This window comes from Drosophila obscura, unplaced genomic scaffold, assembly GCF_018151105.1.
Source record: "Drosophila obscura isolate BZ-5 IFL unplaced genomic scaffold, ASM1815110v1 contig_185, whole genome shotgun sequence".
NCBI lineage: Eukaryota > Metazoa > Arthropoda > Insecta > Diptera > Drosophilidae > Drosophila > Drosophila obscura.
Genome location: NW_024542773.1, coordinates 1938071 through 2008733, shown reverse-complemented (window position 1 = coordinate 2008733; position 70663 = coordinate 1938071). Strand labels below are relative to the sequence as shown.

Here is a 70663-nt window from a genome sequence, read left to right as displayed (position 1 = left end):
GTGTGTGTGTGTACAGGGGTATCAGCCGAACACAAAAATAAAACAACATACAGGCATGGCCATCAGAATACGGACACCAGTGTTGAATTGTCAAAGTATCGCAGAGACCGCAAAAGCAAACGAATGTAGATAAAGGGGGTTAAAGACGTGTAAGTGTGGCTGAAAAAAATGTGCTGCAAAAAATTGGTCAACTTATCCACAAAAATTAATCAAATTCTTGATTAATATGGTGACTATATTTGTGCACACCACTGTAAGTCCTCTCCTCGCTACACAACACAAAACACACACACACACATTAACCGTGTATGAAAGTGTATTCGCAATCCAGAGAAAAAAAAAACACATTGATTGGAAATTATGCGCCGCAAGTAAATGTTTATAACACGGCCCGGCCCTCTCTCTCCCTCTTTCGACGCTTTTTTCGAGAATATTACCAGAGAAATATGTACGTCATAGAATTATTAGAAATTTGCAAGAGCATGCGGGTGATTCCTTGTCCTCAGCACCTCCCCTATCCTACCATCAGGCGTTTGCATTTTGCCTATGATTTTTTTTTGTTTTTTTTTTTGGTGATTGTTCTACCTCGTGCGGGCAATGTGACAAATGCAGTACGGGGGGCGTCACAGGAGCAAGACGAAACCACAAGGCAGACGCGGGGGACCCGCACACATACCAACAGCATACGCACTCTGGTGACACACACAAATACACACAGACAGAGAGGCAGATAGGCAACTCTAAAAATATTTTTTCGACTGAAACATTTAGTATACCCTTTGTATAGGCGATATGATTATTTTGTGACAAGGAAGCATTTGCTACCTCTGAAGTATACATACGATACACATATATTTTTGGATCGGAATAAACGTATGCGCAGTTAAAGGAATAAAGAACAAGTTTTTTTTTTGTAAGGACCCTATTTGTTCTTTAAAGTAAATTCAACAAAATATTGGAAATTTATTTTTCATCTGACTATATCGACACTTTTTTAAAGATAACCCTGAGGGAATTTTCTTGGAAACCCTTGAAATATAAAGGGTACATCCACTTCGATGCTTTGAAATTACTTCATATGTGAAGTCAGCACCACGTTGTTGTCGCTATCATGTTCTCTTCCTTCTCTCCTCTTTTGTTCTCTTGTGGCTTAAAGTTTATCTGAATGTGTGTGTTTGTGTGTTATTTTAAAGCTTTTTCGATTTGTTTTGCTGCTGCGTTTTGTTTGTATTTGTGTTTGTTGTTGTATCTGTTTTCTTGTTGGTTTTTATTTTCTTAATTTTTTGTTTCTGTTTTTTCTGTTGTTGTTTTTGCTTACTTTCTTGCTATTTATTTTGCACTCACATTTTGTTTTTGCCTCCGCGCACGCACTTGCCCACTCTCTTTCACTCTTGCACTCACCGTCTCCTTGTGCTCACACTCTTCCGCACTTGCTCATTCTACCTCGTACTATACTTTTTGCGTTTGCGGCTCGTTGTCTCTCTTTGCTTTTGGGGCTGGCTGCCTTAAGTTTGTTTTCTCTCTTAGCTTTTGGGGCCTCCCGCTCACTCCCGCTCCCTCACCAATCAGCAGGCGGCACTTACAAACTTTTCGCAAATTTTGCGGTTTCTTTCTTTTGATGTTTTTTTTTCGTTTATTGGCAAATAACAGCACTTTTTTTTGGTAACTTTGTTGCAAATGTCACAGTTACAATATTTTGGCACTTGTAAAAAAATCTTAATACTAAAAACAAGAAAGAGATGCATACATATATGTATGTATATACCTACTCAAGTTGTTATAGTTGTTTGACAGAGGGACGACTGGGTGCGGACATCAATGCAAAAAAAAGTGTTGACTGCGTCTTTGAACTGTTATTCGTATTGACTGCGTTTTGCTTGTTGCGTGTACGTTTGTGTAATTGTTTGTTGGTCTGGATTGGATTTTTTGGTCTGTTTTTCTTTTTTGGCCAGCGCGCTCTGAACACGTCCGTTGCGCTGAACGGCACAATGCAAAATGAACACGAGACGAGACGGCCGCGCAGTCTACAGGGCAGTGGCAGTGGCAGGGGCAACTCTATGTAGCAGCGGCAACAGCAACACGAAGCAGATACATAAACCAATGCAATTGCAAGGCTTACCAACATAGGGTAGGGCAGTCCGCCAGTGTTTCAGTTGTTTTCCAGACTTATCAGAAAAATGAGATAACAATTGCGTTTTTGTGTGCCGGTACATTGTCCTGGTGAAAAATACATTTTTCTTAGTGGTATCTATACCTTAGATAATATTGTTGCGAAACATAGATGCACATTGAACGATGGGTTGGCCTTCCCTTTTATTAAATATACCTTGGTCAAAACGCAGCGCGATATTTTTGATGTTGTTGTTGCCGCTTCTGCTGACGTTACGCTGCAGTGTCAGTGCTGATCAGCGTTCGATGGCGTTACCAGGTTGAAACTCACATTCCCCCCAAATCGTTATTCTGCTCTGACAATATTCATTAGCTAAATTAACTCATTTATTGCAATGATGGCTTTTGATTTGTTTTTGGAGATGGATGGGCAAGAAAAAAACACATTGTAGCGCGGCAGAGAGAGCAACTTGCTTGCGTTGCTGTTGCTCTCAAAGTGCGAGGCCAAAGAGAGAGAAATAGAGAGAGCGTAACGTAAGCGCGTGGCAAACACATGGTTTTTGTTTTTGCCAAAACTGGAAGAAGAAGAAGGCAATACTTACAGTTAGCTCTCGACGCAGCGTTTTTCGAAGCGGACAGTGGTATTAAATGATATTTCAGTGGTGTAAAATGAAAATCTTTGAAAATGTCTTGCATAATGAACATTTATTCAGTTTGTATTTGAATACACTGAATATTTTGGCTTATTTGAATGTATGTGTGAAGCACATAACACTTGTAACATATAATGGACTCGAAAAGGATTGTTAGATGGATATAATTTTGGAATGTTTTAAATCATACTTATTTTTGGATTTCGTTTTGATGTCCGTACCTTATTCGGTCACTCTGGACAAAAAGAGTTTACAGAACCAACAACATGCTTATCGGACAACAGAGTTTTGTTCCTATTGCACATTCCCCTCGACGACTGTCTTGGCGCCGGCGAGGCCCATTGTGCACGGCCAAAGGTAATTCTTTCATTCCTCGCATTTACATAAATGTGGTTCGCTGTTCTGTGCCCTGCGCTCAGGAGCGGTGCGTCTGTGTGGGTGCACACATGTGTCACAAGCAAAGGCGAAAAAGTCAATCACAGCAACACAACCGCAGCCGATAGCCGTAGAAGCGGTGGGGTGGGGGTACCGTCGTCAGCGACGCCGTACCGCAACACCCGCGCGCAAATAACAAAACACAGCGTCGCTACAATGTATCGGCATTTAGTTGATACATTGGTATAGGGGGGAGAACGAGAGAGAGAGAGAAAAAACTGCCGTTATTGTTTTTACGTTGCGTGCGTACGTATATGCTCCATATTTGTGTGTGTGTTTGCGTATGTGTGTGTTCTAGTTTGGTGGCAGTCTATTAATGAAAATAAATTGTAATGCGAACGTGTTAATTAGAGAGACAAAGCGAGAGACGGAGCGAACGAGTGATAGCGAGAGAGAGTCTATCTAGTGGCAACAAAAAATCGGAACAAAATGAAATAAGGCTACGGCGCAAACGCAGAGACGAGATATGTGGCCAAAATAGATGGCCGGCCATTAAAACCAACAGCAATACCAAAGCAAAAGCACAAAAAGAAAGTCAAACGATAAAAAACAACGAAAATTAAATACATTTGTATATAAAAAAAAAGAGAGGATGCAGGTTGCAGTGGAAGAATTTGTTGATACCCTTTTGCCTAATGTTTTTATGGTTGTTATAAAATATAGAAATCTGATTTTTAAGTGACTGAGCCTGGAATGATGAGGAATAATGTACATATTTATGTAAACATTTGTGCGATTTAAAGATACCCCTCTGCGCAAGAGTATGAAAAACGTAAAGCTACATATGCACATATGTACATACATATGTATGTAAGTAGTTCTTATCGGTTGTCACCCATTTATACAAAAATCGTCCACTCACACACACACACACACACACATGCATAAAATCCCGTGAGATCGGTAGAGAGTAGACCGAGAGAGTGAGTGCGCCAAATGCTCACGTAATTGAGTCGATAAACGGGCCGCGCTGCAGCGTCATTGTCGGCAAAAAAAAAATTAATAAATGCGCGGCTCGGCTCGTTGTTCCAATGGCAATTGTTTGCCCGGTTTTTCCGGCCGGTTTTATCCACAGAGATTTTTCTCTCCAACAACGTGGCTGCCAAAAATACAGGCCGTAGGAGACAGAGAGAGAGTGAGTGAGAAGCGGATTCGGAAAACGTGTGCAATGGAAAATAGAACGAAATCGTTGTCTACCGGCAGAGACGCGGCGCCGACGCAGTAGCACAAAGAAGATGTGGTAGAAGAAGAGCAGAAAAACTAACAAACAAAAATTATGTGGGACAAGCGGCGCATAAACAAACGGCAAGCGGTTGTGAGAGAGGGATAGGGATAGAGCGACCACACTGTAATGTGTGAGTGTAACAGCAAGTGAGAGAGTGTGAGTGCGGGAGAGAGCCAAACATGGAATGGTGTATAGACGATAGTGTATTAAAACAAGGTTAGCCATTCCTGGAAAGCGCTCCTTTGAATTCTTTTTCCACGTCCAAATTCTTTAATCATGTAAATGACAAATTCTATTAACTTTTTGTACGAATAATTAATTAATTATTTCCTCGTGTACGATCCTACAAAACTCTACGGCAACGAGAAGAGCAGTGCGCTCAAAAGAATGTGATAAGCGAAGATAGTTCACCCCATATTAATACACCCTGGCATGGCGGCGACGACCATAGCTCCATTCTCTCCATAGCCGGCGATAAAAGCAAAGAGAGCGGCCCCAAAATTGTTTACACACAACTTTGACGACGCACGCTACTGTGTTGGCAACTCTGGGCACCGGTTCGTACGTTTCGGCTGCCATGCGGTCGGTCGGTCTGGTCTCGGGTCTGGTCTGGTCTGGTCTGGCCATACTTAGTTATACAACCCGCTCCAAGTCCAATTACCAATTGCGTTGCCAATGAGACGGTGGCGGTGGCGGCAAGTGAAATTGCTCCGAGATTGGTGTATTGGAAATGGATATGACAATGTAAGGGTATTTCGAAAAACCAGTCAGAACCATGGCAACTCTGGAGTGGGGGCTGGGCGACCCGCTCGCTCAACAAAAACAAAAACAGTTAAACAGGTGCAGAAAAGCATAACAGTTTGGACAGTGAGCAGAGAGCCGGTAAAGAGAGAGCGAATCAACCAGAAAAAAAGAGAGCCAGCTAAGAGTGACAGAGAAGCAACGCGGTAAAAGCTTACACAGAGAGCATCTAGAATCTAGATGCTCAGAGACAAGCGTTCTGGGGGGCGCACAGTGGGCCTGAAATCTGCGAAAATGTTAGCCTAGAACTGTCACGCTGTCGCATGCCATTCCTCTGCAGCCCTCCCCGGCATCATCAACACGTGATGAAAGCATAAAAGCAAATACTTGTACGTTGTACACTTCGTTTGTACTTATGTACATACATATGTGTTGAGAAACGATATTTCGGTATCCATACCCTTGTAGAGAGTATGATGGGACATCTGGGTGGGATATGTCAACTAAATGAATATTTTTTTCCGATGCGATCGATATGATATATTAATATAGAAGTGGAAACTTACATAAATGCTGTATTAGAACTACGATCGTCTTGGAACTCTAGTAAAATATTGTATACCCCCATCTCCCACAGAATTCAACTGTCTGGAGCAGGGAAAGTAGAGAGAACCGAAAAAGTACTCCAATGAATAAGAAATGGTTAAATTAATTACCATCGATTAGAGAATATCAATCAGTCCATCACCTCCTAGATCGCATCAAAAATTCCCAATGTTTGCAGATAACAAAAGAATGAAGGTAAACTTTGACGTCATTATGTTGCTTTGCAGAGTAGTCGAGTACGACAGGGACAAATGTGGTGGAGATCAACAGATCATTCACTCAAAACGAAAACGTAACGAAAAAAAGAATGAAAGAAAAGGCTCAACAAAACGGTTTCGAAAAGACATTTTCTTCAATACAAACATAAGTGCCTACCCTCTATGCGTGTGTGTGTGTGTGTGTGTGTGTGTGTGTGTTTGCGGCTACGACTATGTGTGTTTGTATAATCATGTGATACCAAAATAAAGAAAAATGTGAAAATCAAATAACAGCGACAGCAGCGGCCAAGCCAAGGCACTAAACAGTCACACAAGAAAAAAAAAAAGTGGAGCAATAAAGCAAACAAAGTCGACGAAAAAAAAAAATATATTTGTTGCCATGTACTTGCCACCAACCCATCCCCCCAGTGACGTGCCTCTGCAACCCTGCCACTGCCGCACTACACCTATCTGCAACACAACATACTACATATGTACATACATATCTAATCATCCATATATCCATCCCATGATGGCGCTGTGGAGGGAAAAACAGATATGTATACACAGCATGCAAATGCATCGTGACAATTAATGGACTTTTATAGTCCACAGATCGTATTGGGGATGTCACAGATTAGATGCAGCAATTAATGATATCTAAATGGGGGCTCTTATCCACATGGAGAGTACATACATATGTATATCTTTCAGATGTGGTCCGTTATTCCTTTCGTTATGTATTGTTCTTTATTGATTACTGTTTTATTGCATTTTCAAAATATAGAAAAAATAATTTGCCCAGTTTAAGAATCGGCACTGCTCTATCGCGTCTGCTGTATTAAATTTCATTGAACACACGCACAAATCTCGCAACGAGAGTCAGCATACATAGTGCTCTGAGGAGAATACATACAAATACGAAGAACAATTCTAAAAACATTAAAAAAAAAACACATTTTTAGCAGCTAGCCGCATAGAACGTGAGAGGAGAGTGGTGGGTTGGTTGGGAGTGAGAGGTAGAGACTGCCTGCCCCAAAAAGTTGTTGACGCTGAGAGCACGAAATGCCGTCGATACTGCACAGTGGCAGTGGCAATAGGTGCTCTAACTGTGGTAGAACTATGAATGAATTAAATTTTTAAATTTTATTTATTTCGATTCCATCCCACTGTAAGGAGCGGACTGCATGGCGACGTCAGCAACGCCGTCTGCTGCTGCTTTTGCCTTATTGTCTAGGTGAGGTCGTCGTCGCAGATGCTTGTGAAGGAGGCAGTGGGGTGGTGGGGGGGAAGGTGGATCATTGGTCGGTGGGCAACGGGGATTGGGGTGACGACGCATTTAGCGGTTTGGCCATGTTTAATTTTGTTTGCATTGGTCGTCGAATGGCAGGCAGTGGTGGCGGGGTAGGGTCGGTTTACTTTGCCTTCCTCTCTCTGTATGTCTCTATGTTTGTGCGAGAGGGTGTAAAAATAGGCGGAAAAGTGCATAGATTTAAAAAGTTTTCGATTTCATGCACGCGCTCCGACTTTTTCTCTTCTCTCTCTTTCTCACTCTCTTCTCTTGTTCCTTTACGCTCCATTTCGTTTCTTATTTTGTGTGTTGTTTGATTGTTTTTACTGTTGATAAATGTCAAACAAAGTGAATGTTGTGTTAGGTGAGGTCGCTCAGCCTGAGCGCTCTCAAAAAAAGTCGCATTTTTCGCGTGCCGACACACAGAGCAGGGCAAATAAAGTTTGATAAGCGGGAAAGCACGCATGCCGGAATGCGGCCTCACCTTATTTAAATACACCTTGACGTTGCGTCTCTCCCGCTCTTGCTTTCAGCTACGTTGGCTTGCGCTCTCACTACTTGCCACCCTCCCTCCCCACTCAACAATTCTATAGTGGCGTCAGCGTCGCAAAATGATCTCGTTTACATTGTCTTTTGATTTTGCGTCGTCTTCGTCTGCCTCTGCTACGGCTTTTGTCTCACCTTCCCATTCTACTTCCATTGAATGTTTCGCTGCTGTTCTTATTGTTGTAATTTTTGGACGAAATGCGCAGTTAACGAAAAAAAACCGCTTGTAAGCGCTTGCTCTTGAATATGTGTGTGCTGCGCTGCTGTATGATTGTATATAGACGTGTAAATGTGTACAGTATAAATGTGTAAACATTATTTATTTATTTAATTGCAATTATAAATAAATAAAACAATTGTTTAATTGGCTTATAAAAAAATTAATTGTCCCGCAGGTGAACAATGTCCCATAAGACTAGGAACCCGACCGAGGTAACCCTTGCCGCTAAATTGGCAGGACACCCATCGCTGATGATCGCCATCAATCCATTCTGATGTCCATATGTAAGCCGTATACGGTACATGACGAAGGGGTATGATTATATCGATCAGATTTTCGTCAAGCAATACAATTCTAGACAATCTAAGCATATACAAAAATCCAAGAAAATTCGTCTACTTGGGAAAATCCAGATTTTCAATCAAAGTCGAACGTTGGAATCGCCAGGGTGTTTACCGCTTCCATGCCACCCCAAAACTAGTCTTTCTCTCATGTTGTTCTTATTTTTGTGTGTTTTTTAAGGCGACGTCGTGCTGCCTCAATTAGCGTGTTTCTCATGCGTAATACAATAAAATCTACAATACATTTGAGCTGGAAAATTTGCTCATAAATATGTATTAACAAATACGTCGTTATCCCCTTATAAACCGCTTCGCTCTTTTTTTTTTGATTATGAATTTCAATGAGATGAAGAAAACATGAGGCCAGAAAAATGCGAATGTAAATAGGGGGGTATCACAATCGAGAGGGCGAGCACATGATAATCATCCCGAGGCCAATCCATATGGCTTTTTGGAGCACTTAAGACAAGACTAATGCAAGACTGGGCTTCATTTTCTACGATTAGTTGCTAATTTGTTTGAGCCACAAACTCCACTTATATCACATTTCGGTTGGTCAAATTTAAATAAGCGCGCCGATAGCGTGCTGATGAGGTGGCAACGCTTAGGAAGTGGCATCACTGGCCGTAACAAATGGCGCCACTGTGCAGTGTAACGGTCATTCTGCTAAATTTCTTAGCCCAACAGATGGCGCCAGCTGGTTTAATTTTTTGTTAAAAAATAAATCATCCAAATAAACAAAATATAGGCGGAACACAATTCAACTCTAATGAGACAATAGATTATCACCACCAGCTAGTGTCCTGTTATTTCAGCATACTAATTTCTAATGTGGCAAAAGTCTTTAAGAATCTGAAAGAATATTCAGGACATAGTTTTTTAGCTCTTAGAATACGTTCAATTACGCAAAAGATGTATAACCTCTCTTAGTGATTTTGGATACTTTCTTTTGGCGGCGTATGGTTTTTTTTTTTTATCAATTACGCACTGATTTGGTCCAGAATTCATATATCCACTATTTTCATAAAATGTACAGATGTATAATCTATCCAATTGTGAGGCACTGCATGTTCAAAACATCTTTAAGATATTTCAAAATCAATTGGGCCTTAAAAGATGAGCAAGCAACAGCTTTAAACAAATTTTATGAATAACTATGGGTTATAAATTAGTATTTGTTTGGATATATTATTTGTTACACAAACAAATAGAAGTATTTTCTTGATTTATGGTTAGTATGGTTTATTTTGGAAATAAAATAATATAATTTTTACTTCTTACCCGCATAATACTCATCACTCTTTTCCTTGGCCTCTTTTCTGGGGTGCTATATCTTCTAAAGCAAACAAATCTATCAATTAAGAAAAAAGCTTTAAGCTGTCAACACGCCCAAGTACTTTGCCGGTGGAAGACACCCAACCCCTCCTGGGGATAAGCTGCACTCATTGTTTGTCCAGAACTCAACTCAACTCAGCCCAGCCCAACCCCCAGACTCCGGCAGCAGGGGTTTTCTTGTGCTGTCGGTTTTCTTTTCCCTTTTTACTGGCCGTCTCTTGTCATTGGTAAAATTTGTTTTTGCCACAAGTAGAGCTTATTGCCATTGTAATGCCATCGCGGCACCCAAAAGCAACACCCACCCAGGGACAGGGACAGGGACAGGCAGGGATATCGTCTTGACGGGGAACCGCTGCCAATTGTCGACTGTTGCATGAATTATGAGCGTCTGCAAAGATTTATGAATTCGAGTGGATAACAAAAGTGCGCAAGTATTCATGACAGTCCACCCCCTCTCCCCCACCAAACCAACACGGACAGACTCACACAGTCCCACCAGAATGAATCTCCCTCCTGCCCCTGCCCTGAAGCAAAAAAGGGAAAAATCTGTCAGCTGTTAAGTTGAGTTATAAATTTCCTGCAATTAGGTTGGATTTCAATTTCGCTTCTTCGCTGCTTCGCTCTTTTCCCATTTTCTACTTACTTTGATTACACAATGATGATGCTGATGATTCTTCTCCGTTTTCTGCTGCTCCCCACTCCCCACTCCCCACTACCCACCCACACCCCACATCGCCGGTTCATGCAAATTTGTATCGACAAATTTTTGTACAGTAGAGACTGTACTTTTGTTTGCTTCTCGCCTGGCTTTGCTTTATTTTGCTTTGTTTTCTGTCCCTGTGATTGGCTTCCATTGCAGTTTTTCTGCCTCAGTGCATTGATCGGGTGTGTGTGCAAAAATTTGCAAACTCATGGGAAATCCATACGTTTGATAACAATACGAGCATACAACAAAAAAAAAAATAAATAAAACAAAAACAGAGAGAGTAAAAAATGGAAAACAAGAAATAAACGGAACACATACGCGAAACACCAGCAGCAGCAGCAGCAGCAGCAGCAGCAGCGACACGACACAAATGACAACGACGGAAACGGAAACATGCCCGGCAAACGCACAAGTCGGCACACGCCTCCACCATAGGATCCCCCTGCACCCTGCCCACACTGCCCACCCGTCCCAACATTTGGAGAGCGCCACTTGCATGCATTCATTAAGCGCCGGGGAGCAAACAAAATCAATGAATGGTGTAAAAATTAATATCCTGTGGGAGCAAAAAAAAAAATAAAAATGAAAAAAAATGAACGGAATGCAAAATCAGTGCAAGGAAGAGCAGCAAAATTATATAAGAAGGCCTCAAGGGAGTGTATGCCGACTAGAAGATACCCGATAATCAGATAACTAAAACTCTAAAAATATGCCAAATTATTTAATTCAAATATGTGCCAATGCGACTGGAGAAAGCGAAGAAAATATAAGAGAATAGAAGACTCATTTATTCGATCGTAATAACTTGGAACAGATGAATAGATTGGATAAATATGCAGATTTTACGCTCTTAAGAATACTCCACCAGCTTTCAGATTCGTGCAGTACTTTATAAAATTCCATGCCCATATATATTTAGTAGGAGTATTAGAAGGGAAATACACAACGTTTTTTTTTTTTTCATTTGTACGGATTTGTTAATCAAGGAGATAAACTGCAATGATAGGTGGCTTATAAGAAATGTTAACTGAATACAAATTAAAAAAAATATATATATATTTCTGCTATCCTATAACTCACACTCCATTCATAAATGCAACTTTTAAATTCTTTCAGTTCGACATGCAAAAGTTTGAGGCAAAACAAAATGCTATAAGCATTATCTTTGCTTTTTCTTGCGGAACTGAACGAATACTCGTGTACCATCTCGATTCGTCTAGGGTATACAAAAGAATTGTGGAGCAGCACAGGGTAGTTAGGTAGCGTGCTGAGGATATGGTGGGCGTGGAGCCTTCGCGTTGTCGTCGTCATCCAGCCGCCGCCGGCAGCAGTTTTAATTTACACAAAGCGTAGTCAGCCGTGTAATGCGCTGCGCTGCGGCAGCAGGATGGGCCAGGAAGTTTGCCAGGATGGTATGGCATGGAAGGCAAATGACGATGGTGAAAGATGGAGGAGCGAGTGAGTGGAGAGTTGGAGATGGAGCAGCAATTCGCGCGACGACATTTAAAAAATGCCTTGAGGCTGGCAGCAACGTCGACAACGGCGTCAAATGATTTATGAAATTACTTTTACCGCTGCATACTCTTCAGGGCAGAGAGAGAGAGAGAAAGATACTGAAAGATGGATGAAAGAGAAGTTAACTGTAGCATGAGACAGGCAGCGAGTAGGAGTTGCTCTAGGGCGAAGAATCCGAAGAATCTCCAATGCAAAGGCTCTCTTTAGAGATCGTTTAAGTGGCGTCTACGTGCACACGTGACTGGCATTTTGCCGTTCAGTTGAAACGGAGAGGAGGCTGCTCTCAATCGTCATTCCGACACACAATTCAACGCAAAACATAATCATTTCTACTCGTATTAAATATCTTTATTCATTCACAACAGCTGTACGACATTTGGCTTAAAGCAATACCCCTTTTAATCGATCTGTGTGATGGAGGCCTCATCGTTGCTGGAACATTTACTGCTCTCTCCGTCCGTACGGTACTTGATCGAGTCGATGATCTCCACATCGATGTCACAGTTGCCCTGCATATTGCCAGAGTCCAGGCCGGCGGTGGTGTCGTTCGAGCCACGTCCCAGCGAGTCCTCGTCACAGAGATCGGGAGCGGACACGGAGGCCGTGACCGAGGCCGACTCTGACCGGGCGTCCATGTCCTGGGCCTGGGCCTGATGCGCCGCAAATTGGCTGTAGAGACGTGGCAAGTGCTGCAGCATGTAGCTGGCACCCGATTTGGACAGATTCGCCGCAGCAGCGGCGGCGGCAGCGGCCGCGGACAGATTGGCTGCCGTGCTCGATGCCGCCGGATGGTTCTCCTTGCTCTCCCCCAGATCGTAGTACTTGGCGTAGTGCTCGAATTTACCCAGCGAGGCGGTCACTCCGCCCTGTCCTGCTCCAGCTCCAGCGCCAGTTGCAGTGCCACCAGCGGCTGCCATGCCGCCGGATCCGTTCGAGCACAGGTTGATGGCATCGTTTTGGGCCGACTTGGGTATGGGCACGGTGAAGGCGGAGCCGTGGCGCTGCTTGCTCAGCAGATTGCCGGCCAGGCTGGAAGCGGACACAGAGCCGGCACCCGTTCCGGTTCCACTACCTGTCCCCGAATTGGAGCCGGGCGAGGAGTCTTCGCCGCTGGCGGCCAGCGCATTGTTGCTGCTGGACAATGGGGAGACATTCTCCTTCTTGCGGTCGTAGATGTGCCCGGAGACACGCAGATCGATGAAGAAGTGCAGCGGATCGATGCCGTACGGGGCATACAGCGGGGGATACCATACGGGCGGTGGCGGTGGCAGGACCAGATCCTGTGGCGGTAACGATGCTGCCGGCGGTGTGTTGTCCTGCAGCGAACTGTCTACCGCTCCGCCCAGGCTGTTTTTGGTGGAGATGCCGCCGGTGGGCGGTGCTGGTGGGGCAGTTGGTGCCACCGTTGGGGACTTGCCCTCCAGCTTGGCGTAGCCATAGGGCGTCATGGTCTTGTTGGTCAGCTCCAGTGGCTTCTCCGCCACCGTCTGATGCTGCTGCTGCTGGTGGTGCTGATGTTGCTGCTGCTGTTGCTGCTGCTGTTGCTGCTGTTGCTGCTGCTGCTTCTCCTCCGCATCGCGTCGTTCCCTTAGCTGCTCGTAGTAGGGACGATGCGACCAGGATCGCTTTCGGGGACGCCGCACCAGGGCCGCCTGCTGCTGTTGCTGCTGCTGCTGTTGTTGCTGCTGCTGTTGATGCTGCTGCTGTTGCTGCTGCAACTGCAACACGCGTGCGGTCTCATTGTTGCGGGCCTGCACCAGGGTCCGCAGCATGTCGCTGAAGAAGAAATTGTTGGGCCCCACCGGCGCCGAGTACAGATACGGCGGAGTGGCGGCCATCAGACGACTCACATAGTCCTGATTGCGCAGCTCGTGAATGTTGCTCTTGCCACGTTGCTGTGGCTGTGGCTGTGGCTGCGGCTGCTGCGATGTGGCTGCTGCGGCTGCTGTCTCCGCCGCTGCATGTCCGGTTGTGGGTGTGCTGGGCGTACTGGGCGTGGCACTGTTGTTGGATGTCGCCGCTGCCGCTTGGGGCATCCCTGCTGTGCTGCTGGCTGAGATGTTGCTGCTGCTGCTGCTGTCCTTCATAGCTGCGTAGAGACAAAGATAGAGGAGAGAGACAAAAGACGTTAGTTAGCACTGTGTCTGTGGCAGAAGTCGCTCAAGATTTATATAGAAACATGTACGATATTTGCATTGTCTTGGCAGTGCTCCTCCCTTTCCATGCTGCTGCCGCTGCTGCCGCTGCTGCTGCTGCTGCCCCAAGGAATCCCACAATTAAATCTGAATTTACTGTTTGCCTTCCATTCGCCAAGAGGTGGTGAGTGGTGGCTTGCAGTTGGGAGTTGTCTTGGGTCTGTGTGTGGCAGAAGCAGGCGGATGGAGGTGGCAGGTGGAGTGTTCGAATTTTGAGTTCAATTTGGAAAATATTATGCCAGGAAATTAAGAAAATAATCTTAAGAAGGAAGGAAGCAGCTGTCGATTAAAATTAAAAATAAATTAAAAATTAAAAATTAAAATATGAAATCTGCAAAAAGAAATATTTATTTAATCTTATATCAACAGAGAAAAACCTATCGAAATTAAAACGCTGTCCAGTCGATTACATTAATTAATCGATTAACAATTGACGTTTATTTTGCATATACTAAGCGACTATGGGCCGTATCCAACTGCATCCTAATGCCGAAATAGACACAAATATTTGCAATATATTTAGCTGTGGAATTAAGTCGATTGTCGCATAGAAACTGCTGTCAGATGGAGGCAATTTAACAAACACTTTTAGCCATCGACTAACTAACGACATCAATGCCAATCAGCTAATCGAAAAGTTTTCTTTATATTTTGCAGCCCTAAACAAGTGGATGGATGCCATCAAAGCGCCATCCTGGCTGCGGAGCACCGTGTGGTTGGGTCCATCAATTCCATTGTCCCCCATGGATGGGTGTACCGGAACACAACACCTTTGTTATAACTTTATTAAGCCAACAGCTGTGCGAAGGGAACATTTGCAAAAATTTGCATAGAAAAACAACAGCGATAAAAGCGCCCTTACCTCATCCTCATCCCTTAACCGGGTCCCCCAGCTCCAAGCGACGCTCCTTGGTACTCCCCCCCCCCACGTTTTCAAGCTGTTAATAAGCTTACACACATTGCGCCAAATTCCAGTAAATTAAATGTTTCTCCCCCCCCTCCCTGTCTCCCCCCTGCCCGCACACCCACCACTAATTTCCCCCCCTAAAAGCGTCGCGTCCTCTCTCTCTTTCTGGCACAAAACATGGAAGGACAAACTCAATTGTTGTGTTGCCAAACTGTTGAGGCACTTGACGCCGCCATCGTCATCGCCGTGTGGCTGGCGGCTTGTATCCTGTGGCTGTCAATTCAGGAACCAGGGGGGGACACAAGCAACACCTACCCCAAACCCACGCCATGACACTTGGCAGGCAGCCTGTGCTACACCTCCATCCATCCATCCAGCCATCCATCCATCCATGGCACTTGCCTTGTTGCTCTTTCATTTTCGCATTTAAAAAGTTTTTAACAAGCCACAGCCGACGCCTGTTACCCGCTCACTGGATGGATACCCTGTGGCAATCAACTGGGCCATAAAGAGTGCACAGTGTGGCAGAAAGAAGGTAGAAATCTCAGATCTGAGAAATCTAAAAATCAATTCTATGGTAAAGAACTTTTACCAAAAGTTTAAAATTTATTCGAAATTTACAAATAAATTGTCAAAGCAATTCTAATTCATCGATTAGGATTACTGAATATTACTGCCTAAAAATTGTGTGCAAAATTTCGTTTTTATCTGTAGAAAAAAACCCAAAATATGTTGGCTATATTTTGGATTACATTTCAATTTCCATTCGAGGAGTTCTATTCAATTGTTTAAGAAATTCCCCTGGACACCTAATAAATAGATCACTTTCTATATAAATGCTTAGGGATTGGCTTGAAGAGGGTCCTTAGAGTTGAAGTACAGAAATATCAGATATTTGTCATGCATTTGAAGGTGTTCTGAAGATCTACCTTAAGCTAATTCACATTCAGTTAAGGGTATTCCTAGTCTACTATATATATATACATATGTATGTAAAATATTCCCACTTTTTTGTCTGTTACTTTCATTTCAATTCGTTCTTTTCATTTGCTGTTTTTCCTGCGTGGGGATTGGTGGGAATTTCATTTTTATTGTTTTTTCATTTCGTTGTAAAAATATATAAAGTTTTCAAAACTTTTGCACGATCCAAAGGAATATATATGAGTGGCAGAGGGGTGGGGTGATGGCAGGGGAGTGTGGTGGTGCCATGTAGATGGGGGGGGCCTGGATTTGCATTTTTTGGCTGCCGCGCATCCCCCTTGTTTTTCGCAGTGGGGGGGGAATATTTTTGCGACAAAGTTGAAATTAGATTATGCTAATTAAGGCGTTGTCATGGCGGGGGCGTGTACTAGGACACAGGGAGGAGAAAGTATGGGGGGGGTGGGCGTGGCAAGGCATCTGCCAAAAGCGAAAAATTTGTTGATTTGCCAGAGCCCTGATTGATGCCAAGGCATAGCTTTAATTGCCATTTTTTATGGATAGCCAAAGGGACTCTGCCAACTGAGACAAGCGGGGCAGGCAGCTGGCGGGGGGTATGGAGCTTGGGCAGCATTTTAATATTCAATCAGCAGCTGTCGGGAACTTTTCTTCATTTTTTTTTTTTTTTTTGTCTTTTATGGCCCAGGCCCAAGTTTCGAGAAACTTTTTGCAGCTGAGAAAAACAGGCAGAATGGATGAGAGAGAGAGAGACTCTTGGACTAAGACTGAGATTGAGGATGGAACTGGAGCGCAGGATTGGCAGTGGAGCAAAAGGATGAGACTGAAGGCAGCGAGCTGGGCAGAGACTTGGAGGATTAATGCGCAAAGTGCATCCCGACTTTGGAGCGAGTCTTGTTTGTCTTTCGTCGGCTGGTGGGTGGGTGGGTGGCATAACTGCGGAAACTTGTGTACTTTTCCATAATAATTCTGTGCGTGCGGTTGTTTTTTTTTTTGTTTGCCCCCCTTCGTTTGCAAACAGCGGCAATTAAAACCAAAGCACACTAAGACACAGTCACAGTCGCCCACTAAAGGTTGCGCCTGAACACAACTGATTGATGTGGTGGCATCAGTGGAAACGACTCACCACCCCCGGAATGGAGGAGTTGCAACCCTTGCACACACACACACATATACAGCTACAGCTACAGCTACACTTAACTGGCACTTGGGCTGTGGGCAACCTTATAACATAATTACAGCATATCCAACATAACAGCCATAAGTCGCGTCAGAGCTTAGGGATGGAGTGAGTGAGGACTGAGTGTGAGCCAGCAGGCAGCAGCAACCCCCTGAGTAAAAGCTCACCTGGCATGCATGCAACCCCGATCGCGGGTTGAGGTTTACCCCCGAAGGATGGCCAGCCGAGAGCAGGCGCCCAATTCGGGGCAATCTAATAATATTAATTCGCTGTAGAAAGTTCCCCTAACCAAAAGGACACAGTGACCACAGATGTGCGACTTTTGCCGTTTAATCTGAAAAGAATACTGCGATTTGGCCCAGAAATTTAATCATACCAAATATTTTATCTTGAGTATTTCCTGGGACTATAATGCAAAACTCCATTTCGAATATAGTTTGAGTTTCTTTTTGGCAAGTAAAATCTTCAATGTGAATTCTAAGATATCCATTAGATAATTCCAAATTGGAACTGTTAATCAGTAGATCGTTGATCGTTAATCTGGATATGGAAATGTAGAAAAAGTGACTCAAAAAAGGGACTGAGTTGCGGTATTTAGTTTCTAGAAACTTTAGCTTTTATAGCTCAATAAACTAGGGATCTTTAATCTTCAAAATAATTTAGATATATCGCAAACAAAAGCAGGGAATTCGGCTCGGATTTAAGCCCAAAAAATCGACTGCTACAAGGGTACGACTCTTGCTCAATTAGCAGCCATTTACATTCCCCTTTGCCATTGCTGTTCCTGTCCTGTGCTTGCCCCTCCTGCCACTGCCACACACACTCGTGCGGACACATATGGACACGGACATGAACACGGACATCCAGCCATCCAGCCAGCCAACCATCCGTCCAGACACCCATGAACTTGCAGTGACATGTCGATGTGGTGTTAACGTTACATCGTTTGACTGCGAATTAAAATAATGTGCCACTTGTGGCTCTCTGCAGGATGGCATGTGTGTGTGTGTGTGTACGGACTCCAGTTTATATGCAGACAGACCAGGGGGGATTCCCCCAGGCCCAGGCCCAGGCCCTGGCCCAGGCCCTGGCCTGTGTGTCCTGTGCGTCCTGTGCGTCCTGTGCGTCCTGTGCGTCCCGTGCATTGCCTGAAAATTTGACAAAATTTCATTTGCAACTTTGGTCGTTGCCACACATCGTTGCCCAAATCGAATTTGATTTGAACCCTTTTCGGCAGGTTCTCTCCATGTGAGAGTGATCCGAGTGGTCCACCCCTCAGGGGCTGTGGCTGTGACTGTGGCTGTGGCCTTGATGCGTGTTTGAGTTATGGCTAAATAATTTCAGCTTCATTTTGAAGTTCACATTGGGTTGCATGACATACGGGGGGAGGGGGGAGGAAAGGGATGTGCAAATCGTAAGTGTAGTGGGGTTGGATTGGACTGTGCTGTGATGTGGTTTGGTTTGGTTCATTGGATTAAGAATGGGACTGGAAGTGGAACTGGGACTGGGAGCTGGGAGTTGACAAGAACATAGGGGATTAAGTTCTTCAAAATGATCCAATTCTTGGATGTTCATTGAATAATTGAAACATTTTTATTCCATATATAATCGGAACTAAACCAAAGTGCATTGCACATAACTTTCATCCAGCTCTTGTTAATTATATCTGTCTGAAACAGCCACAGATATCTCTGCAAATATTTTAAATTCCAGATAAATGGGTAAATAGCGTATCAAATCAGACAGTTTGGATTTCTATTCTATATATAAACAGCTCTATTGAATGCAAGTTGGTCAGTGTTTTGATAGGCAAACAATTTGTAGGCATTGTCTATTAATTTCTTGTGTAATGAGCTCGAAGTGGACCAAAGGAATCCCCAAAATAGCTGACATGAGCAATAAAATAGCGCTTGAAGTTAGGACTGGTTTCCATCTACACGAAAGTATACTGTAAATTGCAAGCTGAACAGAAATCCAGAGATTTTCAGAGCTGAAGTCTGCAGCTGCTAAGCTCCATCTAGCTATGGATCGCTAAGCAAAAGCAAATCGGATATCGAAACAGTCCAAATAATAAGGAAACACTGTGGGAAGTCTATGGTTAATTGTATAAATATTCAACAAAAAGGCGCTGCGATTGGTGTCCAATCCAACAAAATCTTCGGATAGTCAATGATAAATTAGAAATCGGTTAGGCAGAGGCGTGTATTCTCCGAGTACTTTTGCTGTCTAATCTCTATAGCCCAATTATTCAGCAAGTGCTTAACGGAAGGAAATATATGAAGTGAATAGGTTGAGATTTTCGCCAAAACATTAATTCCCTTCCCCTCAAATTCAGGAACTATAAATCACCCAGAAAGAGTCAATTTTTGTTTCCATTATGTGAAGGATGATTGAAAAAAGATGCCAGCAAAGGGCTTATGTACTTAATTCCCAAGAGCTAAGCAAGTCATATCCGTAGATGCCTTAAACAAATCGGAACCACTGAAACTGCCGTTCTGGGATTGTGTTGCACTTCTGGGAGTTTGGATTACGTTATGTTTTGTAATGCTCTCCGATTCAAGCACAAAACAAAAACAAAAATCACACTCGTCGTACGCGATCTCACCTTGGATTTTGGATCTTCAAATGTATTTTTGTTGTCTCACATTCACTGGCAAAAAAAAAAAAAAAAAGAAAATAGAACACAAAATATCACAAGCCGAATTGGGCACTGGAAGTGTTTGGTCGAGAGATGCTGAACTGCCGTCGATGACAGTTAAAAATCAAATGAAATGAATGCCACTGCCAGTGCCAGTGCCAGTGTGGCAGCAACGAGTCCTGAGACCGAGACAGCGACAGAGGCTGTGGCAGTGGCAGAGCCAGAAGCAGCGACCGAGACCAGGACGAGGACGAGAACGAGGACGAGGCGTGTGCGTTTGGTACGATTTTAAAATTATGAATTGTTGGGAATGAAACGGAGCAGAAGCAGCAACAGCAGCGGCAGTGGCAGCAGCAGCAACAGCAGCAGCAGCAGCAGCCACCGTTAGCTAGGTGGGAGTGCGCTTCAGTGCCTGTTGGCATTGGTGGTGCGCATCAGCAGCAGCCGCAGCCACAGCCACAGCTACTGCCACTGCCAGTATGAAAAGTGTTGAATGCGAAGGCGAATGCGACTGCGAGTAAGGGGAAACGAAACCACCCTTGTGGCAGCAGTAGCATTTGCCCGAAGAATGAAAGCCCACGCAACAGTTTTTCAACCGAATGGGTGCTGCCAGCTGTTTGGGCTTTCATTTTGGATTGGATCACCGCAAGATCGGGGCATATAGATGTATGCTACAGAGGTAACTTGGATAAACTTTACACATATGTATATGGAAACAGCTGCCATGAAATTGTATCCCGAAAAATGTGCTACCAAAATTTCCTGTCGATCTTTTAACAGATGCAAAGCAAACACATCGGAAAATCGTTACCCTGGGATAGGATTCTCAGTTGAGCTTTACTTTAGTAATAGATTTCATATGTACATATGTATGTGTGCGAACCTTTCCCTCCGCTCACATGCAACGTTGCCCATTTTCAATTACTCTTACTATTCCATCCATCCTCCTCCCGGTCTGGCAGCTTCCGGCTTTGTACCCATTTGCGAGTAGAACAAAAGATTGCCGGAACCTTGGATATGGGCAACGTGTTGCTAAAACGACAGCGCACTGCTCCACTGGGCGCCAGGGGAGCGGGTCTGCATGGCCGGGGAGTGGCTGTGGTGGCACAGCATAAGCTTATAATTTCTATTACAATGAAGGCGCGCGGAGGCAGTGCGCGGCAGCGGCGCGTATGTAGAGCGTTGCGTGGGGTTTCTTTGCTTAATTTCTGTATTTTTTTTTTTTAATTTTTTTTGTTGCTGCCAACTGTTTGCGACTTCATTAGCGACACCTCTGCCACCCTCCATCCCGTGCCCGGAGCCAAGCTGTTGCCTGGCAATTGCAATGTGTATGGGGTGGGGGGTGGAGTGGAGCGTATGGATGTATGCAACATGGACATTGCCACCGGCAATAAAAGCAGTAGCAGCCGCATCGGGATGCGCATCCCATCCCATCCCCATTTTGCTTTCTTTTGCTCATGTTTTCGCTTGTTTTTACTGTACGCGTATATCCTTTTGCAAGAGGGTATGTTGACTTTGCAAACGAAGCATTTTTGATTCCATTAGAGTACATATTAATATATGTATACCTAGAGCACCTATCTCTATCACATGCATACCCTAAATACCCTAAGCAATAGTTATTTAAAAGATAATCCCACAGAAGGTTCCAAATTAAAGTTTGAAGTGACTTGAAAATTAACAAGTGATTGTTCGCAGATAATCCAAGAAAGAACCTTATAAATTTCAGTTTCCAATAAGATTTTAATCGGTTAAATGCTTATATTTCTGTTCCCATAAGCGAAAGGCACCTTTCATTTAACTGAATGGAAATTTAACATCCCAGTGGGATGACCATCATCGGTGAATGTAAAACTGTAGCTCTGTGTCTGTAAATCTATATCGATAGCACGGCAAAAGGGTATCTTATGCTGCGATACCCCCAAAGCCAGAAGGCCTTTATTTTTCGTTTTGCTTTTTTTTTTCTTGTGTTGAACTTGTTTGAAATAAATACCGCATTTTTGGTTCGTTATTTTCTGTTTTTTTTTCTTTTTTTTTTTTTTTGTAAGCTCTGGCCACAAGTTGTTGGCAGAAAGGGAGACGGAGACGGAGCAGGAGCTGGAGCTGGAGCATCTCCAATGACTGCACATCAAACGTCAGCCCGGAAGGAAGCTGTTGTTACCCATTGCCCAACGTATAGTGGGGGGGGGAGGGGATGAATGGTTGGGTGGGTGGATGGGCGGGTGTAATGGTTAGGTTGTGTGCAGCATTGTCTAGTGTCTGTGCCGACCCCCCTCCCATCCACACAAACGGAGGCTGTGAATGTTTACACTTTGGATTTGGTGCTGGTCGTCGCATTTCCTCTTCTTCTTTTTTTTACCAGTTTTTTATTTGGGTGGACTTCTGCCCCACCACACCACACCACACCACACGGCTCGAGCTCGAGCTTTTAAATGTATCTCGGTTAACGGTTGTTATGGCAATTCCTGGTAAGGAGCGATGTGGGGGCACAGGACACAGCGTGTACCAGCGGCTGTTGCAATATTGGGATTCCCTCAAGTTGCGTGTCCGTAATCCACAATGTCCATGGGTTGCATGGCGATCGCCAGGGCAAAACTTAAAGGATTTTTACTAATAAAATAAACAAACATTACCCAGATATTTTGATTACTCTTCTGCAAAGCATTTATCTTTTTTTTTTTTTATTTATTATTTCGTTCTTTAAATTTGTACGCAGCTCCCTTTTTTTCATGTTCTATTCTATTTTTTACAATATTAATTCCTAATGCATTCAAGTTAAATAAATTTAAATAAAAATAATATTTGCTATGTTATTTTCCTTATTAATTTTTTTCTCTCTCTGTGGCTATATCTAAAATATTTTCCTCATATGTATGTACATATATACATATGTACCTACATATATCCTATATAATTTTCTGGATTTATTCCATCTGTTTTTTCTGTATTTCGTTGCCCCTCGATCTCAATGTTTTCTTCTCGATTCCTTCTCTATGATTCTTTCCCTTACTTTCCGCCTTTCCTATTCTCTTTCTCTATGCCTTTGCCATGAATTCTCTGCCAATTTCTCATTCTCTCCATCAGTCAATGTCACAGAGATGAAGATCGCTGCATCGCTCAATATCATCCCACTATCTCTTTCCTTCTCTGGTTCTAGCTCTAGTTCTTTCTATATATGTTCGTATTTATATCTCTCTCTTTGGCTCTTTTGAATAGTTTTCTTCTTCTACTCGTACAACATGCAACAACGCTGCGTCTCCACACATGCCACACAATTTGTGCCACTTTTGTGTGCGCATACATTTCCGCTTGGGCGGCGAGACATACCACCGTACCACCCACTAGCACTGCCTCTCTGCACCACCTATCCCTGCACCCATCAACCACACTCACTTCCCATATTATCCTTGCTTTTATTATTTTTTTTTTTTTCACATTTCACTCGAGCGTTGATTGAAATGTTCAACGAACGACAGAGAGAGGCATATAGTAGATAGAGAAGAAGAGCAAGAGCAAGAGCAGGAGAAAAAGAAAAAGAGACAGAGACAGAAAGTGAGAAAGAGGCATACGGTGGCAGAGTGGAACATCAGTCGTTGGTGGGTGGAAAGTAGAGGATTCCACTCTGGTGGGTGGTTTTGCTGGGTGGGCCTGGGCTTGGGCTTATTTGTTTGTTTGCATGTAAAATGCAATGTGCCGTGGCTGTACCCCTCTTTACATCGTCCCCTCCCCCACCCACCCCCTCCGTATATTTTGCATTCTTCACTTAGATTTTTTGCTGTATACCCTCAAAGCGGGTAGTATAATTATGATGAAATGCTTGTAGCGCAGGGAATGCAGTTTTCTGTTTTACAGGAGTGCACGAAGTGGAATGCCTAGAACCGAACGTGATCAAATCTTCAGCGATTCCAACAGACTTTGGCATACTCGTATTATATTATATTTTTTTGTACCTGGAACTCAGAAACTACATTGAATTATGAATATACATATATTAAATTCGTGAAAATATCAGTAGCAGCTAGAAGTAAAAGTTTCTGACTTTGGGGAAGTTATAGCAATTTTAATATCCATATAAAACAAACAAATTATAGAAAATAAAACAAAGAAAGGAAGAAAAGGTGGTCGGAAGGCACAAAAAATCATTCTACACTTTCGATCCATCGTTTCCAATGTCAACTGATACTCATCTTTTCGCGTACATCAATTATATTTTAACAGACTTAAAATAATATTTAAAAAGGAGAACAAAAATTTTATTTGTACTCAAACGGAAAGGGCATCTGTACTTCGATGACCCGCAAACGGATTTTGTGCATTTTTAGATTTTAAACTTTGTTTGTTGTCTTTTTGTTAAATGTTACCGTTGTTCCCGGCACGGCCCCGTCCCCTGCAACGTTCCTCCTCCATTCCATTGTGATTGTCATTTGCTTTTAGCAGCAGCAACCTCCCTATTATGAGTGTTTGTGGATGAACGTTTCAAGCCGCCTGCTCTGCCATCCGTCCATCATCCATCCATCCATCCATCCATCCATCCATCCATCCAACCATCCATCAAGCACAATCAACGCAGACGTTCGCGAGTTTTTTTTTCAGGTCTTGATTTTGGGCTGGATTTTTTTTGTTCACTTCCTCTTTATTTTCAATTTTCTAATTTTTCTCTTTTAGCTTCGGCTAATGAATTAGTTTTTGCGAGAATTTGAAACTTTTTTGCTAAACGGTTTTTTAATTAATTAAATTGGAATTGTAGCTAATTTCTTGGCGTTTCGGAAAATCAGAGAAAAAGCGAAGATCGGAGCCCAAAAAATGAACAAGTGATGTTTCTTAGATCTTAGAACAGTTTTGCGTTTAATAAAATGCTGAAAAATAAATATATAATTTTTTTAAATACATTTTGTCCATAAACAAATCTTGCTTTTACCTATCCCAGTTACCCATTTGGACACTGCCATTGCATATTTACGGACATTTTGTTGGTGCTGAAAATCTTGCATTGTGGCCCCACAATGGGGACATATTTGAGCAGCTTAAGTGCCGCTGGCGTCGGCGTCGGATTTGCCAAATATCCGCCAGAGACACCAAACACACACACACACACACACAAACACCCAGAAGCAGATGTGGAGAAGCTGTAAGCTGCAGGAGTAGAAGTAGGAGGACTCTCAGGACCAGGATCCATTTCCATGCACTCACGCAGACTGTAATCGCTTTACGTGCGCTTTGTTGGCAATTGTCAAGTGGAATTGGATGGGCTGGGATATCCTGGATTTAGTGGATGGAGGCAGCAGGCAGCAGGCAGGAACATCATTGACGCCACATGTTGCCGGCGACAGATACGTTGGATTGCAAATTGTCCCAGGTATGGCGGTGCTGTGTCTGGCGGTGGGGGTGGGGACTGTTGTCTGCTTTTATTCTGTTTTTCACTTTATTGAGACAGTTGGTCTGTGTGTCTGGTTTGCCTGTCAGTCAGTCAATTTGCGGCTTGCCTTGAGAGAGTTGCCTGATTTTGCACTTGGGGGGGAAGGAGTTTTTCGAATCTCATAATAGATTTCTACTACCAAATTTGCGGCAAGCACAAGGCAAACAATTGAGCAAATAAACAAACACTTGCGACAAAATTCCATGCATGTCAATTACGCAAATGAGAAATTGTGCAAAAGCAATTTCGAATTGATGTCTTTCTTGGCCGTGTCTTTCTCCCAGATTGCTTGTGCTATTTAGATTTTGATTTGGAGGCATCTCTGTAGATGGCAGCAAAGCATCCATCCCCCTTGGCCCATACCACGCCCAGAACCCAGGCACCGACCAATGGCAGCAAGGCGCTTAAGCGCCAGTTTCGTGCTTTAGTAGTTCGTTTCCTTTCGTTAGTTTTACTCCACCCCCATGCGGGCTATGCAAAAGAAAACAAAAGAAAATATAACGGAAAGAAAGGCGGGCACTTGCAGTGTCAACTGATTCTAATTATATATATTTTTGAGAGCTACCAAAGGAGTCTTTTAGTTTTTGAAAATATTCTCAGAGACCACAACTAATTTTCCATCAAAGTTTTTCTGTCAATAAAACGCTTTTACGGCAGCTTTTTACCTATCAAATATTTTTGCCCACTTAGAATTGCTCCCATTTGATTTTTATTTCGAACAATTTAAGAGATTTTATTCATTCGTAAATTTTGAATTCATCCTCTGGCCGACGTTGAATAGTTCGAGCCGAAATATCATTTGCAAAACGTTGCGGCACCTGTGCTGCTTCCTTAGCATAATTTTTAAACCGCTGCTGAGGCTTATTTTCATATATAAATGTTCTCTTCTTACCCCATTGCTAAGGCGGGGTATTATTTAATTATTCATTTTAAAACAATGTTGGAATTATAGTGGTTTTGTTATTCGTTAATTCAAAATAAGATTAGCTGATTAGAAAATATATATTTTTCTTGTAGAAAGTAGTTTTTTCGATTTAAATTAAATTTGTTCTTCCGTTTTGTAAGACAATAACGAAAGAGCGTAAAAAACGTGTGATATTAGGCGAATAGGATGATATTTGCGAAAAAAACCGACTAGAAAAGTCACAAGTGCAGGAAATTTCAGAGTGGGGTGGGGCTTTAAACAAATAAATATGCAATACAAATATTCCATTTTAAAATCCATGTTTGCACGCAACTCATACTGCAAAGAATTTTCGGCAAAACTGTTGTTTTGTTTAAGGTTTTTCATACAAATTTGAGTACCTTGGGGAAAATGGATATTATGGACTTGAGATATTGCTTGCAATTTCAGGCTCCAATTAATGCAGAAACTACTCAGTCTGTGTTTTAAAGATATTTTTTAGCTGACGGGTACCAATAAAATATATCAGAACCGGGATAAATGTATTTATTAAATACAAAACATATACCTTAATAGGTAATAAACATCTCAATCTAGGATAAAATCATTATTAATGTTTCAATGGAGCTTGGAACAACAAATTTAACATCAATTAATTTAACTAACATAACAATTTAACATCAATGTTGACCAGCAACAATGACGTCACATTTACTTTTTATGCTGTGGCCATTTTTGTTGGAACCTTTTTATGTAAACAACGCAATAAAAAGAACTTCTGAAAACTAGCCAATCTTGTAGAAAATTGATGTATCTAACGGATAAAATTAGCTGTTTATGGCTAAGAGGGCCAACTAGCTAGCAATATTGATCTGAATATCAAAATCATGGAATACGATTTCAATCAATAAAATAGAACGTTAGCCCATTGTCGACCAGGGGGGTATTTAATATTTCCACGAAATGTATGTAACTTAAACATATTTTACGCATTACAGGTGAAAGATATCGGTGGTCATTTTTGTTTTGTAAGTAAAGAGGAGGAAGGAGCTACAAGGAGCCCTTACAAACAGTATTATTTTCCGCGGTTTAACAATGGGTGCTCAACATTTTAAATAGAGGTGTGTTAAGGGGGTTAAGTCTCGATTGATCGCCGGAATGCCCTAGTTTATGGTATGGTACTTAAATCGTATTTCTCGAAGCCGAATTGGTATTTAATGGTATTTATCGATAAATCCGCGGATAATACCACCCACTGTAAGGCCGGCTGTAAATGTTTAAAAAAATTAATTATTAGTCCGATTTGGGAGAGATCCATTCGCAACAAGATATTCGCCTTTGGTCGCCAGGTCTTTGTGTTTCCATGAAGCTCCTAAAACCCGCATGGGTCCATCACGATGGTGAGTAAGGGAGAGAGGAGGAGCACCACTAGTTCGAGTCTGCTGCAGCAAGTCCTTAACCTTTTTTTTTTCTGTTATTGTGTGTGCTTGCAGCAAAGCAAATATTCTCGGTAGACATCCATCAGGACTGTACAAAGTTCGCCACCGGGGGGCAGGGCAACGATTGCGGTCGTGTCGTTATCTGGAATCTTCAGCCGGTGCTCAGCGAGAAGGATGAGTTCGATGAGGCAATACCGAAGATGCTGTGCCAGATGGACCAGCACCTGGCGTGCGTCAACTGTGTGCGATGGTCACAGAACGGCGTGTACCTGGCCTCAGGCTCCGACGATAAGCTGATTATGATCTGGCGCAAAATCACCGGATCCAGCGGTGTCTTTGGCACCGGGGGCATGCAGAAGAATCACGAGTCGTGGCGGTGCTTTCACACGCTGCGTGGTCATGCTGGCGACGTCCTGGACCTGGCCTGGTCCCCCAATGACATCTATTTGGCCAGCTGCAGCATCGACAACACTGTCATCATATGGGATGCCCAGGCGTTCCCCTCGATGGTGACCACGCTGAAGGGGCACACGGGTCTGGTGAAGGGTGTGTCCTGGGATCCGGTTGGAAGGTTTCTCGCCTCGCAGTCCGACGATCACAGCATCAAAATGTGGAACACCATGGACTGGACGCTCTCCGAGACCATCACAGAGCCGTTCGAGGAGTGCGGCGGCACGACGCATATTCTGCGGCTTTCCTGGTCGCCGGATGGCCAATATCTGGTCTCGGCCCATGCCATGAATGGTGGCGTACCCACCGCACAGATCATCGAGCGCGAGGGCTGGCGGTGTGACAAGGATTTTGTGGGCCATCGCAAGGCTGTTACCTGTACGCGCTTCCACAACTCTGTGCTGATCCGACCGATGCCCGACGGCCTCAAGCAGCGGCAGTACTGCTGCCTGGCCGTCGGCTCCAGGGATCGCTCGCTCTCCGTTTGGATGACGGCTCTGCAGCGGCCGCTGGTTCTCATCCACGAACTGTTCGAGGACAGCATCCTGGACCTATCCTGGGGCCCCGACCAGCGTCTGCTGATGGCCTGCAGCGGTGACGGTACGGTGGCATGCCTTCAGTTTACCGACGAGGAGCTCGGCCAACGGCTCTCCCAGGAGATGATGGATGCGCTGTTCATGAAGGAGTATGGGGAATTGTATGGCGCCGGTTTGGGCTTTGGCAACAAGACGACGGTGGAGCCAGCCGATCAGAGCTCTCCATACCAGTCAGAGTCGTCGGCCCTGCGTACGTCGTCGCTGCACTTTCCCCTGCCCAATGCCGCCCTGGAGCGACGCACGGCCTCCAACGCCCAGCGACCCATCAGCAAACAGACCGAGACACGGACAAAGGATGGCAAACGTAGGATTACGCCCATGTTTATACCGCTCAACGAGGAGGAGCGTGCGCCAACGATCTCCTCCAGCAGTGGAGCGCCCACAGCAGCAGCAGCAGCAGCAGTGGCAGCAGCGATAGAGGGCTCGCATGCCACTACCCCCACGGAGTGTGCCGTTACGCCACGAATGCCCGAGCCACTTGTGTCGGCGGCACGCAAAAACCAGCAGTCTCATCGCCGCCAGACGACGGCCTTTGATCCCAGCCAACAGGCGGACTTTCCACGCAGACCCAAGACCCCGGACGAGCATCAGGGGACAACGATGGGTCCGAAACTCAATATCACGGCCACGGCCAAGAGTGAGTTCGTAAAGACGGCCCTCGATTACAGGCTGCTCGTACAGAATGGTCACCTGAAGACGAGTCACGGAATGCTGGCCAAGGTGACGGCCAGCATCGATGGCGAGTTCCTCTGGGAGTTCTATGTGGGTTCGCCCGTGGTGAATGTGAATCTCTGTGCCAAGTATTGCATGCTCTGCTCCCTGGACGGCAGCATGCGGCTGATATCGATGGAAACGGGCTGTCATGTCTTCCCAGCCATTGCCCTCTCCAGCTCCGCTGTACATTGCGCCTTTGTGAGTATTCGCCCCCGCGCCCATCTCAAGCAAAAGTTAAACCCTTACCATTCCCGCAGAGTCCCGACAACAGTCTGGTGGGAGTGCTCACCGAATGCGGCCTGTTGCGCATCTGGAATATTGCGTCAGCGATCATTAACCTGGCCGCCGGCTGCAAGGAGCTGCTCACCAAGCATGGAGCGGTCGTTCAGTTCTCGGTGACGGATCAGGGCATGCCGCTGATTGGCTTCCCCAATGGCAACTCGTACTCGTACTCGACCAGCCTCGAGTCGTGGCTGGTGCTGGCCACCAAGGATGCGATCATGTACCATGGCATCAGGGGCACACTGCCACGGGGTGAGGATCTTGTGGCACGCAAATTTCCGCTGCTCAGCATGCAGGCCAGTAGCCAGAATTACTTTGTTCTCGGCAGCGGCATGGAACTGTAAGTCACCCACACACCCCCCCCGCCGCACGTAAAACCATTCCAAAATCCATTGGTAAATTTTCGTCCTTCCCTTTTTGCAGGAGAAAATTGGAGAGCTGGCAGCAGACGGCGAAAATTCTGTTCATTGACAATCAAATCAAGTTGTGCGAGGCCCTGCAATCGGCGGACGAGCTCAAGCACTGGCACACGATGCAGGCCCTCCAATTGTCCGCCTATGGCTCGGAGAAGCGTTTGCGCACCTTCCTCGATGAGCTGATCTCGGCTTCGGATACGGGCATAGCGATGGTAAGCGCTGTCACCTCGATGTCACCATGCCCTTACCCACAACCTGTAAGCGTACCTTCCCTCTCGCTCTAGTTCACGTCGAAGCACGAGCTGGCTCAGTGCGTGCTGGACACGTTGAAGTCGCACGGACAGTGGCGGCGCCTGCACACCGAATACACGGAGCTCTTGAAGTTCTCTAGGAATCAGCGCATTGAGGATATCTTTGCCACGCCCGCACCGCCACAGCGACGATCGACATCACCCAGTCCGCCACTTGCGCCGCAGCAGCCGGTGTTCCCCAGTCCGCCAAGTGTGCCCCCAACGGTGTCGCCCAGTCCGCCACGTCTACCCCAAACGGTGCCGCCTAGTCCGCCCCGACTGCCTCAAACTGTGTCATCCAGTCCGCCGCGTCTTCCCCAAACGGTCTCCCCTAGTCCGCCACGACTGCCCCTCCAAACGGTCTCCCCTAGTCCGCCACAACTGCCCCAAACGGTGTCAGCCGCCATCCCACAATCGGGCATGGTGTTACTTGGTCAGGTTCTGTCGCCCAGTCCGGGAACAGTGTCACCCGACACCCCACAATCGGGCACAGAGTCATCGGGCACGCCACCTGGTCAGGTTCTCGCACAGACTGTGACAATCAGTCCGCTGCAGACGCACTTTGTGTCATCCAGTCCGTCACAGTCTGGCACACAGTCGCCGGACACACCACAATCGGAGACAGAGTCGCCGCAACCGCCCAGTCCATTATATCCCTAAGTGGTAAGACTAACGGCAGGGCAGGCACCGATTTGTGTAATTTTTTCCACGAAAACGACAAGCATTCATCATCATCATCAACATCATCTCCATTATAACTAAACGGCAGGACTCCATTATACCCCAAGACCAGCAATAGCAGCTCCTCTGCTGACTGCTGACTTCCATCTACAGAACGATTAAGAAATTGTACATCTTTATAGACTAAGAAACATGAGGGAGAGCAGGAGAGACGCGCACCGCACCCACTCTAATCGTGCGTGTGCCTCCGTTTTTAACTTACGTCTAATTATTTGTCTGTTCTTTTTTTTTAATGCGTTTTACCAATTGTACAGTCGTCCAAACCTAGATAGATAGCATAAGATTGCTAAGTATTAGCTATAATTGTATGTTTTTAACAATTAAAATTATTAAAACAATTAGCAAACCCAATAAAAAGAACGTCTTGATAGATTTGTACTCTATATTAGGCATACAATATATGTATATATTATTTGTTTGCTAAAATGAATTAATCAATCAATTACGTTTCGCGTAACAATTTACATAATAAGTTGAAACAATTTTTGGTCATTTGTGTACGCACCAGCAAATGCCAATATCTACTCTATATATATATATATATCCTTCGATTGCCAAGATTTGTATATTATAAGGGTTTCATGCTATATAGAGAATATTCTCCATAAATTGTGTATGATCAACACAAGCATAAGAAACAAACAAAAAAAATAAAACAATAAAGGATGCTTAAGCGTCCCAGAATAGATAGAGATGCTACCTATCACTCGCGCTCCCCCCTCCCTGCACAGCTAGCTATCTATCCTTTAGTTCGGTGATCTTGTGTGCATAGGAAAGTGCGCTGCTGCTTCCGTCTGCTTTCTACGCACAGAAACGAACTGCAAAATATGTGAGTGTGTGCGTGCCAATCACTGCCTAGGCATATATATATATATATACTAAATATACATGCACTATATTTATAAATATGATTTCTAATATTTAACTACAATTTGTTTGATTGCTTTCTTATTTTTGTTTTAAGGCAACTGCTAGATGTGTGTATATATTGTGATATGATCCTGAATCTGAAGCAGAAGGAGCCTCCCTCCCGCTTTAGTTCTCCAAAAACAGACAGACATGTGGCGGACATGGGCTATTAATGTATGATTGATAATTGAAATAGGATAAAAGGGGGTAACCCAGGAGAAGGCTCGGGAAATCAATACAAAAAAACATTCTACGGCTAATACTCTCTCTCTCTCTCTCTGTGTCTCTATCTGTAAACTACATCATCTATCTGCTGTTAGAATTATCTCGTGTAACACTCTTGCGAGAGCATTAATTGTCCATCATCCGACGACAGCCGCTGTTACCGCGACCACCGTGGCCTCTGGCTATTGCGCATTGTAATGCGGTCCTGGCGTTGGCACTGACTTCAATGGCGAATCAAAGTCCGCTGGCGGTGCCTCCACCACCGGTGTCTCTGGTGTGCCCGCCGCAATCCGATCCGTCAGCGTTTCGTACAGCTTATGCACATGCTCATTGTGTGCCGTCGTCGGCTGCATGGCCTTCATCAGTGTGCCCAAGCGGCAGGAGGGCAGCTTGTTGTGTACATACCACAGCAGCTTCAGCATGTGCCGCGAGGTGACATTCTCGCGCGTGAGACCCGCAAAGATGAACTCATCGAAGAGCGTGGTGCAAAAGTCCTCGGTGGAGAACTCATCGCTCATCGGAATGAGCAGAGCAATCTACAAGTAACAAGAACGAATGATTCGATCGGACACCCCATGGGGATGTGGCGCATTTCGCTCACCAGGGAGTGTAGGAAGGGATCCTCGTAGGCGCGATGATCCTTGCAGGCGGAGAGTATGGCCAGGACGCGCAGCACACCCACACGATCCTTGAGGCGGGCCGTGTGCAGGGTATAGTACATGGCCAGAATGCTGGATACCGCACTCTCCTGGATGTACGCCTCAACGGCATCGGGCGCCGGACCCGAATGCTCAATGATGGTCAATGCGGACTCACGCTCATCCGGCGGCAATTTACCGTGCAGGCTGCGACACTGATCGTCCACCATGAGCGACATGAGGGCGGGCAGAAATTTGGTGACCACCTGGCAGTCGAGCTTCGGCTCCTTAAAGTCCTGCGAGTCGATCATCACCCAGGCACTGAGACCGAGAGCCAGCATTCGCAGCAGGAGTATCAGAATTTGATTGTCCCGCGGCATGCCTTCGTTGTTGATCAGATGGTGCAGAATCTTGATGGCCGAGGTGGCCAGAAAGTTGATGGCATACGGATCGCAGAGGGTCATCGAGAGATCGCCCAGCACCTGCTCCTGGCCGCGCTTAATGTTGTCGAGGAATCCCTGCAGTTCGCGCGATCTCTTGATGTCCACATTCTTCTCACGGATGCAGGCATCCAGGCACCAGGTGAACTTGTGACAGGGATCAATCGAGATGATCTCCTGCACCTCCAGGTCGTGCAGCGCCATCAGCAGCTCGGCGCGCAGCGTGCAATAGTGGACATTGCGGGTGCGCAGGAACAGTGTGCGAAGGAACTGCAGCACCATGTCGTACAGCTTCACGCTGGTCCCGATCATGTTCGCCAGCTTTTGCACCACCTCGCCTTGTCTGCGCACCTTGGGGCGTCGGATGGAAAAACAAGTTGTTGAGGTTCGTGTGGTCGAATAGAATGTGCTCCTTTTCCCGGATGTACTGCGAGAGCAGGGGCGAGACCTCGTCGCCAAACAGCGACTGATTGTCCCGCCAGATCTGGCGCTTCACCTCCGTGTCCGTGTCGGCGTACAGTTCCCGATCGCGCACCAGAATCTTGAGGTACTTGTCATCGATGTGCTGGGTGTTCCTCAAGATGGCCATCACCACCGGACGCAGCGACTTGACCCGCACGACGGGAAAGCTCTTCACCAGCAACTCCTTCAGCTTCTTGTCCCGCTCCCGGGGCTCCTTCTGGCCCAGCTCGTTGATGTGGGCAATCAGCTTGTCGCGCAGCTCCTCCATCAGCGACGTGTGGAAATCCAAACGCCGCACACCGTGGAGGTCGAGCAGCGGCAGCATGGGGCGTAACGACGGCAACAGCACCCCATTCTCCAGCTACAATAAAGGGAGACAGGTGCATCAGCGATTTTTCGCGCCCATTTTGCAACGTAAACAAACCTGAAAACTCTCAATTGCCTTCAGCGGGTCCGTGCAGGAGGTGAGGGCCTCGCGCAAATACGCCTGCCCCGGTATATTAACGTCCTCGAGTCCCGTGCCATTATTTTTAGCGGGTGTGCTCATTCTAATTAAGCTTAACACGTTTTATGCGGCAATTTAATATTTAATTCTTGTTTTTTTTTTTTTTTTTTAGAGACAAACAATTTGCTGGTGTGTTATCGGTAGCCGGTCATTATAAATGCTATCGATTAGTATCGGTTGCGTAGCACATTGAATTTGATGTGCAGTTTTTATTAGCATTTATATTCTGCGCTGCTAAATAACATAAAAAATATTTGATGAGTCGTAAAAAATATGTTAATATTAATTTAGATTATTATATTCAATGTGGCATTCGATTGGCAACAACTATCGTGCCCTACCAGCCCTGCGCATCCCTACCGTACTGTCGTTGTCCTAAAGTTCAATTGCCAATTAAATACGGAATGAAATTAGATAAGTGATGGTGTATGGAAATAATGTTGTTGTGCCTTGCATGCCTTCAAAGAATCCGATTATCATGGATAATCCAAGACTACTCACTGTGCTTATTTCTAGGCGGTGACTGTGGAGGTAAAAATATATCCGCGATAAGTAACAGGTACGCCAATGCCAATAAAGTCCATCGCTAGGGCTGTATTTGCCAGAAGATAGGTAGAAGAGCATCAAGTGCAATAAATTTGGAGTTTAGGTAATCTCCCATATTATGTGCCTGAGCAACAGCTTCCGCAGCTGGAGACATAGCTAGACGACAGCTTCGTTTACTTCCGGCTACCAGTACGATTACGTCGTAGCCGTGTTCCGTGTGGCAAGCGCGCACCTACGCGCCATTTGTGTGTGCGTTAGTGTTGGTGTTGGTGTGCGACCTCGCCAATGAGCAGACGAACCAAAAAGTCTGGAACCGCATTCCGTGGAAAACAATAACATTGCCTGGCATTTGCTGGGGAGAGAGAGCAAAGAACAACCGATTGCTCCACATAGCACAGATTGTGTGGAAAATTAAATGTGACTACTGGAGCGAGGAGTGGAGAGCAACAGAAGTCGAGACCACACAAAAACAACATGTCGTCCACATCAGAGCGGAAACGCTACCACAAGGACAATGCGCCCACCGACGACATTCTGACGCTAATCAATCTGGTGCGCCAGAATCCGGCACTGTACAATTACAAATTGCAACCGAATCAGCGGCGTCGCTCGGACATCTTGAGCGGATGGCAGGAGGTGGCCCAAAAGATTGGTCGTGAGTAGCAAGCAGTTCTTCATATTTTTGTGTGTGGTGTTCCTTCTAAATTTGTACGTTCTGGCAGATAAATACACTGTGCAGGAGGTGAGACGAAAGTGGAAGAACCTCAGGGATACGTACCATCAGTATCGCCTACGCACACCCAAGTGCATAGAGGGGCGTCTCTCCAAGTGGCGCTATGCCAAGGAATTGGATTTCCTATCGACCGTGTACCAGCCGAAACTGAAGTCGCATCGCACCCAAAATAACTATGAGGCGAGCAGTGCCACAAGCACAACGCTGCCCATTGGTTCCATGCTGCATCTGAAGGACCAGGGCGATGACGATGATGATGGGGACGATGATGGTCAGTCGGATACGGCAATTTCATCGCATCATGATGCCCAGATCACCCTGGTTGGCGATGAGGCCGAAACATTCATACTGACAGCCTATGAGGAGGGCGTCTCGGACGATACGGTGTCCCAGCATCATGAGCACCATCATCATCAGCACCATCATCACCAGCAGCAGCATCACCATCATCATCATCACCAGTCGCAGCACGATGGCAGCATCTCCAGCATTGAGCTGTCCCAGATCGCCCACGATGACGATGTTGTCGACGATGTGGACGACGACGATGATGTGGTCGATCACGACGGCCATGTGGTGGACATTGTCAAGCACGAGATGGACGAGGATGGGGCCACCGGCACCGAGGTGGACTACGAGGAGGTCTGCCTGTACGAGGAGGCCAGCGGTGCCCATGTCGACTGCGAGATGGGCGTCAGCGACGGTGTGGATGGCAGCAACGATGTGACCCACAGCAAGAGCTTCCACTACATCGATGCCCATGACTTTTGCATATCGGACATTGAGCCGCAGCCGCACCAGCAGTCCGTCTCGGTTGCCGTCCGCTCCCCACCATCATCATCAGTATACGGGCAGCTGTGTGAACGGGCCGACCACCAACAGTGTCCTTGGCGGCGCCGTTGTGTCCGACGGCAAGCTCAAGAATCTCACGCTGGTCACCACCACCTCAGCAGCGGCAGCAGCCGCGGCGGCTGCGGCAGCCGTCTCGAGCCGTCACGATCAGAGCATTTCCACACAGCAAATCTCTTTGGTGGATGTCACAGAGGCAACCAGCACGAGCGTAACCATTTCCAGCACACCGGCTGTGTCGCTAAATGCCGCAGCGGTCACCACATCGCCGGCAGCGTCATCGGCGCTGTGCAACACCACATCGTATACCACGCCCACAGCCACCATTCTTCAGTTGCCGCCGCTGACATGCGGTGGAGCCGGTCTTAACGGTGGCGGGAATGCTAATGGACCCTGTCCACCGCTGGCGATCAGTGCGGCCAGCAGCAGCACTCTGATCAAGGAGGAGGATCAGCATGCCTATCATGTGGCCCAGGCGCTGGCCAAGAGAGACGAGCTGGATCTGTTCTTTGATTTCCTTAAAAAGAAGATGCAGTGCTTCACCAAGACCCAGGTGACACACATACAGATGGAGTTCTTGAATTGTGTGGGCCGTCAGGAGGCGGCCGAGCAGGATAGCAAAGACTAAGCAACTAAGATATAGATGACACAATCCCATGTCCATGTCCATGCCCACCCCTACCATTCTACCCCCCCTTGCCCTTGCTTCCCTCTTGCTAATAGTTGTACTCTCCAGTAGTAGTTGCTTAGTTTTAATCATTGTGTATAGGCTTAGGATCGTACCGTTTACCAGTTTGCAAGTTTATTGCCAAACCTCGTGTGTGGATTCCACACACCAGAGTTCTTCTATCAAGTTTTCTCTTCATTTTAGCTTTAGGAATTTCCCCCAAAACACACAAACACACCATACACACATACATACATATATACTCTATGTAAGATTAACTCTAAGAAGAGTTATACACATATATATATATATACATATATATAATCCCTGCCCCCCCAAAACAAATTGTAATTTGAATGTAATTGTAAAATAAAAAAAAAATGATTTGATTCTCGATTTGTAGTGAGAGGATTTACTGTCCGAAGAAACAAACTTAAACGCAAACACTTAGCCTAGGGATTAGCTAAAGGCTTTTGGTTGGGTGCCACAGGAAGAGATGGTGGAGTGAGAGTGGGAGTGGGAAGTAGTGGCAGCGGTCCGGTACAGTTAATAAATATTGTACATGCACACAAGCAGAGCGGTAAGAGAAATAAAGAAAAGTCCGGCAAGGGGATCATCACGCTGCCGGCGCGCTTGTCCCATCTCTGAGTCCGGCTATGTGCTCCGTGTTGAAGTAAATGACGGTTATGGTGATATCATCGCGATACAGCCGCACCACATCCTTGGGCAGCGACAGGTAATACGAGATCTTCGAGTGCTCAATCCCATAATCGGTGGCACCCAGTGCATGACGGATCAGATGTGTGGCAGCATTCTGATCAATCGGCTTGCGTGTGAGACCAGCTCTGCAGCAGAAATTAAGCAAGAGGATTAGTTTCGAGTACGCGGACAGAATGGATGAGGACTCACTTGCGTTCGGCCAGCTGATCGGAGATTTGCTGGAGCGTGGGATTGCCCTCGGGCAGCCGCATCGGCTCAAGTATCTTCTTCGAGTTGATGTGCTCACCGACGAGGCTGACCACCTCGCTGGGCGACAGAAAGTCCCACAGGCCATCGCTGGCTATGACTAGAAACTTATCGTTGACGCTCAGCTCGTGCTGTTGGACATCGGGCCGGGCGGTCAGGTACGGCGGCGTATAATAGTTGGGTGCCATCGCCTGCTCCCCGATCAGGGGCACCACCTTCTTCTGCATTATGTCCAGGGACCATTTGTAGCGATAGTCGCCAAAGGCGCGCAACGGGGCCAATTGGCTGAGCAGCCGGCCATTACGTATGGCCGTCTCGTGTTCCTCCTTGGGATGCTCGTCGAGGATGCGCTTCACCTCGGCCATGTTGTCTGCATTGTGTTCGATGTTGAGTTTCTTTGGGTGCCATTGATTCGTCTGCGGATCGAGTACGCCCAGAACGGCGCCACAGTCCCCAGTGCTGGCCACATGCAGCTGCAGTCCCTCCAAATGTACCAGACACGCCACGGCACCTACAAATATATCAATATACAAATTCAACAATCAATAATACAGGCTCAATCTTACCCGACAGCGCCACTCCCATGGTGCGCACATCAATGGTGGCCAGCGCCTCGTGGGACAGTGCCTCGTCCAGTTGGAGAAAGGCATGCACCAGTTCGCTGCTCACGTCCCGCTGCGCTGTCTGGGCCAGTTGTTTGATGTACTTCTGGAAGCTGTGCTCATAGATCGGCTTGATCTCGTTGACAAAGTCCACGTTGTCGTTGTGGCACTTGAGGAAGGACTGGCTGTTGCAATTCTGCTTTATGTGCTCCTTAAGCACCTGGCGGGGCAGTGTGGCCGCAGAGACATAGCGCAGGAGACGCTTGGATACCACCTGGCCGCAGGCGGCGCCGCCATGCCCATCGAATATGCCGCAAATGAAGCCATTCCTATGCAGCAGACTGGCCTCGGTGCGTGAGTCCTCGCAGGGGGAATTGGAGCCAAGCTGATTCGTCTCGTAGCTGTGCACAATCCCATCATCCACTGGGAAGTTGTACACAAATTCGTTCTCACGCAGCTGAAGATTCACCTGCAAACAACAACAACAAAAAAACACACACACACACACAGAAATATGTTAGCACATGGACATCACAATCCTACCCTTTGCCGAACGTAGATATGTACTTACATCGTAGGGACTCAGCTGAGGTAGGTGCGGCAGGAGGCGTAGAGCGTTGAGGCTGAACTCTCGCACATTGTTGCGCACACAGGTAGCGGCGTCGTTTAGCACAAACTTTAACATCTATGTAGGTGAGTGTAGGCACATATATGTACGTAGGTGTATATATATGCTTAAATATACATATACTCGGGCTCTGCTGCAGCTATAATTAACGGTATTAATATTGTTCGGTAACCTTGCGCAGCGCACACAACTCACAGCACGTTGAATGTGTGCGGTGTTCAGACGGAGAAGGAGACGGCGGATACGGAGTACGTACCCGTACCCGGCAGCAGACTTTCTGTTTAATTGCTGACTATCTTCTTTGGGCGCCTCCTGCCTACTGTTTGCGGGCGCTGGTGTTGGTTCGTTACTACTGCTGCCGTTCCCCTGATAGTGGACTTGTTCATTTGTTTTGCGGCAACCAGGCAATTTGGACAAAAAACAAACGTAAAATTAATATAAATCGAGCAAATGTCAGTATGACAGTTGGCCGGCGCTGCCATACCAGTTGCCAGTGGCGCATAACAGCACGTTTTTTAACAGTACGTTTTGAACAGTCTGCTCTAATCTGCAAATGAATTTGGCTAAATCAATAATTTAGCTAAATGTATGCATTAAAAAAAGCAAAAACAAGTCAATCAATTACAAAAGGGTTAATGAACAATTTATTGGGTAATTTGTATTGCGCCTAACAGCACATTTCTAACTGCTGTCCACGGTCTGGCAACACTTGCTTTTATCACTCACTCACCCACACAATCACAGTTTTTGTTAGAAAAAAAACAAAACAAAGTCACGGCAGCTAAATATTTTGTAGTATATTTATAATTGACGATTAACCCGAGCATCGAAACGTTAATTAGCTATAAATAAAGCAAGTGTGCACCAGTAGCAGTGCAGTAATCTAGTTCCGGTGCGAAGAAAAGAGGCATGGGCTGGCCCCAACACCACTGACCAAACAACAAGGACGACAACATAATTTGCGTGTTAAACCCGAAGATTAGAAACACACAAAGGGCCGTTGCACCAGTCAATATGGTCGAGCCCATTTTTGAGTATCAATTCCGCCTGATACTCATTGGCGACAGCACAGTGGGCAAGAGTTCGCTGCTTAAATTCTTTACAGATGGAAAATTTGCCGAGGTTTGTATTCATATTCATTTATGTGTCTCATGTCCCACCCCTCCTGTGCACGACTACGGTGGCTGTTGAGTGTGTGTGTGTGTATGTGTGTCAAGTGCGATTGTTTAACAGATGCATTTAATGCGTTTTCTTACATAATTCACTGATTATTTTACAAAAAAAAATAAGAACAAAGCCTGCGTCTCAGGCTTCTCAGATGGTGTCTCATGTGTGTAGGTGTGAGTGCGAGCGCTCGCCTGATAATGGAAGGAACAACAAAGCTGTATAGACCAGGGCTGCCATATCATTCGCAGTACTTTGCCCGCGCAATTTAAATATATTACCCAAGAATGTCTCCCTTTTTTTTTGCCATTGCAGCTCTCGGATCCGACAGTGGGCGTGGACTTCTTTGCCCGCCTCATCGAGATGAAGGATGGAACACAAATCAAACTACAGCTGTGGGACACAGCCGGCCAGGAGCGTTTCCGCTCCATCACAAAATCCTACTATCGCAATTCAGTCGGCGTTCTGCTCGTCTATGATATCTCGAATCATGCCAGCTTCGAGCATATACCACTGTGGATGATGGAGGCGCAGCGTCACATCGAGCCGCACCGACCCGTCTTTGCGCTGGTTGGCTGCAAGCTGGACCTCATCAATGCGGGCGGCCACCGCGAAGTGTCCACAGAGGAGGCGCAAACGTTTGCCAAACAACATGGCCTGCATTTCGTTGAGACTTCCGCGCGCACCGGAGCCAATGTGGAGGAGGCTTTCCGCATGGTCACCCAGGAGGTGTACGCCCGGATTCGATCCGGCGAGTACAAGGCGGAGGATGGCTGGGACGGCATCAAGGCCGGCTTTGCGACGCCCAACAGTCTCGACTTTAATCTCGTTGTGGCCGAGCCGGAGAAATCCTCCTGTTGTTGATTCGTTTTTTTTTTTTTGTTTGTTGGGTCCCTTTTGAATGTTTTGTTTGTCCACCCAGCGATAGAGGTTTTTATTTTATTTTTTTTTCTGTATGTTTCTTCCATAGTTTATTATTTGTCTCTTGTTAATTATTGTTTTGTCGAATTCTTTTGTGTGGACGGTCCATCCTTGATCCACCACCGTAGGCACTCTTAAAACTATCTAATTTAGCTGAGAAACCAAATCATTAATTCGTTACCTTAATATGCAAAACTAATTTTAGTTTCTAGTTTCGTTTTTAAGCAAACCACATAATTGGGTTGTTTATTGGTGACCCCCCGCCCTGGGATTAGTAGAATTATTTTGTGAGCCCCCCCAAATACATTAATATTGGATCCAAGTCATTCGGAAAAGGGTCTGTTCAGCTTTACACATACGTAGCAGAGCACCTGTGCTCCGGAAATCATACATAGGCATAGGCTCTATATACACGAAAGAAAAGCTATACATAATGCTATACTTGAACTTGAAATATAAAAGTTTTTATTAATACGATACGACGAGAAATTATTTAAATTTGGAATTCTGCTGCACGCTGGGCATGAGCTGGATGGGATTGGCCTCCTGATATACCCGGCTGCATCAGATTCATCTGCTGCTGGTTGCCCGTTTCGAGGCTAACGCCTGGTGCACCACCGTCTACGGAATTTGATTTTTGATTTAATTTATATATATGTGACCGAGCGGATAAAATCACAAAATACCATTTTTATCAAAGTGTGACCATAGCGAGGGCACAGTTACGACGTTTATGGCGTTTATGTTATGGCTTGAGTTTCTTTTGTTTTTGTGCGTAAAAGATGAAGCATCTGTATATTTATCAGCCCAAAATGGCTCCAGTAGAGCTGGAGGAAAGCATGATTATCCATGTCATGCCATATAGAGTGATACTTGAAAGCTCAATTAAAAAGATTACCAGCTTTGAAGTGATGCCATAAATTCGTGAAACCTTATTATGCAAACAGTCCAATAAAAAGGAGTTCTGAAAACTAGCCAACATTGCAAAAAACTTATTGAGGAATCGGACAAAATTATTTGCTTAGGGCTGACAGGGGTAACTAGCTAGTAATATTAAACCAAATTTCAAAATCGAGGAATATCAGCGCATCTTGTCGTTTTCGTCAGTATATTTTTGGTATATTTTGATAATGACAAGGTATATTTTGGTATATTCCTGAGGGTCAGGCAGTATATTTTATCGTTAAATACGCGGTCACACTGTATATGACATATCGCGCGTGCTGCTTAAAAAAATTGTTAACAATTTTTGTGCATTAAAACATTAGAACAAAAAATGGGCAACGTGCTAGCGGCATCCTCAGGCAAGAGCAACAGTGTGGCTGCCGGTCTGAGTCTTCCCGAGCCGGTGGTTGCACCCACAGACACATTGCTATCGGGCGCCGCCACCGACACCGCCGGGAAGGATATTTTCCTGGAGAATCCAGGCACCGTAGAGGAACTGCACAAAAAATGCAAAGGTAAGCGAATCCCGTTCGACCGACCACATTATGTGCGCATTTTCATAGACCAAAGTCGAGGCGGCTAGAAAAAAACCTCAGCTGTCTGATGACATAACCTACAACATGTGAGCGGGGGGCCGCAGTGCGTGCGTGTGTGCGAGTGTGTGTGTGTGTGTGTGTGCGCTGTTGTCTTTGATTATGCATTATCAGGCCATTGTTCATTCAACTATCCTATTCTCTTCCCCTCTCTCCTGTCCTGTGGTGACCGATCCACTCCGGCAGATATACAGGCCGTAACCTTCGAGGGAGCCAAAATCATGCTGAACAAGGGGCTCAGCAATCACTTCCAGGTCTCGCACACCATCAACATGAGCAGCACGGTGCCGAGCGGCTACCGCTTCGGGGCCACCTACGTGGGCACCAAGCAGTTCAGCCCCCACCGAGGCATTCCCTGTGCTCCTGGGCGACATTGATCCATCTGGCAATCTGAATGCCAATATCATTCACCAGTTCTCGCCGCGCGTACGCTGCAAGTTTGCCTCGCAGGTAAGTCTTCAGAGTGGAGTAGATTAATGCGCCGGCATTAGCAGCATCAGTCTCTTATGCATTTGGAATCTTCTTACAGGTCCAGGACTCGAAGATGGTGGCCTCACAGCTGACAACTGATTATCGCGGCGACGACTTCACGGGCTCGCTCACCATGGCCAATCCGAACATATTCAACAACTCTGGCGTAATCGTTGGCCAGTATTTGCAGTCTGTAACTCCGGCCATTGCCTTGGGCGCCGAGATAGCCTATCAGTATGGGCCGAATGTGCCCGGGCGCCAGATTGCCCTTGTCTCAGGCATGGGCCGCTACACAAGCGGCAACACGACGTGGTCCGGTACTCTGGGACTGAGTGGACTGCATCTGTGCTTCTACCAGAAAGCCAGTGAACAGCTGCAGATAGGTGCCGAGGTCGAGACCAGCCTGCGCATGCAAGAGTCAGTCGCCACTGTTGCCTATCAGATTGATTTACCCAAGGCTGATTTGGTCTTCCGAGGTGAGTCTCACAATACAAATGTGCTATCCGGCTGAACAGCAGGCAATAATTGTTTGGTGCATTTCCTTGCAGGCTCTATTGACACCAACTGGCACATTTCGGGAGTGCTGGAGAAACGTTTGCAGCCATTGCCATTCACGCTTTTACTGAGCGGCCGCATGAACCATGTGAAGAACAACTTCAGACTGGGCTGTGGGCTGATGATCGGTTAACCGGTAGCTGCATTAACCAAATTTTAGCCACAGACCCCCTGCCCCCAGACCACATTCACATTCACACATCCACACAATTTTAGCACATCATTTGTCCACACACAAAACACCGCCACGCCACCACCACAAACAGACAATTCTTTTGGCTAATTCGAAATGTTATTTGCGGCATTGTTTGTCTGCAACAGAGGAGGACTTGTTCAAGTTTATGGGAATTAAGTAGCCGTCGCCTCCGTCGTCGTTTCCTTCGTTCTTTGAAAAGAGACAAAGAGACAAAGAGAGAGTTTTCAGTTAGTTATCTAGGAATATTCAACATTTCCAAAACATTTTAAAGCACGCATCCAACAAAGAATTGTCACTGTACATTTTAAGTTGCTTCCTAGAAGATGAAAAAGGAGAAGAAACGTACGCATTTATTTTGATAAAAAAGATAAACCAAACAGCCAGTGAACCAAGAACAACCACAAAACCACAAACACACCATAAACCACACAAATACACAGAAGCATCAGGAGCATCCATAGTTTTTTCAAAATCCGAAATGAAATGAGTTAATAATAAATGCGTATTAAATGTATGTTACATTGTAAAATTGGTAACGAAACTGCTTTAAGTTTATAATTTATAAATTAACAATTAGTTATTAATAACAAACAAAAAACTTTGTTAAACCAACTTTTACCTTTGTGGCGCGCCTAGAAAGAGACAGACGCATAGAGAGAGAAAGAAGTTGGGAGTTCGGATAGAAAGAGACGAAGCGTTAGCCCAAAACGTTGTGAGGGGAAAAACCAAAACAAAACAAAAACAACAATAAAAAACTACAAAATAAATCCCATTACTACATTTGTTAAAGATGGGCAATGGTTCAGTTACATTGTAATATAGCTGCTTCCCAAGCAATAAACTACAGAAGAGATACACAACAACAACAACAACAACAGAATGAACTATCAACAAAAACCAGATGATACAAAACAAAATAGGTTTTAGTAAAAACAAAAAATAAACAATTTAAATAAACGTTTCGTGTGTTGTTCTTTTAGATGGTTAAGAATGCGCGTTAAGTACGAAATTGATCTCTCATTTGAACTATATATATTATATTATATTAAATCGGAAAATATAATAGACGTTCCATAAAAATAATGTTCAAAAATTGCACGCCCAAACCAGTGACGCCTTTTGTAAGGAAGGAGGCCAAACAGCATGAGCCCGAAATTCCTGTGTGAGCACAAAATTTACAGAAGCTTTATTAATATGTCTTTTGATTTCTCCAGTAGTGTGTGATGGGTAGGTGCAGGAAGAAGGTGAACAAGCGACCAGTGGCTCAAGGGCAGCTCGACATAGAGCTGCAAGAGCTATAATGCTCCACCATAAATGGAAAGTTAATAAGAGTGGCTCCTCAAAAGGGAAATAAAAGCATTATACAACATCAAGCAACAAGCGAAAGACTACCCAAAGGTCACACATAACCCTGAATCGTTCAGATGCGTACAGCACGGCAATCAGAAGCAAGGCTCACGCTCACATGCCTTTGGCGAATAATTTGTATAGAAACTAGCACTAGCAACTAGAAACTCAGGACAGAAATGGGAGGAGCATTATCTTAGTGAAGTTGCAAGATGAATAGCTGACGCAGTGCCCAGAGTGTAGAATCAATGCGATATGTTTGGCAATGCTGAAGTGCTTGACCGCAGGATTCTGTATTTGTTTTCCTGCTTCTGCTGTTGCTGCGTCTTCACCTGATGCTGTGATGAAATTGGATTCCTTTTGGATTGGTTTATTTGATTAAGATTATTTTTAAGAGGATTAAATGTTCTGCAACCATGATGACCATAATGAAATTATACAAGTTGGTGTATTCCCTCTCTTTCGGGATTTTTTTGCTACTCACACACATCCAATTCATCACTTGCACACATGCAATCACAGCGAAGTTTGCTGTGTATTTGCGCGTTGCGGGAATACACCAGACCACATTGTATAATTTCATCATGGATGGGATGACCTATCGTATATTGCTGCCACTGTATGAAGTATAACCAAGGATGTCAGAAGCTTCCAAATTATCGATGCTTCACTTTCTATCTTTTGACTGCCTCTAACACCGATTTTCATCAGGTTTGATGTTGAATTTTTGTTGTGTTTATTTTTTATAGTTCCCGTAAAACTGTGAATGTATGACTAAAACTGTAGGAAGTATTTTGTGAATGTTTCCAAGCATAATCAAAGTGTGCGGACTTGAAAATTTTCAAAGATCGCAAAGTGCATCAGTGATGGGAAAACTGTAGCATTAGCACATGCAACTGAAATTTGAACGGGCTGGCTGCACGTATTGCTGCTCAAACTGCTGTACAGTTGCCCCTAAACTATTATTCCTGAATAAACCTTAATTTGTGCCATTTCGCGTAGCCTTTAAGACTTTTGCCACAAACTTGACCAACATTTTGGCTCCATTTTCCGTCCATGGAGTCATTGGCAGCACATGTTGTGGACAAAAACAGCAGAGCAGCAACAACCACAAAAAGTAAATTGTGTTGAGGGGCCAGGTGGAAGTCAAAGCGACTATTTGATACCCAGCACAGTGGACACCCGATTCGATTGGAACGGCTGAAAGTGGGACAACAGCAAAATATTGAACTTACCCATGGACATGGCCATGTCCAGGCTGCCGCTGTTTCAGCATAGATTTACCCTTTTGGATGCCCTGTAAGTAGATATGACAAAAACTCCAACGACAAAATGTATGCAAGCAAACTTTGTTCAATCAGCCAGAGGAGCGTGGATGTTGTTGCAGTCGCTTTGGAAGTGCAGCAGTCGCAATATTGTTTAGATAAGAAAATGTTGCCAGCCCGACACATCGACACACACCCACACACACACACACACACACAACGCACACATGCACAAATAGAGGCTGTGTGTGTTTGTGCTCTTCCTGTCGGCCCCCTCTCTGTCTATCAAATGCTTTTTGCTTTTCCACATTTTCTTTTCGGTCTTTGCTTTTTTCCCCGCTTTCTCTCTCACTGCTGCGCTCCAGCAAATGCAATTTGAACTTTGGCAAAAAGCGGCCGCTTTGCCATGCGCCCAGCGCCCCCCACCACCGCTGCTTTGCCCTTCTATGTAGGTGCCCTGCCCTGCCAAACCATTTCAGCGATAAGCAGCAGGACAGCGGAGCGAGGCGACTTTCATACTCGTATTTTGTGAAATTTTCAGCATTTCCTCTGCTTTTTTTTCCCCCCGGACTCTTACGAGTCTCTCACTGTGTGTGTGCATTATGGTACCCGCGAAAGCTGTTTTCCAATTCAATTGGTCTAACCAGAAGGAGCTGAAGAAGCAGCAGGCAGCAGGCGCTTCACTCATGGCCAAGACAAAGGAAATCTGTGTCAGAAGACGACGACGCCGCAAAAAAACTCATTAACATATAAAGTAGCCTCCACAATCTCGGGCAAGAGTGCAGAAAAATCGGGTAACTAATTAAAGAAAAAAAAAAATACAGGAAAATAGAAAATATTCGAGGACCGCATCTTCAGATGCCCTTGCAAATCAGTCACTTCTTTGCTGTACAGCTGTACAATTTTAATGATTTGAAAATATTCAAGAGGCTCTACTTGTGGTGCTGAAATGGATTAAATTTACCCGAATAATGATTTGAATACCATTTTTAGACTAAAAATAAAATAAAACTTTCTTCAATATGGGTGAATTAATTTTAGCATGAAAGCACTTGTGGTTTTGCAATAATTTTGTTCATAATGATATATGCGGCTGGTTTGGCTATACGCGTTGCGCGTCATGCGGCAGTGCCCCTCGGTCGGTTGCCTTCTGCCTGGTATCTCCGCGTAATAAGCCTCGACTTGTTGTCACATCGGCCACTTGCTGGTGCAGCAATTTCCAAACATATTAAAATTATATATTCATCAGATATTGGCGGCTATATCCCAAATGAAATAAGAGGTGTGGGGTGGGCAAGGACTCGACTGTGATGCTAATATTTGAAAATAGTTTCTTCTTTGCGTTACCCTCAAGTGTGTACAAAACCGATGTACCCCATGTAAGCGCATCAAAAGCAATGAGAAGTCTCGTGCAAGGACCAGGGGGGGGGGGGGGCTGGGGGGGTTACTCATAAAGCAGGGCGCGTCAAGTGCTTCCAGTAGCGGGCAGCTTAAGTGCTTGCCAAACTGTACAAAGCGCAATAAGCATTCCAAATATGTTTCTCCCCACCCCACACCCTGGCTCCTACGAAAAGGGCTTAGAAAGTAATTAGCAGCTCAACCCCCGCCCCCACCCCCACCCCGGCCCCCTTCTCTAATCTTACGAATTCGTTGCGACACTTAAGCTACAAAATGATTTAATTTTAATGACAAAGAGCTGCTGCTTTCTGTGTCCCTATATCCTCGATCACACATTGCAGTTTGACAGTAATTAACTGAACAGTATTCTCAGCTATCATTTGAAGAAAGTGCCCAAAAATAATATCTTAATAATGTGTCTGAGTGTGTCTCTATACGGGAGAGTGTGTCTCTCTCTATACGGGAAGGCTGTCATAACTCTGGCAGTCTAAATATATAAAGAAAATTAGTAAAATTAATGAGCTTTAAGTCGGTACAAGAAAACAACAAGTAAGTGCATAAGCAATTGTGTTTCGCCAGTAACTCGACGTAACTCCAATGCTGCTGCTGCTGCTGCTGCTGCAAGCGAGTGTGGGGTGGTGGGGGGGTTGTGGGGTTGTGGAGTGTGTCTCTGCTGTGTTGTATGCTCGGCATATTTACGCCAACTTTAGTTATTTGAATTACGTGACTTCAGCAACAGTTCTATGACTGAGACGGGCACACACCAAATACATACACCACCCACTTGCACTTATACGTCCACGGGGGCGGCACACAGAGTAACTCGAACTTTGTGCAATTTTTTAAGCACACATAGAGCAGCATGCGTATTACTTACTTTACTTCACTGACTATCTACCAGTACGTTGATTACAAATGCACGGGACGAAAAATGTTGGGGCAGCTGCAGAAACTGCAGCCATGGCAGGGGAGTGCGGAGTGCCAGCAAGCGATGGGTACAGGTTCGCTCACAACAAAAAAAAAGATGCTCTATGCAGGAATGTGTGGAAAGAGGCAGAGAGACCAAGAGACACGTTGAAGCATTTCTTCCTCTAAGTGGAGAGCTCTTCTCTCTGTTAGTTAACTTCTTAATGGGTATGATTAGAATAAATGATTAGAAAGACATTAAAATTGTTTACAAAACTTGAATGTCCATTTGGTTGCATTTTGTCGAACATTTTTGGGGGGAGATTTATGAGCAAATTGTTCAGATATTTGCATCAACGAAAATAAAACAATTGCCGGCTCTATAAAGAATATAAAATATGCAGAGCAGCCGATTGGATATAGATTTTATTTAACATTTTTTACTCTGTGCAAGTCTCTCGCATTCAACCACTGTAATTTAGTTGAAAACTGAGATGCTTGAAGAATAAAGGGTATCAGCTGAGTCGGTCATTTAACACATACATTTTACACCTTTCTTTTTGTTGTTTATGCTTTCTGTTGAGTTGTTGTTGCTATTGCTATTTTTGGCTTTGAGTTTTTAGCCTTAAGCCAAATAAGTGTTTTAGCCGTCATGCAAGAGATAGAAGAAGGACACAAGCAGTGGGGCAGAGGCAGTGGCAGGAGCAGAGTCGGAGGCAGGGGCTGGGGCAGGGTCTCTGCCTAGGGTTGGTGGGGCGTTGTGCAGGGAAAGACATGGACTTTGGCGTCGACGTAAACGTTGTTGCAGCAGTAGAAGCAGCAGCAGCAGCAGCCGGAAGTTGCCACGACAGCTGCAGGAAACTCTAACTCACTTACACAAACAGCCAAAGCGCACACCTTCACCTTATGTGTATGGATGTGTGTGTGTAGTGGGTGTGGGGGGTGTATCTTTGTGTGTGTGTCTGGCCACGTTTGTGTCTGTGAATTGTTGAAAGTTAGCAATAGATTTTTAACGGAAGTTGCACATGTGCGCACGTGTTCTTCCCAAAAATGTTCTTCCCCCACACAATTCATTCGTCTTCTTCTGCTTCTGGCCGTAACCCCACGAACACCACCCCCAACCCCATCCCCTCTCTCCACATTCGACCCTGTTCTAGACCAACTGAAATTTTCGGCTTAACTCTTGGCACGTTGTAATTAAGGCTTGCGTGTGTATGTGTGTGTGTGTGTGTGTATGTGGAGGGGAGGGGGCGTGGCACATCATCATCATTCAAGCGCAGCTAGATTAGACCAACCGATTATTGCCTGACTGCCTGCCTGCCTGACTGGTGCTTCTTCCTAGCCACCATCATCTGTGGCACCTAGACACCGGCACACACCTCCACCTCCCCCACCCACAATGACCCGTTTGCCCGTTTGGCACATCTTCATCTTGTTGGAACCCCTAATTTTGCCTCAGATCCTCCTCCTCAAGTCCCGTGCTGTTCCCCCTATTCTTCTTCCAGGCATTGCGTGTGCGCGTCTACTTAACGAGAATTTATGTCTTGACTGCCGCTGACATATTTACCACTTTAACACTCTCCTACCCAACTACCGAAATCCCGTAACCCTCCTTTTCTGGGGCGGGAGGCCAATTATGAGCCACGAATGAGAACATTTTTCGTGGTGTAACTCTGGTTTTCTTTTTCGGATTCCCATTTCCATTTCCATTCCCATTCCCATTAACATTCCCGAGGTCTGCCATTGTCAGTGCTCGGTGTAATTTAATGGAAAAATCGCTGAAGATCCTCCAAGCAAGTCGGCGTGTAATGCATAATTAATGGTGGGGTGGGGGCTGGGGCTAGATGCCATCTCTGCATTGCTCATACGCCTATTTGTCATTCGGTAAACTGAAGGCAGAAGCCAACCCTCCCACCATGCTACAGGGTTCCTAGGAACGGGTGGATGGTGTGGCTGTCAGGTCTTGGCTGTGGACTGTCGGCTGTCGGCTGTCTGCTGTCTGCTGCCTGTATCACGCATGGCTTGGCCAGGACGATGCTGCCCTGGCGGTGAGGCAGCAGCAGCGGCTCCGATTACCATTTGTGCCTCAATTACTTCATAAACCTGACAGGAACAGGTGCCACCTGGCGGCAATCAAGGGCATCAGCAGTGGCAGCAGCAGCAGCAGCCGAAGCAGTAGCCATTCGAATCGTTCTTTATCTTCTTAGGCTTATGCTACCCTGCAAGCGTAGGGTATAATATTATCTTTTATTCGTTCAGATCTGTTATATTTTTTTTTTGCTTCCAAGAATGGAGTCTATGTGGTACACAGATGTTTAGTTATGGAAATCATATATTAAACAATTATTTATATTGGTCTGACTATTATCCACCGATCCACCAAGAATCTTCGTGATGGTATATGACCCACAGTTGCCCATGCATCATGTTTATATTTTTTTATAAAATATCCCCTGTGTATTGGGTATATTGTAGTTGTAATAGTGCACAGGGACTTGTAGTACGCGTACGACCAGTGTAGATGAGATGTTCTGCAAGCATTGTTTGGCCCAAGAATTTATTATTATTTTGCATGTTGCTCAGCTGGGGGAGCGCAAGTCGCCTGCAGCAGTCAGGCAATAAACCACCGAAAGGGGTGGCTCCTAGGTAAATGCTCGTACAATGCGTTTTGCATTGTCAAATTGCTGCAGTGGCTGTCCCATATCTGTGGCCAGTGGACAATCAGTTCATAAATAAATGCTTATTGTGCGCATTTGATTCATGGATTTGGTCGTCACGTGGGAAGCATCTTCCCTCAGTGATGTGCCACAAAAACCCTAAGAACTAAGAGCTTGATAAGTGGATGAGTTTGTGTGTCATTGAAAATTATGAATATGCAATTATGGAACTTAAAGAAAATAATTATTATAAATGCGTGAATCGATTGGAGTTTTTAATGAACCAAAAATAGATGGAACAAGGTTACTGAGAATGGCGACAGATATGGAGAATCTGTATCGAAATGGACTAAAAATATCTGTCTGCTACATCATCAATAAATGTTTATTATGCTCAAATATTGATGCATGGAGGATACGGCAATCGATTTGACTTCGATTCGGTCTGGGGTGCCGATTCCGAATGCTGTTCTCTTTGCTGGTGGTGTCTGGGGGGTGTGATGGGAAAATTAAGATTCAATTGTCTGCATTTGAAAGTTGTCACTGTTCATTATCAATGGAAGAAACGTTTGAAGCATTAACGATATCGTTGCGACGACCTCCCCTTGTCTGCTGACCGTTGTTATACGTTCAGTGTGTGTGTAAGTGGGTACAGGGATGACTGGCTATGCAGGACGGAGCTGAAATCATGGATTGTACCCTACATTGATAGCAAGCAAATTTATGGAGTTTCATTGCACACAAGTGAAAGGTAAATGGATTTTAAAAGCAGCAATCAATCCAATCCTACTGATCCAATCACCTTCACAATCCAATGAAATATGTGTGTAATTTAAAGAACTTTTTACTAAAAAAACGTAGCCAGAATAAACCCATATAACTATGTTAGATCGATGGCTAAACGTACATATTTATTTTGTATTTTAGTAACAAGATTTTTGTACGAAGGAAGAAAATCGAAAATAAAATGTAGTAGGCATAAAAGGAAGTTGAAAGCATCTGCTGTCTTCTTTATTGGTTATACACTGTGCTTCGCTTATTGATGAACATGATTTGGCAACAGTCCGGCAACTTCGACTCCGATACCGACTCTGAATCGAGTTTGAGTACCACCCGGAACGATGTAACGAGCAGGCGTTTGCTCATCAGGCGGAGATTAGATGGGCAGGGGCCAGGCTACAGAGTACAGTACGTTACAGGAGAGTAGAGTTCCATGGAATTGTCGTTGCTATTGTTGTTGCTGTTGCGTTCGCTGCACATTTGTGCGCTTAATGGACTTCGTATGTCATTTTCAAATTGCAATAGACTTTGGATGGGGTCGAAGAAGGGGCAAGAAAAAAAAATGTCACACACAGACAGGATAGACAGGCGGTCGGTCGGTCGGTCGAGTCGGGTCGGACGGACTCTGGAGGGGGCGGGGGCGGGGGCGGGGGCGAGGGCACCCAACATTTATCTATCCATCCATCTCTTTCACTCGCTCTCTTTCACACTTGCACTCAAACAGCAACACCCACACATACTGGGATAACTGTCAACAGCATGCGTGGATATGGGTGAATGGGCGTCCAACAGGGGGAGAGAGAGTGTGAGACAGAGAGAGAGAGTGTGAGAGCGAGCTTCAAATAGCGCTAAATGACCGCAAAGTGTTTTCATTATTTGTGGCTGCCAACAATTTATATCGTTCATTTAGGAATTTCTCTTTTTACACTCTCCATTTCTCCACTCCCTGCCACACCCCTCCTCACTGTGTGTGTGTTGTATGGGCAAAAAAAGGGATGACAGAAAGTTGGAAGAAGCAGCAGCAGCAGCAGCAGCAGCAAAAACCCAGTGAGAACTTCTAGCTATCGGAGATGCAACTTTTGATACCCTTTCTTCGCCATTTTGTTTGACATAAAATATGGTCATTCGATTCGTAAGAAATTACGTATACGTTGGGTTTTACACACACTCCAGTCTTGAAGGCACAGACTGCAGCAGAGAGAAGGATCTGTGCTATGTTACGACAGAGATAGAGTCGATCTCTCGACTGGAGTATTTTCAACTTTAAATAATTTAATTTCTTCTTTCTTTGCGCTTTCAAAATACAGCTCAAAAACGGTATACCCCTTTGGCAGTGGTATTAAAAAGGAGTACCCAAAGGGTGGACACAGCGAGAGGTCGGCATCGAGGACCAACGACTGCCGGGCATTGGTATTGCTGTGGCCATGACTGTGGCCGTGGCTCTGTCACTCTCCCTGGCCCTACCTTCCACTCACCCGCTCGCTCGCTCGCTCTCTCTCTCTCTCCCTCTCCCTCTCTATCTCTGTGTGTGGCTGTGTCCTGCTTGGACCGCATGTGCATGGCTTCATTATCGTTCACGTTGTCGTCGCCATCAGCATTATCGTCTTCACTTACAGTAGCATTGAAACGGTCGTTAGTTGTACAAAAATGCCATCAGAACATTTATTAGATTTTCTCGGATCGCCCCGAGCAGAAATTTATACGAGTACGGGTACGGGTACGGCAAAGAACTGGTGCAAAAGTCAGTTAAATAGTCGGAATTGGAGTGGGATTTTGTTGGAATTGGCTGTGGGCCGTTCTGGCTATTGACTAATCATATATGTATGTATAGATTTTAATGCAGTTTTTTTTATTAAGAATTTGTTTGGGTTTGGAATGTGACCGAAACCTCAAACGATTTCAGCAGATATATGTATGTAGTTGCTGGTGTTGTTTTCAAGCCTTCAGCTTGACTTTTGATGTACTTTTTAAGGATATGTTGCCTTTACAACCGCAAAATTATGCCATCAATAGATCAAATCTTTCCGGTGTTAATCGTTGAATTACGTCTTCGTATTACTCTCGAATATCCCCAGAATCTGCATCCATTTGTTGTATATCTGGGCAGTACTTGGAAATATATATTGTGTAATTATTCTGTAATGACTTGCTTTACGAAATCCCTCAACTTTGTTCCATAGTTGAGCAACAATAGCAACAATAATATCTGTGGCTCTTCAGTTCTTTCAGTTCCCCAGTAACCAGCAATTGAATCGCCATGTCAGACTCAACCAAACACCCCCCAAACCTACATACATATGTATATGCCCCCTCCCGCCACCAAATCGAAGCAACAGTCCAGCGACAGAAAGTTCTGGCTGTGCAGGACTGTTGGACAGTGTTTTGTGTGCAGTTTATAAATGCCGATGACGATGCGGTAAAGACAGGACGGGGAATGGGAGTTCGATGGCAGTTGCAAGTGGGAGCCTAATGGAAAGGGTGTAGGAAGGGCTCTAGGAGTGGGGTATGGTGAGGTAGGTTTTGGTAGGGAGGGATAGAATTCGAATGGAGAGAAGTTGGTCGGTAAATGGTGATGGAGGCTGAGGTTCCTGATAATGGTCATGGCGTTGACTGTGGCAGTGTTGGCACTGGCTTTGTATGCTCCATTCCACTTGCTACCCCTTAACTCTGTCTCCTTACTGTTCCCTCTCCTTATCTTCTCCACTCTCTGCACTAAACGTGCTCGCTCTCTCTCTCTCTCTCTATGTCTCTCACTCTCTGCCTCTTTCTCTGTGTGGGTGCCTGTGTTCTGTGCGTCGATGCAAGGAATTTTAGTTGATAACGACAACATCAAGCATAGTTGCTGTTGCACAGCTCTGTTTTGCCACCCTTCCTGAGGGTATGATGATTTCTATCACTAGTTTGCATAGGCAAGAAACTGTTTAGCGATTCCATAATGTGCATATGTTCCCCAATAAATTCATCCAGCTCTCTTAGCAGCTTCTCTATTTTGATGTTCTGAATATTTTCAGGCTGAAACTTTTGCACGAAGTTTAAATCTCGTACAGCTGGCAGAAAAATTTAATTGAAAATAAGAAACAACTTTTAAGAAATTTCTAAGGACACCTTTTTTTTTTTGTCAGATTTAAAGCCAGACAAGACAGCTTTCAACATGCAGCTTTAATAAGAAGAGTCGACAGAAAAACACTCAGATTATTCGAACAGCAGAGCCAGAGCTTTAAAATTGCATTCAAAATTATTAAATTAAATTATGACATATTTGTAGATTTAACAATTTCTAATTTCGCTTCTACATAAAAAGAAATACTAAACTTGAAGGGCATCAACAGTGTCGGTTCTACACTTTATCCTGTTGTTGTTGTTGTGGTTGTTGCTGTCATTGTTGTTGTAGTTGATGATGGTGTAGTCGTCGTCGTCGTCCTCGTCCTCGTTGTTGTTGTCGCCGTTGGTGTGGTTGGGGTGTCGCTGGCATTGCTGCAATTGAGTGTTTGGTTTTGAATCGCAAGTGTCAATTTGGAAAATGTTTATTTTATGCGACACTTGGGCGTTGTTGCCACGCCCGCTGATAGCCTGGAATATCAGCGCACCGCACCGCCCCGCACCCCGACCCCACCTCAACCACTGCCCATGCTTAACCAACCTGTGGGCTATTATCGGATAGCATTTCGCTTAAGTCTCCATAGTTCTTGTGTGTTGAGCTTCCCCCCCACCCCGTTTATTTGTTTGTTTCTCTGCGTTTAATGTGAGCCACTGATAAGCCGCGCCGGCAATCGAAATCGCAATTGAAATGCAATTGCAATTGTCAGCAATTCAATTGGGACTTTATTGAGTAGTCTGTCTACCATCCCACCATCCCACCATCCTACCATTCTCAAGCCACTGATCAAGGGCTTGGCTCCGACTCCGACTCCGATTCCGACTTCAGCTAGTCATAAATTTTGCGAAACTGCAGCGAGCCATAGACAGTCGCTAGTTAAAGTCAATGCGTCGCGGCTATAAGTTTATTCCACTCGATTGAATTGCAATTTCAGCTATATTCCAGCAGATCGTTGGGCAGGAGGAGTGCCGTAGGAGGTTGGAACACACTTCAAATCTTGACAAGTTGCCAGCTTTTTGAAGGGATTTCTAAGAATAATTTCGGTGTGGAACTATTTATAGTTTCTTATGTTTTTTTTTGACACAACTTTTTACTAGTTTTTTCGCCTGTAACTTTGCGGTTTTATGTTGGGCGTTTTACTAGCGAAATTCAGCTGTCATTTAGCAGTTTCCAGAACTAGTTAATTTTGGTCTTAATTTCTAAGCCGAAATCTAAATTAATCCAGCACCTACATTTAGCATAATTTGGTCGTTAACTGCAACCAAGTTAATCCGATTTTAGCCTCCTTTTATAGTCCTTCCATTGCTGTTTGGTATGAACTATTTCTAGAGCGTTACTTGAGCCGCAGCTCTCCCTCTGCAGCGCTGTTCCCACTTGGCCACAAGTCCTTCTCCTCCTTATTCCACTGACGCGGAGAGAGTCTAATCAGATAATTACATTAGCCACGCTCAAAAGTATGCTACATAAAATGTTGGTTGGCCCTGGGCTCATTAAGGCTCGTCGAAGGCGGTGCAGGCAGAACTCGGCTTATCCCACAGCGCTCGGCGCTAAGCAAATCTCAGGCCATTCGCTAACAAAAAAAAACACAAAAAAAAGACGGCATAAAACATTTATGCGAGCGAGATTTAAGCCTTGTCGGTGTCGTCGAGCTCTTGCTCGTGCCCTTGCCCCTGGCTCTCTTATTGATGAAGCTATTTAAGCGCACGGAGGGCAATTTATTATGCCACAAAACGGATGCAGGAGGCAGCAGCAGGAGGAGCATTATCTGCTGCAGTCACAATAATTGCTGGCAGCAAGTAAATCCAAGAGCTTCATTAGTATCGATTATGTGTTTAACGACCTGAGCGGTGGATTGGGGAGGGAGGGGGCACATAATGATTGTCGCCATAAATGTCAAAATACCGAATGGTACAAACATTTATTGAATAAGTTTATTGATTTATACGAAATTTTCTTCTCTGCCAACAAATCGAATTATCAGCCAGTCAAAATATATATATACAAATGCATACATACATACGTACGTATGTATATATATCCTTTGGATTTTGAGTGTTTGCGTCTGCATGCGATTTGGGGTAAACTTTTAGCAATGGCAGCAATAAAACAAATGATATTTTACAAAAGAAACTTTTTCGCCAGGTTGTGTTGTCTTCTCAACCATTTTCCATATCTAAGCATATTATCTATATCTATATCTTTTATCTTACCCATACTCCAACTAAAGCTAAAGCTCATTCTTATTCCTATTCCGTTTCAGTTTCTCTTTTTATTTGAGCCATCATCAAACTTTACAAACATTTACAGCAAGTGCAAATGGCATCGAGATCCAACGGAGATGCCGCATTGAGCATTGGGTAGAGTTGACAGGTAACCAAACTTAAATACCTAAATCTAACTGGTATGTAGTTGGCCTTAGCTGCAGGACTGGCAGCAGAGCCAGGCAAAGGATTGGGCAGCATGGCCAAACAGGGTCAGGGAAGAGGCTTGAGCTTAAAATTGCCAGAGACGTACGCCTGGGAGTCATAGATTTTTGTTCTTTAATATTTGGATTTGTTTTCTCACAGCTGACACATTTTTATCAACTTTTCAGCCACGCCCTTAATGATTTACTCAATAAATCTCTCACACAGCATCAGTACTAGTAGTCATGAATATCGTAATAATTCCGTTTTAGGATTTCTGAAACATTTTACGTTTCATTTGAGTTAAAATTTTAATTTATTAAGCAAAGTAAATTATGTATCGAAGCCATTGAAATATGCATGCGTAGGTACGAGTATGATATTGAAATAGTGCCGCATAAAGCCGCTCTTGATTCGATTGTTCTGCACATTTAAATTGGGCCAAGAAATGCAGTTAATAACAACTAAAAGCTAAAGCTTCTTGGAAGAGCTCAAACTACAGGGCGAAGGAAGCCTTCTGTGGAGTGGGGCATTAGGCAATTTGTTGGCCTCTTGGCTTTTGGTCAGAATGGGTTTTCATGAATTTTTAAGTGAAATTTCATTTGTGAGCAAGTTGTTGGCCCAAGGCCCAGGCCCAGGCCCAAGGAACGGTCCCCTAGGTCGAAGCCACACACACACACACACAGGGAAACGTGTATCTGTGTGTAAAGTTTTTGGCTTCTAAACTTTGCGTAGAGTGTAGGTATCAGTGGCAGCAACTTGCAATTTGAAGTGGCTCAAAGCGACTCGACTCAGCTGGAGCTAGAGTCGAGTGCCGTTTACGAAATTTTGTTCACAAGTCGTCGTCCGGATTCTGGTTCTGGTCCTCGGCCTGATGCTTGTCCTCGTCTTGGCTTTGGTCCTCTCCCAGGACTCCTTACAACTAGTTGCAATTTGTTTGCAAAAGTTTTAACACCATTTAGTCGGTTTCATATGAAGACAATTAAGCAAACGATTAAATTTATATTATCAAGGGATAAAGTTGCCTTGCCTTCGTATGACTGTATCTATGGCTCTCTGAATCTGTGACTGTGACTGTGACTGTGTCGGTGCTGCTGTTGCTGGTGTCTTTCCACTATCTTTACACATCTTGGCAGGCTCAACTTTTTGGCCTTGTAAACACTCAGAGACGCTGGCAGAGACAAGAGCTTCGCATACGGCGTACGACTTATTCATATTCATATTCGCATTTAAATTTTGCGTTACTTTTTCAAGGCCCCCCCCCCATCACACCCGTACCGTTCTCTGGCCTGTGGCCCATGCCAACGCCCCAAAGCTCATTAAATACACATTAAAGTTTAATTATAAACATTTTGCTCTTGCACTTGGCAACAAAATGGCCAAAATGGACGAGGACGCTGCCGGAGCGAGGTAGCGGGCGGAAAGCACCAAAAAAATTGCAAAAAGCGCAAGCGAAAGTCAAAGCAATTTGCCCTCTTTGCACTCTCCGCGGCATCATGACTGGCATATGGACTGCAGCTCTCAGGTAATCAGGGTGTTGACATGAAACCCATTGCCACAAAGCAGCCACAAGTGCAGATGCAATGCATTGGTATGTACAGGATAAGATAAAGATATTATGGCAACTGACAGTACGAGTGGGAATTGACCTCTTGAACCATTTTAAAGGAGTTAAAAAACCTAGATTGCTGATTGATTACTCAACTTACAGGGGAAGCCGCCTTACAGCAAATAACTTGAGCGTTTAATGGCAAAGACAGAGCAGGCACAACACCACCATCATGCAGCGGGATGCCCCACACAGATCGTAGCGCACAATATTTGTAATGGCCGCACTTTGCATGCGTCCTTCCCTTCGTTTGGGTCCACTCCAAATGACTTTTATAAATGCCATGAATATATATGTTTATATTCGTATATATATATATGTATGTATACTTTTTTGTTGCTGGTTTTTCTGGTCTTTGTTTTGTTGTTTTCTGGTGGCGGAGGGTGGGGGGTTAAACATAATTTTTAACGCAGCATTTCCTCCAACCGAGGAGTAGAGTCATGGATTGAAATTGCCTGTAGCCTGAAGCCTGGTGCCCTTCCTTGGTGGCATGAGGCAGAGTCATTTTCCCTGGCCCTTCCAGCGGCCATTTAACATTTCACATTTTCACATTTCGCACTTTGCACTCGTGCAGCTAATTTCGCCTTAGCCCTACACACTGCCCCACCATTTCCACTGAATTACTCTATCACCCCCATTAAAAATTAAAGGAATGAAATGCTGAAAACCCCTTAAAGTTTTCTGGCCTGGGATTCCAACAAAGTGCTAATAAGTGCGCTCCAGAATGCCTTTAAACAAAAGACAAAAGCGCCCAAAGGGGAAGCGAATGAATGGAGGAGGATTGAAATCGAATGGAATTTCTTTGGCAGGAGGAAGGACAATGCCTTCGATGCTTATCGGCATTTAATGCGGTGGCCTCCACTTCCACCATACCATTCTACATCCACATCCATTGCCACTCTTTCGGGTAACGCCAGACAGTGGGACACACAAATACAGAAAGCCCCAGAAAGGGATACACATTCAATATCGTTTTACTTATCGTTTGGCCATAAAAATTGCCAGCCCAGAAAATTGTTTAGTCCTCTTGGCATGTCTGGCACTTTGAGAGATTGGCCAGCAGCAGCAGCAGCACTACCAACAGCACACAGAGAGGGTCTCTATCTATACGTAGTACAGGGGCTAGTGGATTGGTTTGTAGTTGAAGCTGGCAGCCGCGTTATCGCGACCATGGTGGGTTGGTGGGGTGGTGGGGGCTTCATTTTGGGGCTTGTCTAGTTTTATGGCGGCCAGGCGAAATGTTTCGATTTATTTGCGGCCAAATCTGCACATCGTCGTCGCTTTTCCATGCTGCTGATGATGATGATGATGATGATGATATTGGGTTAAAGTTGCGGCTAAAGGAGCTGCAGCAAAAGGCAGAGGCAGTCTGCTGGGAGTGGAGGGATGGCGAAGACGGATACGGGTGATGTTTTAAGGCCATTTTGTAATTTTAGCTTATTGACAGACATTTGCAGCCTCGACATTGAACTTGATCAACACTAAGAGGTGGCTTGGAAGGGTAAGGGACTGGAGAAAGGGTTTGGCGATGGTATTAAAGGGCTCACAGAAAACTAACCCCGACAACTGGCATTTACTTGAACTGGGCTTAAATTCAAAACCACACCAATTCGTATCGAAACTGCTCGGATAGAACGCCAAGCTGATACTCTTTCTGTCCATGAGCTGGTGCTTAATTTAAGCTGGTAAATTACGACTCAATAGTTAATGTTAAATAGGAATAAGTTTTATTGAAATTGAACACAAATCAAGTCCAAAGCAAGCAAGCATAAACTCGTACGCCCTCTTATGCCCTAGCTCTCCATTTGGCTTGAAATCTTCTTGGATTGGATTTGAAATCGTTCCATTGTTATGCAAGTCGAGGTTGCACTTTAGAAACTAAAAACAAGCTGATAATTGAGTCTTAATCATAGACTAAGGAGATTCTTTTTGGCATAGGGTTCACTATTATATATATAATATATTATATATTATATATACTTTCGTTTGGAGCTCAAAAAAAATCTCAAAAAGAATTGGGGTATCGGTTTCGGTCTTGGTCTTGGCTGAAGTTCAAAGTTACAATTTTAAATATATTTTAATATTCTGGGGTGGAAAGTCTACGCACGAAGCCATGATTTAAAATTTTGAGACCGTCCTTTATCCCTCCGATACCACACATGGATCGCATTCCGATATGCCCCATTTCGCAGCTTGAGGGGGGGTATGCAACAAACTTCCGTTTTACGTTCCCATTCAAATTCCAATTCCATTTCCACTTCCGTTTCTGTTCCTCTATTCCTGCTGCGGTTGTCACTGACAGCGGTTGGCTGGCAATTAAAAACTTTGCAAATTTTGTTGCCTTCAGCTGTTTGTTTTTGTTCTGTGTCGTTCTTTTTTTTTTCTCATTTGTATTTTCGCATGAACTGGCTTCAACGTGTATTTGAATGGGGCCATGTTTGGGGGGTTGGGGGCGCATTTTTGGGGGTCATTTCAATCAGCGTCGCTGTAATTCGCATGCAAATTGCAAAACTTAAATTAAATGTCACCAAATAAACAGAAAACCGGACCTAAAACAAGCAAGCAATGCCAGCCGTAACTTTGGATACCCTTTAAAAATAAATTATTTCGAGCTCAGCCAAATGAGAAGGGGGGGCGATCTGTGTTGGCTATGTTTGATTGCTTTTAAGATCTTATAATCTACAATTGGTAGGGTTTGACGAGTTATTATTGTGAGTGCTTCTTTATTTGGCTGAGTTATTTGCATTAAAAATAAACAAAAGCTGATCCAAAATGGGGTAACAGGGTGGGCTTTCTTCTCTGCGTTGCAGGGTAATCGCTCCCAGGGCAAAGTCATGAAAAGCCAGCAGGAGCGATGAGACGAAATGCAACGAAATGCCAGCGGTAGGCAAATACAACTCAGCCGCGGGCCGTTTGGCAGCAGTCAGCTTTTGTCAGGCGGCATAATGAAATAATTAATTGCTCACAGGCCACGGGACAGCTGTGCGGACAAAGCTCAGGCAGAGGACAACGCAGATAGTGGATAACGGACAGCGGACAGCGGACGGTGGACATCGGACATCGCCCGGGGGTTCAGCGGCAAGCCAATTAAATGGACTGCACTTGATTATTAAGTGATTTATGCTGAGCACCTGGCTTAGCAACGACCACCATCCCCCACACAGCCTCCGGCCCTGCACTTTGTCCTCTTCCCTGCAGCTCAATTTGTAATTTGTGCTAATGAGTGCCTTAATTTAACGCCTGATTAACGCTGCGGCCAGCGTTGTGGGGGGGGGGAATGGCTCTGGCTGAAGCCCAAAGTCAAAAGGTCAGTTAGCCGGGTGGGCGGTAGGGGGGAGAATATGGTTTGGGCTTTTCTGACTTACAAGGAGCTTTACATCCGCCTCCTGTCTGCCTGCCTGTCTGTCTGTCTGTCTGCATATCTCCTCTCATTTGTATCATTTTGGAGCTTAATTATGATTAATTGTTATTATGTGGCCTGTGTTCACTTTTCAATGGCCGTTCAATGAGCTGTACATGATTCCCGAGCAGGCAAATCGCTTCGCTGCCGTACACACTAATGAAATGAATCATGGCCAACACACACATTTACAGAGCGCAGATTAATGTTAAGTGTTCAGGCCACGACGAAGAGTTAGAGGCAGAAATATGAGAAGAAAGTGCCGAGATAGAAATCAGAATAGCTGGGGCACAGATATAGGGCGTCACTGCATTAAAGGGAAAATTGATTTACTAAAAATAAGTGCAAAAAAAAAAACCCATCAAAGGAGCGTTGGAAAAATGAAAGTGAATCACAGAAAAATCGACAGGAAAAGAAGGTAAACGTAAATAAAAGCACAAGAGAAACCAAGGAAAAAATGCAGAAATGGCAAAGAGGAAGGAAAAAAAAATATAAATATATAAAAACAAAACTTAAAGTAAAATGTATAGGAAAGCCAGTGGATGGCGGGCCAGGAAATAGGTTAAAGGCAAAGCCAAAGGGAAAGGGCTTTCCCTTTCGTGAGCACAGGACAAAAGCCAACGAACTAATTTAGCTGGAAATCATCAAACATACTCAGCATAGTGGGGGCGCAAACAAAGCGAGGAGGAGGAGGAGCAGGAGGGAGATGCAGACGCCCCACTCCGGTGCTCAGATGCTCACATGAGAGCCATATCACTGTGCACTCAAATAGATACATTAGTCGTCACTTCATAATCACATTGATGGCTCCGTTAACAGGCACAAAAGAGGGAAATTCACGGAAAATTTTTGCCAGTCTCTCCTGACGTCTTTTCAGGGTCCTGCTGCTTCTTGCCTGTTGGTTAGCGCAGATTGGCAGGGCAGGCTAGCGTCGGAAAGGACGGAGCAGAGCGGAGCTGAGCAGGGCAACAAAAACTTTGGCTAGTTACTTTTACAGTTATTATTGAAAGCTGCAAAAACTTTGGCTTATTTCATTACGCCAAAACTTTTCATTACGCAGTGGCTGAGGAGGCTGGGAGAGGCGTGGGCGAGACGTGGGCCAGCATGTGCGTGGGAATGCTATAATGGTAACACGGATCCATTCCATGCCCTGACTATCCCTCACTCTCGCTCTCTGCCTGGCTGCCATTCTGCCCCTCTCCCGCTTATCAATGCGAAAGTTTTGCCAAAGTAACCAAAAACAGTGAGAGGCAAACTTGATCCTAACTAGACGACATATCATGTGACCCTTCAAACAAAAAGTGCCAAAGTCAAAGCCATTTGAAACGTCAAGCAAATTGAATTGAAAGAGCGAGAGACAGAGAGAGAGGGAGGGAGAGGGAGAGAGTGTGTAGTGCAGTGCAGAGGACTCTAGATCCCAGATCCTTGCTCCATAATAGCCCTGATAATTGTCTCTGGGTTATGGCTGGGATACAAATAGAGGCTGATGGAGTGGAGTGGAAGTGGAAGTGGTGGGTGAGCCTGAGCCTGAGCCCCATCCAATTGAATTGCGTTTGACGTGTGAGGCTTTTAAGGTTTTTTATTACATTTATGAACACACACAACAAATCGAACGGGAAAGCCAAGGCACAGGGAATATTATTTGGCCAGGTTTGAGCGGCTCGCCGTTGAGTGCTCTTGAGTGCCCAATGCTTGGGTTCTCTCCCCGCCCCATCCCATGCGATATCCGATATGAAAATTGATTTGTTTGATTAATGTCCCATTGTCCTTTGTCCACTGCTCCACTGTCCATTGTCCATTGTGTATTGTCCTTATCTCTGACGAGGACATGTAAGCGAGGCCTTATTAATTGCCATCTAATTGCTGACGGTCACGCAACGCTCCAACACAAACCAAAAAAAAACCAACAACAAAAGTGGGAGAAGGCAAAGGAAACATTTTTGCCCCACTAATTGAAAAAGTCGTCGTACAAAAGTTATTTATATATATATGTACGTACGTATGTAATATATAGTTGTACCCAGTGCTATATATATACATATCCCCAGTAAAAATGCAAATTAATTTGCACCACAAACTTCATCAAACTGGGGGTTAAAAAAATAGCCAGGCAAATGGGGCAAAGAGAGAGAGAGAGAGATAGAAAGAGAGAGAGTGTGAAAAAGATGGAGAAAACAAACATTTTCACACCATAACCAAATTAAAAGTTCTACCAACTAAAAAACAATTTGTAAGCCAAAGTTGCAGTTGCAGTCAACTGCCAGCGGAGAGAGACAGAGAGAGAGAGAGAGAGAGAGAGTGGGAGAGTGAGCGAGTGGGAGAGACAGATAGCCATAGGGATGGGGATGATGGGGGCAGCAAGAGATGCTGCCACTGTGCTGTTGCATTCCGCTGCTGGCCCCACGGGGCATTTTGTGTTGTTGCTTATCTAATCAGCGCAGTTGGCGCCACACTTCAAAGCTCTGGGGGCCAAATGCAATTTTTAACCTCCCCTCCACCACCCACCAACACTCTCAAATACATTTTCCACTCGCGCATTCTCTAGCACCCCCCATCCACACCGCACCCCACCAACCTCTTTTGTATTTCGCATTTTATGTTTCACCATTTTGTAAAAAAATTTTGTTTGCCTCTGCTGTTGCCAAGCAAATGAAATCAGTGGAAAAGCCAATTGCATTTTCATATGGCAATCTATAGGCAGCAGCCGTCAAAAGCCGTCAAAGAAAGGAATCAAATTTGATTGAAAGCAAAAGGCAGAATCCGAATCCGAATCAAAAGGCAGACGGCAGAATGGAACATGAAAGAGGGAAAGTTGTAGGTTTTTTGTTTTGTTTTTGGAATATAAAGAAAAGCGAGAGTTGAGCAGAGAGCGAGAGCGAAGAGACCAGGATTGGCATGAGCTAAGTCTCTCATTGCTGATTCTTCTGTCATATAAATAATTGATTAGTTGATAATTAATTGTGCGCATTTTCGGCATACATCAAATTTATTTCGAATGCATTTTAACAATTTTAAATTGGTGACAACTCTATTTTCTGGCAAGTTCTTTCTTCTCTTTTTGTGTTTGTGTGCCGCTGTTTGTATTGGCATTGGAATTGGTATTGGTTGCTGCTTGGTGTTTTTTTTTGTGTGTTGGTTTCTGCTCCTTTGTTTGGATGTTTTCTCTGCTGTTGAGTGTTTGTGGTAGTGTGAGAAATGCTCGGAAGCTGCTGTCCAAAGATTAGTTAGACTTCGTCGCCGGACGGTGGGGCAGTTCCATCAGAAGCCAAGGAAGGTGGATGGTGGCGCTGTGCTGAGGACTCGCCCTCAACGCACTTCCACTGCATGCCTAGTGCCTCGACATCATCGTCATTGGCTTCAAGCTGCAGCCCCTCCGATACCTGATCAAGCTCGTCGTATTCGCCGCAATAGGCTTCAAGCGTCTGGATGTTCATGTGCTCCGGGTTGGGGGGGCTCTCGTAGTAGCGAGAGACCAGGATCGGACCAGTGTCCACATTGCGTGCCGCGTAGCGTCGGCTGCGAATCATCCGAGTGCCCTGCAGCAGCTTGCTGGGCTTCGAAGGCAGACGATTCTTGCCACTCATGCAGTTCTCGTTGAATTTGGGCGCCAAACAAACTGGATTGAATGGGTAGTGGGCACGGCGGACCCAAGGCCGGTCAATTTTGTACATCTGAATCATCATGCTGGCCTCGAAGTACTCCAGGTCGTAGCCTACGGCTCCCTCGCAGAGGGGCTCAATGCCGGCGGCACGGTCCTGTGCTGCTCTTGTAATTTCCTCAATCTCCTCCTTGACGTCGTCAAAGATTCGCCTCTCGCTGCTGAACGGAACGAACTTTAAATTGCTGAACGGGTTATAGCGAAAGCGCGGACGTGGCGGCTGTATGTAGCTGGGGTAGGGACATTTTTCAAGCGCCCGCACGATTTCTTTGGCCCTCTCCATAGAGGACTTTGTGCCCTCGGGCAGCTTCCATTCGCCAAACCTGTGGTCATCGTTGTTCACCTCCACATACGGCTGGCGCTTCTTTTCCGCCTCCTCCCTTGCAGATTTCAACGAGCAGGAGTGCAAAAGCTCGGCCATCTCCTCGACAGTTATCAGCTCCATTTCGATTGGCGGCGAACGACGCGGAAAGCGGCGTTTTATTGGCTTGGCACGTCCCATGGTGTAGCTGTATTAATTGTCGACGCTTTTCAAATCAAAAATCAAGTATTACTGACTTTTGATTTTCTTAGCTGCTGAATGTGTCAGAAATGTGTCGAATGACTGTGATTTTCTACGATTCTAATGATGTGTCAAATTTTTGGTTAGAAACAGATTAAAGTGAAACGATTGTAAACGATATTTATTTGGTGACGTGTCAAACACCTGCCCAGTGTGACCATACAATAAGATATTTATGTAAGCGCCATGGGAATACGTTCCCATAAATGACTGTTCGAAAGCTCAACACACTGCGCAGGCGCAACCCTGCAAAGAAAAGTGAGTCTAAATTGCATCCAATTTAATTCCATATTTAATATCAGCCTCCCTTGGCCTGCTGCAAAAGACGCCAATACTTTTCTTTCGATTTATCCCCCAGACACTACAACCCTGCTGCCCCCTGCCACGCTTTCATTTCGTCCATTCAAAACCCTAATAATTGTCTCTGCCATAATGTTTATGTCTCCTGTTGTTTCCCCTACTAATTGTTCAATGATGCGAAAGCAAGGGATAGAGGCTGGAGTTGGTTTGGGGACGGCTTAAACCCTTTTTTGTGGGCTTTAACCGTTTCCTCCGTCCCCCGTTTAACGTCGTTTACATGACACTTGAGGCTTAACCCTGGGGAAAGCTGGCAAAATGTGTTAAACCATTAAATGAAATTGAAATTCTTGCCGAGTTTACTTGATTATACTGTCACCAATAATTAAATGTCGCAACAAGTTGCCACCCCACCCGGCAGCCGGCAACCGGCAAACGGCACCCACAACCCACTCAGCCACCCAGCCACCCAGCCACCACACAGGCAGCGAGGCAGCCAGCACCCACAGCCAAGGACGCGCCATGAAGAATGAAGGATGCAGAACGAAGGACGAAAGGACAATGCCACTGGGTAACGGTTTAAACCGTTCTGCCAGGCCCGCTGGCGCGTGATAAATTGTACTCATTAAAATATTTTAATTTACTTGCCAAAGCGCGACCCACAAATGCCGCGACAGCCCCAAAAATGGCGTACAGTGCGGGTTGGGGGGCAGGCGGGGGAGCCACGGTTAAATGTGACATTAAATTAATGCTCGACACATTTTGGGACAGACGATGGCAGCGTGAAAAGTTATTTTCGCTGCATGTTTTTGTTTTTGTTTTGTTTTCCGAAATAATTGGTTATATTAAGGCGATATTATCCGCCGACACCGCCTCAGAATCTGCTGCTTCTCCGTGCTACGTGCACTGTGCGACCCGGAGATGTCACCAAGGCAATTATATGTGTCAATAAGCAGCGTCACTGGCTGGTATCGAGTAGATATATTTGTAGTGCATTGATTGACAGATGTATAAAAAACTTGTAAGACCCATATGAACTATGTATGAGGCTAATGGCAATCGATCTGCACGCTGGTATCGATAATGAGGTCCTTTATTATTTATTTAAATTTATTATTTATCTCTGATGCCGGGCATATCTGTGGAATTGATCACTTAATGCTACTGATTATACCGTGAACATAACATAAATATTCTGTTGATATTCCATTAAAAACGAGAAGGAACGTGTGAGTCGCTTCTGTGGACGCGACTCTACTTTATACCCGTACTCGGTCAGTACATAAATTTGTGAGCTTATGATTTATGTAGAATTTTAAAATATTTTACATTATACATGAAAAATATAGATTATACATCTACAATGTAGATTCTACATCTTTTCTGATCTCTCTGAGATCTAGGCTCTTAACAAGACGGACGGACATGTCTATATCGACTCACCACAAATCGAATACATATACCCCTTAACTCTTTTTGAGTACGGGTATAAAAAACTACATTCATTTGATTCATCTTATATGTATTCACTGTAAAGTGGATGTGGCATCAATGACAATCCGATTGCCGCTTGTGGACTGCCCCCCTGCCTGCCTGCCTGCTGCTGCCTGCAATCCTGGAATGAACGGATAATCAGAATTGTGTAAATTACCCGAAAATGTCATCAAGTCAATTTGCAAAATGAGAAAAGTAATCAGTAAGAGAAACACTGAGAAGTGGTACAGAGGGGATGTGAGGGGATGGGCCAAATACCCAACAAAACACAAATGCAAAAAGTACTTAAAATTTAAATCACTTCACACCAAATCCTCTTCTCTCTCTCTCTCTCACTCTAGCTGGTCTGGCGTTCTTCTCTTTTACGATATCCTCTTACCACTCTGTCACTCAGCATGTCTCTCTCTCTCTTTCTCTCTCTCTCTCTGTCTTTCTCTAGCACACACACATATAGCCAGCCACAATATAAATTATATTTTGAGGGTAAATAAAACACTTAACGCCCTTTTAGCGGTTGACACCCTACACCCCCCTCTGAATCCAACCATGAATCCCCCACAGTACCATCCCCTGCCCCCCAAAACCTAATCCACGCCAAAAGCAGAGCCACGATATGCTCTGTTAACGGCGCGTCCTCGGGAAGGCACCGACCGCCCCCCATTCCAGCCAAGCAAACACATTGTCGCAGCGGGCGTCCTTTAAGCCATCATTACCAAAATGGCAGACGGAGGAAGAGCAGGGTCGAGGCAGGGCGGAACCAAGGGCGAGGAAGACAGAGACTAAGACTAAACAAATTTGCCCCGCTGATGTCTTCGTCAGCTTTACTTTTTCTCATAACTGTCAGTTGACAGCTTCAGAGTTGCTTTTTTCAGCCAGCCAGCCAGTCAGCCAGTCAACCAGTCAGCCGGAGTTGTCCTCCGTTTCTGGCTCGTCCTGGCGTTGACGAAAAAACTTTGTCGCTTTGCCGACGTTAGCTCTTGTCGCACCCATTATTCGCACAGCCGAAGGATCTGCTGTATTCGAGTGAATTCATACAAGAGCAGGCAGAGAAACAACAAAAACTGATAACTTTGCTTAGAATCAACAGGCGCAAGTGCATCGATTTAAAAGAGGAATTACCTTAAACCTTTTTTTGATGTTTCCATAAGCAGAAAATAAACCGATTTAATGGCTTAAAATTGCCAAAGCTCATAGAGCTTTAAACACTCTCCTGAGAATTGATACATGGACTTGACCGCGTATGCGGTTGGTATATTAGAAATCTTCCTGGTGCTAGAGGGTATTCCCGTATTCGAAATAAGAGCTGTGTAATTTTGCACTCATCATGCGCCTGCCACCCTTTTGTTTTGGGTTTGTTGCTTTTGGCTTTTTGGTTTTGGGGCTGCGCGATTTGACATTAACCTGTCAGCGCTGTGCCTCCAACTGCCGGCTTGCTGGCGTCTTGCATTTTATTTATGGGCGTGTGCCGCAGCCGCATACATTTCTGACGCCAGCACATAGTCACACAGACAGACTGATGTACTGACAGGCAGACAGACAGACAGACAGACAGACAGAGTAGCTGAAAGTTTTTGCCCAGTCGGTTCGTTTTGGCGTGACGATGGGGAGTGCGATAAGACCGCTGTTAAAGGTGACGAAAGTGCTGCTATCGGCGGGTGCTATCGGACACTGGGGAATATAGAATATCCCATGGGCTTGCAAGGGATACATGTATGCCAAGAGAATCCCCTTCATTGAATTATTTCAATA

General features: G+C 45.0%; 7 protein-coding genes across 7 annotated transcripts; 4 read left to right on the top strand and 3 right to left on the bottom strand.

Moving 5' to 3' along the window:
* Nucleotides 1-12258: 12258 nt before the first annotated feature.
* On the bottom strand, nucleotides 12259-19776 carry LOC121404092 (histone-lysine N-methyltransferase 2D-like). Its single transcript, XM_041592707.1, has 2 exons — nucleotides 19744-19776; nucleotides 12259-14009 (listed from the first exon to the last, which is right to left on the bottom strand). Exon 2 carries the CDS (start codon nucleotides 14005-14007, stop codon nucleotides 12319-12321), a length of 1689 nt encoding a protein of 562 aa, XP_041448641.1. The 5' UTR covers nucleotides 14008-14009; nucleotides 19744-19776; the 3' UTR covers nucleotides 12259-12318.
* Nucleotides 19777-27417: 7641 nt separating this feature from the next.
* LOC121404106 (protein HIRA homolog) lies at nucleotides 27418-30943 on the top strand. The gene is made up of 5 exons (XM_041592758.1): nucleotides 27418-27496; nucleotides 27590-29493; nucleotides 29553-29917; nucleotides 30001-30205; nucleotides 30278-30943. The coding sequence occupies exons 1-5, from the start codon at nucleotides 27460-27462 to the stop codon at nucleotides 30941-30943; spliced, it is 3177 nt and encodes a 1058-aa protein (XP_041448692.1). The 5' UTR covers nucleotides 27418-27459.
* A 1263-nt stretch (nucleotides 30944-32206) lies between these two features.
* On the bottom strand, nucleotides 32207-35068 carry LOC121404105 (negative elongation factor B-like). The gene is given in 5 exon segments (XM_041592757.1): nucleotides 32207-32694; nucleotides 32760-33593; nucleotides 33595-34059; nucleotides 34123-34255; nucleotides 35049-35068. Coding segments are annotated over 5 exon segments (1806 nt in total). The 3' UTR covers nucleotides 32207-32340.
* LOC111071626 lies at nucleotides 34803-36959 on the top strand. Its single transcript, XM_041592679.1, has 3 exons — nucleotides 34803-35404; nucleotides 35472-36289; nucleotides 36327-36959. Exons 1-3 carry the CDS (start codon nucleotides 35224-35226, stop codon nucleotides 36957-36959), a joined length of 1632 nt encoding a protein of 543 aa, XP_041448613.1. The 5' UTR covers nucleotides 34803-35223.
* Nucleotides 36960-37591: 632 nt separating this feature from the next.
* On the bottom strand, nucleotides 37592-39661 carry LOC111071627 (pyruvate dehydrogenase [acetyl-transferring]-phosphatase 1, mitochondrial). Its single transcript, XM_022363074.2, has 4 exons — nucleotides 39138-39661; nucleotides 38531-39035; nucleotides 37908-38475; nucleotides 37592-37843 (listed from the first exon to the last, which is right to left on the bottom strand). The coding sequence occupies exons 1-4, from the start codon at nucleotides 39249-39251 to the stop codon at nucleotides 37615-37617; spliced, it is 1416 nt and encodes a 471-aa protein (XP_022218766.1). The 5' UTR covers nucleotides 39252-39661; the 3' UTR covers nucleotides 37592-37614.
* Nucleotides 39662-39956: 295 nt separating this feature from the next.
* LOC121404078 (ras-related protein Rab-39B) lies at nucleotides 39957-41249 on the top strand. The gene is made up of 2 exons (XM_041592684.1): nucleotides 39957-40316; nucleotides 40674-41249. The coding sequence occupies exons 1-2, from the start codon at nucleotides 40209-40211 to the stop codon at nucleotides 41220-41222; spliced, it is 657 nt and encodes a 218-aa protein (XP_041448618.1). The 5' UTR covers nucleotides 39957-40208; the 3' UTR covers nucleotides 41223-41249.
* A 1282-nt stretch (nucleotides 41250-42531) lies between these two features.
* LOC121404104 (mitochondrial import receptor subunit TOM40 homolog 1) lies at nucleotides 42532-43976 on the top strand. The gene is given in 5 exon segments (XM_041592756.1): nucleotides 42532-42739; nucleotides 43004-43152; nucleotides 43154-43267; nucleotides 43347-43764; nucleotides 43837-43976. Coding segments are annotated over 5 exon segments (1005 nt in total). The 5' UTR covers nucleotides 42532-42555.
* The last annotated feature ends 26687 nt before the right edge of the window (nucleotides 43977-70663 follow it).

Bases quoted from the DNA above. Each gene is read 5' to 3' on its own strand.
- LOC121404078 (XM_041592684.1), top strand. From the start codon at position 40,209: ATGGTCGAGCCCATTTTTGAGTATCAATTCCGCCTGATACTCATTGGC. The intron at 40,317-40,673 runs GTTTGTATTCAT...TTGCCATTGCAG, and splicing joins CAGATGGAAAATTTGCCGAG to CTCTCGGATCCGACAGTGGG.
- LOC121404092 (XM_041592707.1), bottom strand. From the start codon at position 14,007: ATGAAGGACAGCAGCAGCAGCAGCAACATCTCAGCCAGCAGCACAGCA.
- LOC111071626 (XM_041592679.1), top strand. From the start codon at position 35,224: ATGTCGTCCACATCAGAGCGGAAACGCTACCACAAGGACAATGCGCCC. The intron at 35,405-35,471 runs GTGAGTAGCAAG...ACGTTCTGGCAG, and splicing joins GGTGGCCCAAAAGATTGGTC to ATAAATACACTGTGCAGGAG. The intron at 36,290-36,326 runs GTCTCGGTTGCC...CATCATCATCAG, and splicing joins CGCAGCCGCACCAGCAGTCC to TATACGGGCAGCTGTGTGAA.
- LOC111071627 (XM_022363074.2), bottom strand. From the start codon at position 39,251: ATGTTAAAGTTTGTGCTAAACGACGCCGCTACCTGTGTGCGCAACAAT. The intron at 39,036-39,137 runs GTAAGTACATAT...TGTTGTTTGCAG, and splicing joins CTCAGCTGAGTCCCTACGAT to GTGAATCTTCAGCTGCGTGA. The intron at 38,476-38,530 runs GTAAGATTGAGC...ATATATTTGTAG, and splicing joins CATGGGAGTGGCGCTGTCGG to GTGCCGTGGCGTGTCTGGTA.
- LOC121404106 (XM_041592758.1), top strand. From the start codon at position 27,460: ATGAAGCTCCTAAAACCCGCATGGGTCCATCACGATG. The intron at 27,497-27,589 runs GTGAGTAAGGGA...GTGTGCTTGCAG, and splicing joins CGCATGGGTCCATCACGATG to CAAAGCAAATATTCTCGGTA. The intron at 29,494-29,552 runs GTGAGTATTCGC...CCATTCCCGCAG, and splicing joins CCGCTGTACATTGCGCCTTT to AGTCCCGACAACAGTCTGGT.